Source organism: Ictalurus furcatus, chromosome 27, assembly GCF_023375685.1.
Source record: "Ictalurus furcatus strain D&B chromosome 27, Billie_1.0, whole genome shotgun sequence".
Taxonomy (NCBI): domain Eukaryota; kingdom Metazoa; phylum Chordata; class Actinopteri; order Siluriformes; family Ictaluridae; genus Ictalurus; species Ictalurus furcatus.
This window is the reverse complement of record NC_071281.1, coordinates 12,202,573-12,274,661: the sequence shown is the minus strand read 5'-3', so window position 1 is coordinate 12,274,661 and position 72,089 is coordinate 12,202,573. Positions and strand designations below refer to the sequence as shown.

General features: G+C 40.3%; 1 protein-coding gene across 3 annotated transcripts; it reads right to left on the bottom strand.

Moving 5' to 3' along the window:
* Positions 1-12,990: 12,990 nt before the first annotated feature.
* Positions 12,991-71,274, bottom strand: uacab (uveal autoantigen with coiled-coil domains and ankyrin repeats b). Of its 3 annotated transcripts, none has more exons than XM_053616692.1 (19): positions 71,021-71,274; positions 38,268-38,398; positions 34,496-34,584; positions 34,213-34,277; positions 31,522-31,579; positions 31,163-31,233; positions 29,908-30,014; positions 28,118-28,296; positions 26,814-26,851; positions 25,971-26,024; positions 25,723-25,830; positions 23,203-23,235; positions 22,978-23,064; positions 22,829-22,859; positions 22,628-22,680; positions 19,360-22,047; positions 19,030-19,182; positions 17,615-17,680; positions 12,991-16,977 (listed from the first exon to the last, which is right to left on the bottom strand). In XM_053616692.1, exons 1-19 carry the CDS (start codon positions 71,066-71,068, stop codon positions 16,906-16,908), a joined length of 4,131 nt encoding a protein of 1,376 aa, XP_053472667.1. In that variant the 5' UTR covers positions 71,069-71,274; the 3' UTR covers positions 12,991-16,905. The 3 variants fall into 3 exon arrangements, with proteins under 3 accessions (XP_053472667.1, XP_053472668.1, XP_053472669.1); XM_053616693.1 differs by having other exon boundaries at positions 22,628-22,677; XM_053616694.1 differs by lacking the exon at positions 71,021-71,274 and adding an exon at positions 39,007-40,085.
* Between the last annotated feature and the right edge of the window lie 815 nt (positions 71,275-72,089).

Genomic DNA, 72,089 nt, shown 5'->3' with positions numbered 1-72,089 from the left:
ATTTTTCTCTGATACTGTCCAATATTCACATTTATTACAGTGACAAATCTGTTTCATTAAATGTGGTCTGAGGCAGATAGGATCTCAGTGCAACCTCAAGTCTTGGCCTAAGACCAAGGAAATTGTTTCTTGATAATTCCTCTGTGTTGACATCAAAAGCATCGCCACTGGTCCTGTTTTTATTGCTCCCTCGTCACTCATCCTCACGGAGACATGCACATCAAAGCAGTCCTTCCCATATTGTAATATTGCGATGGGATTCACCCTACGGCTACATGTTTGTATGGTTCGTACAGTCTAACGCAAAAGTCCTGTTTCATCTCAATTCAAAGCCATGGGAAAAAAGAAGCAATCTGTTGAAGGAATGGGAAATGAAGGACCTAAGCCTTCCTGTTGTTCTTCCCCCGCCCCCGCCCCCAAACTGAGGATCTTATGATGGGAGGGTTGAAGCTTGTGGACTCGGGGGGTAGGGGCCATGTTTAAAGAATATCTCCCACATAAACCAAAAACCTTTGTGGCTTGCTCACAACTTTCTCTCTCTAGCTCGCACACACACACACACACACACACACACACACACACACACACTCTCTCTCTCTCTCTTCAAACACACATTTACTGTCAGTGTTAGCAGCCCTCAGATATGGGGGTCAGTCAATTGCCCACACAAGCCACTGCATTAAATCAGGCAGCTTGGGCCACAGAGGCCATCTTTAATTGTTTCTGCCATAAACACACACACACACACACACACACACACACACACCATGGCTACTTACAAACCACACCATAAACAAGGCTTAGTTACCCAACGCTGCTTACCTCAAAATCACACAGGTCCAATGATAGTTGATTACTTTCTAGTGCATCGATTCCAGGAAACATTAACAGTACAAAAGGGTGTCCGCAAAATAGGACTCGTGGTTTAGCACCTAGCATCGGCTTAGCAGCTATGATAAGTGTCACAGATAGCAAGGGTGAGTGTGGTTTTGTAAAGGGGAAATAAAGCTGCTGCAATTAGGGTGGTTACTGTGGCCTTCACTCGCAGGGCTACAGAAAAAAATAAGGAAGTTAGTTCCTAGAGACTGAAAGAAATGAGAAACAGCTCCTCTCATTCTCCACTATAAAAGATCGTGAGATCATGAAACTGTAACAGGCAGAAAGAAAAAGAAGCAGCACTGTGGTCACAGTTATGCCTCAGGGAAGGTCTGGTTGTGAAATTCTCTGTGATAAGGTAGTTTAATATGATGTGTTCTGCAACTGGAACTGACTCACTAGTCAAAACCTCAGAGAGTTAAAAAGAAAAAAAATACTGACAGCACTGGAAGTAAGGGACATTACACCATGAATGTCCCTCTATTCAAAGAGCCAGGCTTGGGTTTTTTTTTTTTTTTAATCTTCAACTCAAAAGCAGAAAGATGATTTACAGCCAAATTTTATAGAAAAACAAATGGCATGATGGTGTAAAAATCCCCTCCACTCCATCAAAAAAAAAAAACCCCTAACCACACTCTCCTGGCAAAATGCCCTCTTCACGCTCTTTATATCTCTGAAAAATCTCCAAAGATCGTCTTCCCTAAATTCTCAACTCAACGTCTTAACTCCTACATAACCACCTTGCCTTTCTCACAGCCTCATCATCCCTCAGTCACCCAGAAAAAGGGGCCCTGAAGCCACTCACTCAGGTCCCTTAAGCGACGGCAGACCACTTTTGTGGCTATAAATCTTTAACTACAAAAAAAAAGTTTTAGTATTTATGCATGGCAGCTAATCCCGAGAGTGTTGTTCAGCATCTGTAGTGCTTTTGAGAGACTCAAGCTAGCACTGTTCTTCCTCTGGCCGTCCTCCAGGCGTGATCTTGACAGCCCACTTTGGGCCGAGAGACCCACTCCCATACTGGTTGCCTGGTGGAAGAACCCCAAGAAAAAGGCACAGAGAGGATGAAAACAGGATCCATGAGATCTGTGCTTACCGAATCGGGAGCATATAACCTGTCGACAACATGAGGAAATGCTCTAGACTACAATCTTTACAGAGAATCGTCCGGGGTAGCTAAAAGAAAACATTTAGAGTGTTTGTTGTTGAATGACAAAAATTCTTAAAGCAAAAAAAGGAAAAGGTTCAGAGAACATACCAAGCAGTGGAATTATGATCTGCTGAGTCTGATGAGCTCAGTATGCTAGTAATGAATTTAGCATGCCTCAAATTAGTTTGACAGCACTCGGCCTGTCTTCATCAACATGGTTTATGTTTGTCTTATGCAACAATCTGAAACGCCAATTGATCAAAATTCCTAACAAATGTAAGGTTTTGCTTTGCCGCTGTTTACTACTATCCACATAGAAAAAGAAAAACTGAAAGTACTACAAGATAGACCTGTACTTAGACAAAAAAAAAAACAAAACGATCCTTTGGTTTGTCCTTCTGGGGGGAAACCTGAACAACAGAGGACTTCAGAAAAGTACAAGTACAAATATTTATTTGGCAGACATTTTTATCCTAATCAACTTCTAATAGAGATGAGCATTAAAGGCGTGGCTCAACAGTGTGGTACCGGGAACATGAGCTGCTGAACTACCACTGCGTCTTCAGAAAACTATACCAGGTAACCATCCAAAGAACCCCTGAGGAAACCCTTTTTTCTAAGAGCATATATGGAAAACAAGTCCAAGATTAACAACATTACTAAAGAACCTTAAAGAGAATCTCTTAATGTATGCTATAAACAAACTATGGAGAATAGGAATGCAGCCAAAAGACCTCCAGGCCACCCAGCATATCGTCACCCAGCTATTGTCAACATCAAAACCACCACGATACACGATGCCTTGTACACCCAATTCCGGGACTGTTACTATAAAATCTGGACAGTAGAAGTCTTTCAGTACTCTCCAGAATGCTAATTACTCATATTCAACCTTTTTAAAAATGCGTAATTCCCCACCACACAACCGCTTACTGAGTCATGTGCAAAGTCCCTTAGGGAAGGAAAGAGACTCCCGAAAGAAGGAATGGAGAACCGTCAGCAGTGTGTGAGAGAAAAGACTTGCAATCATTCTCTCGGGGGCTGTAGCGGATCGTGTATACCCAGGCTGTGAGAAAACTCTGGCTTTGTGGTTTCTAAGAACAAATCATCCATTGGATCGCTGTAATAAACCCTGATCCGAGGGTCAGAATAGCAACTTCATATAATATCACCCGGAAAACAATGACGTGCCCTGAAACCACCACTCAAGACATTCATCGTTATAATATGAAGAAATTCAGCATAACAAACAGCTCTTCACATGAAACAATGCTAAATAATGAAAAAGGGCAAGGATTGAGAACAGTGCGGTGTAATAGTCCAGCAGGACAGCTCATACGGTCACTGTTGGGCAACTGACGGTGCTATTTGTCAGTTATTCGAGTCATGAAAGGAAACCACATGCTGACTGAGCGGTCCTCTATCTTTTACTCATCACCACAAAGGCTGTGTATAGAGAACTGCTATATCTCACTTCCAACGTCTTCAAAAAATGACTATATAAAGTAGCATACTCTTAATCATCACTGTAAGCACGTGGTATTAGATGAGAATCATTCATGATTTCCAGCAAAACTTGCTGCTTAAAAATTTCAGCATTTTACAAGTGTAAATAACTAAACCCATTGGCTAAAGAAGACAATTAGTCTATACTTGAAAAGCACCAGTACACACCACCATCAAAAGGGAAACAACGAGCTCTGAAACCCTAAACATTTGACACTCGAGCATGGAAAAGTCAGGTGGGTTCGGATCTAACAACTACATGGGATCCATTTCAGGCTCCATTATGGTTGGGGTTTCTACTCGTTTCCCAGCCCTTTGAGTAGCGTGAAGTGTGAGAGAGAGTGCTGAGATCACATAACTGCCAAGGTTGTTAACCTGCAGGCATTTGTAAAGCTGAGCCGAAGTTGCTTTATTAGCAGAGTGAAATAATCTCTACCAAAGTGGCTGAGATGACGACAGGCGCTGATTTACAATCGCTGTAAATCTGCCAGAATCTGAACTGCTCCAGCATGCATCATGAAAACTAATAAGTTGTGGGACACACTGCCAATGGCCCTCGATTCATGCAGATTTCAATCGCAGAACATCTGCCAGAGCCCAATAATTTATGTCTCGCACTCCACAAAGGGGCCTAGATGCTGTTTGATACTCGCTCTCGTTCTGCTCGGGGAAGAAAGGCAAGGCCTCCAGTGTACTTTCGTCATGGGAGCTCTACCTGTCAGAGTGGAGTCCAAAGGCACAGGAACGGGGATTCAGATGGAGCCTGAACAGAGCCAAATGGGGGCCTCTGGCTCGGTCTTCATCTCTTTAAATGACTGCTTTCTCCTGACCCAGATCTAACTACACTCTTGAGCTCAGTAAGACCTCAGTCGGGACATGTGGTGGATGACTAAAGCATGAGGACTAGAAATACATCGACGTTATGGAGTAGATTAAATTAGTATTGCAAATCTTTTATTTTCACTGTAAAGAGTTTAGTTTCACCTATATACTCTGTTTTCCTTGGTGCATTCAGTACAGCTGAACAGTAAGAACTTTGGAGCTGAAATGCATTCTCCCTCACAGAATCAGTACTCTGTGTTAACACTACTCCCTAATAGGCAGCTTCTGAATCCTTAATTGAAAAAAACCCACCTTGAAAGACTTGCATATCAGTATGTGTAATCAATATCGGCTCTTTCGTGGTGCAAAAGAATTATTTTATTATTAATATTCGTTGAGTTTAAACCTGGTTGGTATATTTTCAGGGTTTTTTTTTTTAATCCCTCACTAATGTATTCCTACACCACGCCTCTGTTGATAGAGTGATGCAGCAGAGCTTTAGTCCTTTAGTTAGTCCAGTTCTCTCATCATCTCATCTGTACACTCTGCTCAAACAGATAAGGTTACAAAGCTTCAATTTTCCTGCTAACACCTCCATCCTTGATTTAAATCATCTTGATTGTCATCTCATAGGTTTCTAACTAGCCAAACAGAGTCTCTGCCATGACTCAGAGCAACTGTATTGTATAGCTGCATTTCATTCTGGATTCTGCTTCAAATGCTACTTGTATGTTGGATGGGTGGAAATTAATTAAAAATGGTGAGTGACAAAAATGGCTCTGTTTTAGGTAATTAACAACCAATTCTAAACATTAGCATTTATATTTGAGATCAGTGAAATGCTTTCTCCTAGCTAAGAACCCCAACTACCTCCCAACCCCCACCCGGCTCGCCGAAATAATGAACATACACATGATCAAACATCACAAATATTTCAGTAGAAACATATTTAATGTGTTTCAGGGTGGGATTTATTTCTTTTAATACTCTACTCATTTCCTTTTAGACACATTTACAACATTCCCTGTTGCAATTACTGAAAAGGTTTATATGCTGTCTTTTCTCAACCTCTGAAAAAGCTCTGCATTCCTCAGTGCCATTGCTCTCATTGGAGCAGTTTGCTCAGGTAGAGTAATTGAACAATGATTAGTTCTGACATCTAAGGGCAAATCTACCCAGCAGCCAGAGTCATACCCAACCATGTTTACCCTTATAATCAGGACTGGCGGTCTGCCTGCGATGGAAACGTCAGCCCAGGATCTGCTACAGCCATTCCAGCAGACGTCACATCTGTGGTGGCTGGGTAAATATCTCTAAAGTGTGATTTCGACTTGTGCTGCCTGTGAAGCACTGCTCCAATCACCTGGTAGTGGCGAAGCCAACAAAAACAGAGCGCTAAATCACACAAATATTTGATGACAGTCCATTTCACCTGAGTAAATAGACACACAGGCCAAAATATTCAGTTGTCATATTGAGAGAGAGAGAGGGAGAGAGAGAGAGAGGAGCTGAAGTCAAAGTCTTCTGGTGAGATCACAGAGATTTCTCCCAGAATGCTTTCAAGGTTTCCTTCAGATAAGAGCCAAGTCCATATTCACTCATCATCAGATGGATGAGTAAGATTTCATCAACTGTGTATAATCAGATGCACATGCTAGTGAAGTCACTTGGGTCTCAACAAGGAAGTAGGAAGAATAGCTCACATGTCATTCAATACAAACTAATCTCTTGCACCCAGTGTGGTTATGGAAATTTCACAATGCAAGCACGCCCTCTGCAGGGTGAGAGTGAAATATCAAAACTTCATTCCAAAGCACACTATTGTGCCCTTAAATAGCTTATATAAAAGCCAGGGTCATGCTTCTCCAATCAGATCTATTCTGAAGTGCAGACATGCCCCAGGCAGTGCTTCAGCTTGGCTAGCTATGCAGATTACAGCCCATTTCACTGGCATCTCTTTTGCTATTAGCGTGCAGAAGCTAATGAGGCAGTAGATGGTGAATATCTAATGGAGTGTGTTAGCATGGTAATTAGAGGGGGCTAGTGGCTGAGCACAGGGAGGGGTGTAAAATTAGAATCTTGCAACGCTATCCATTTACCTGACATCCGAGGTGGAACATTTCCGGAGACATCAAACTTTTTTTAATATCAATATCACTCTAGAGTGCAAAACTTTGAACACCCCTTTCCTCTCTAGTTCCTGGGTACAAATATTGGGGGGGGGGGGGGGGGGATGTATGTACATTTAATTTATGCACAAAAAAAACCCATTAAGATAAAATCAGGGTGTATCCTAAACTAATGTCCAACATACAAACTGACAGGACTGAAATCTGATATAAAAGAAAGGACTGAGAATAATTATATTATTACTGTTATGACTGTTATTGTTGTTGGTAGATTGGATATTATAAGCTAGTATCAATTTTTAAATAAGATTAATTACTTTCAGAGTGGAAGATTCAAACTTTTTTTTCTATAAGTTTATAACATATGATAAATATTATGTAATTTTTTTCATTATTAATATCTTAAAATTCACTATTTGTGCTATTTAACCATTATTACGTGTGATCATGAAGGAAACCAATTATACTAAAGGCCTAGTTGGTAGTCCTAATGGGTGTGCAAACTTTTACACACAACTTTATATGGCATTAAGAATAAAAAAAAAATTATTCAAATATTGATGAGTACACTTGTATCAATAACCGAAACATAGATCTTGATGTATGATCGCATGTTTCGACCCTGCTTATAAATTTTGGCACTGTATTTTATGCATAGCAAGTAACCCTTGCAGCCTGGATGGATTTATACAGCACATCTATCAATCATCAGTGGATATTACAGTAGTGATATCTGTGTCTCTGGAAGCTTTGGCTCATGCTTAGTACTCACCTGGATATTTGTTGTGCAGATCACTCATAAATATTTCCCTTTGCCATCTATTGAAGCCTGATTTGAAAGGTTGTGACTGAGTCTCTCTGAAGTCGAGACATGAAAGTGTGGACTCACCGGTGCATCCTGCAGCCCTTCAGCTCAGCTGTAAAAGCAAATCAGATCTGTCGAGCTGAGTCTGCCAGGCACCATTCCCCACGTGAACCCAGCACCTCACACAGGGAACCATCCAGAAACATCTAATCAAGGCATTTACATTATGATTCAAAGACAAATTTAAGGCTTAAATGAACAATCAAAGGCAGACAGCAATCACACAGCAATCCCAGCCATGCTAACTGGGGGAGCTCCGGATAAAAGAGGTGAGATTAGAGAGATTCAAAGCAACATTAGAAGGTGAAAACCCAATGCCTTGCTTAATGATTGAGAGGGAAAAGGAGAAGGAAATTTAATTAAAATTCAGCACAGAATGCCTAGACATTTCCACTGGCAGTACAATATCAAAAATGGACCTCTACTAAAAGGAGCCATTTATTTTAAATATTTCTCCTTTTGTTTCTCAGAAAGCCAGTACAAATTCATACAAATGTAATTAATTATATATATATATATATATATATATATATATATATATATATATATATATATATATATATATATATATATATATATATATATATCTCCCAGCATTCTGGGAGACTACCAACTAGGCCTTTATATACATATATACATACATACATACATAATGTGTATATATGTATGTATATATATATATATATATATATATATATATATATATATATATATATATATATATATATATATATGTGTGTGTGTGTGTGTGTGTGTGTGTGTATATATATATATATATATATATATATATATATATATATATATACACACACACACACACACACACACACACACACACACTTCTGATTGTGAATACTTGATGCAAGCAGTTAACTTTCATATTATTTAAATATTAATATAAACCAATTTTAACAGACCAGTCTTAAATTTGGTGTGATATCCAAGGCACATGGTTTGTATCTAGCTCGGTTTTCATCCTCCAAACTGTTCTTGATTATTTTAAGGACTCCAAGGATAAGGATTACCAAATGTGCTGGGATTTTAGGAATAAATATGCAGATGTAGGTTCCCCTACTTTACAACCTGTTTACATTTTGTGAATTCCTTCCAAAGGGAAAAAAAAAGGCTTTCATGTCAATAATTGGACTGTGGGACGGCAGCCCCATGTACAAAGTCCAAATGCACTTTGTCCATGCTAATGATCAGCAGTCACACCACTCCAAGTTCACCTAAAGCACTCCGGTTAAGAATCAGGGGAATAACGAGTAAACCAATACCTTCTGCTCAGTTCTGCTGAGATGGAAACGTTCAGGAACATTAAATATCTTCAACACCGTCACCAGCATACCTCGGACCAGCAGCCGACTTCCTGCTGGAAGCGTTATTAGGAAGTAAACACATGAGGTGGTATGTGGGGGACCACTTAATCAAAAGAACAGCTTAGCTGTAAAGTGGCTGTGAATGAGTAGGAGTGAAGTGTGTGTGAGTAAATAAAGTGAGTAAAAATTAATTAAAAAAAAAAAAAAGAAAAGAAAGAAGAAGTCAAAACAGCTTGAATGGAGGAGAACTAGCTACTAGGGTTTTTATGTTGTAGGAATTTATGACAGAAAAACCATGGTGTAGTTTTAAAAACAAGAGTTAATAGTGATTTGAGCTCTATTTACTTTAATTGCTGTGAACCACATATTGACTTTGGAATAAAAGGTCTCTCTTATGTCTCTCTCAGTGAAAACAGGCAATATTTTTTTTTAAATAACTACTTGGAACCATTATGGTCATCCAAAGAGTTTAACTTGGAGGTGCATTAACTTGTTTATGTCAGTGTCAGGAATTAAATACAGAGTATTGGAAAGAGTTTGCTTCTGAGCTCAGGATACTGTCTGTCCAGAGTTTCATATGTTTCTCCATTGTCCATATGGATTTCCTCCAGATCCTACAATTTCCTTTCACCTCCAAGGACATGTTGGTAGGTGGATTGGTGACTCTAAATTGCCCCTAGTTCTCAGGATAAGCTCCGGATCCACCTCGACTCTGATAAAAGTGCGTACTGAATATGAATTATGGATTGTGTCACTTCATTCATATTTCTGCACCTAAATAAAGCTTGATTTTATTTGTATTGCATAGTCAGAGAAAAATGTATTACAGCAAAATGAAATACATTTCACGTGATCATACGTTTTTCCATGTGAGCAATGTGATCACATGTGAAGGTGTATTTCACGGTCATGCCCTGTACACACGGCATGATGTAAACAACGTGATCTCTCACACACAGACACGCACAAAACAATTATACATATGAGAAAAGCACTGAAAAGAAATGAATCGAAAATTGTGTGAAAATAAAAACACATGCACTAGATGTGAAATAGGGCTGTAACACAATAACACCATCTGTTGTCGAAAAAACACGTGTAAATCTGACTGTGAGGGTATAAAATAAAATCTAATTACAGTAGAGAAGGGTTTCATAAGAAATGAAGAAAAAGTGATGAAAAACTAACATCACTCATGTACACAGATGCATATGGATCAAAAGTACTTCACTTATCAGAATCAAAATATTGCCACGAGAAAGAGAGAGAAAGTACGGAGCACAGATCTCCTGCACTTCCAACCTTTGTGCCTGCGGTTCTCCTCTTAACAAGCCTGTAAAGAACCACAGACCTTCTCCACAGAGCTGAAAACCAGGCCACCACAAGCAAAGCCCGCCTCTTTAAGTCAATGAAAAGCCAACAATGGTTTCTACATCGATTCCAAACACCCGGTCAGTGATTCGGCAAGCTTATTCTGCTAAACCGCGGACATGGCCCCATGCTCTCAGCCCAGAGCAGACATGGGAAACGCGGCCCATTTTCCGTTCTGGCTTTGGGATTATTAAGAAGTTGTGCTTGGAGGGAAAAGAGCTGCATATGGTTTTGCTAAGTCCTTGAGTGAGAAGAAGAACAAGGGGGGGAGGTGGGGGGGGTGAGCAGATACACTGGGCATTAGTGGTTAACCAAGAGCTAATGAGGGAAGAAGAAAAACAGTGGGCTCAGATGAAACCATTTAGCGTGCAGCGTATAATGTCCTTATTGCGTTTCAGGAAAAAGATGGTGTGTCATGTTAACCTCCTGTAGTGTAATTACCGTGCGGTTAAAAAGGTCTGTTTCGAATCAGCGTTGACAGCTTCGGATTCTTAAACCTGTGTGTTCTAATCAGAACGCCGAACCAAGCGGCGGTTACGTTTATATAAGCACGTGTTCCAGTTGCTTATTGGCGCAATTTAAAGTGCAAGATATAAGGGTAGATCTGGGACGGTTTAAAACAACAAACGGTTTCGCAGGATGCAGTGCTGGTGAAGCGAACACAGCTCTGCGGCCTTTGCTGGCACATAAAAGCAGATCTCTTGATACCAGCAGTGCTGAGGGTTTGGCTGCAGTAATGGACCTCTCCCATGGCCAACCAATAAATCCTAACAAATGAAAGGGCCTTTCTGTCTGTCTCTTCCCAGCTCTTTTGCTCCACATCCCTCCTCCTCCTCTATTCCTCCCTCCTCCCAGGTGTTGGAGGGGCAGGGTCAGGCCAGGATCAGGGAGGATCAGAGTGGGAGACATGTTGAATCCATCCAGCCCAAATCAGGTCCATGTGCCATTATGCTATAAATGAACTTTATAGGGGCAACAAAGTGTTGGGAAGTCTGCAAAAACATTAAAGGGGAGAGTGAGTGCAGGGATCAGCTCGGAGGGGACTAATGAGAGACAGAGAGGACAGCATGCTCTGGACTCTACAGTGCTCACTGGCTGACTAATAGTCCATTAAGAACCCAGACACAGGCAGCACAAGCCCAAAGAGGAAGCAGAGATGATGGCAAACCTTTTAACCGACCTTAGAGCGTTAATGGAGGGAGCATGAGAGGGAGACATCAAAACACAAGCACTTACATATATCATCATAACATGGTGTAAAAATATACTATAATTAAAACTATAGCCCCTCTACCACCAACCACCCCCTCCACGTCATTGTAAAAGTAAAACGTAAACCCACCTAAGAGAGAATGGTTCTAGAACATTCAGTACATATTTAACAGGTTTTAGGAAATTTAGATTTTGCAGAAATAACATTCCTGCAACAATCTTGAAACATCTGCTGTAAAAATGGTTCGCTATGTTATTAAAATGACTCAATGACTCAGTGTCATACTTTAATGTATAAAATATCAATACTTTTTAAAAATAACATTAATGTTCCTCTAACTAAAACGTTTGCAATTGTAACATTGTAGAAACGAGATGCTCAGAACAGAGAAAACACCACAGATTCACTGTTCTTGCTCTTTAAAAAAAAGAAATTATTAACTGTGCATTAAGCATTATATCTTGATGTGCACACACAAAAAAAAAAAAACAGAATCTGAAATATAAACAGAATTACAGGGGAGAGATAAAGAGCGAGAGAGAACAGGACACGAGCAGAACGTCAAAACATTACAGAACAAAAAGCAGCTACGATTTGTATGACGTGGATGGATCTGCAGACAAAGTGAGGCTAATAAGCTGCAGCCCTGCTATGAATCACAGCACAGACACACTACAGAGTAACTGAAGCAACTAAGCGCATCAAAGGCGCATGAACAGGACGATGCCTCCCTCCCTCACCACGACCGCCAGGGGAGCCGTTAACCAGCAGGCCTAGACTGTGATCCTTACAGCAATGATTAATGAGCACAGAGAACGAAAGTGTGTGAGAGAGAAGGGAAAGTGTGAGAGAGAGAGAGGATGTGTAAGAGAAAGAAACAGAGAGAAAGGACGTAAGAGAGAGAGAGACACAGAGGATGCATGTGTATGTGTGTATGAGAGAGAGAGAGAGGGGGGTGTGTGTAAGAGAAAGCAACAGTGAGAAAGGACGTGAGAGGGCGAGACACAGAGGATATGTGTAAGAGAGAGAGAGAGACTGTAAGAGAAAGCAACAGAGAGAAAGGACGTGAGAGAGCGAGACACAGAGGATGCATGTATATGTGTATATGAGGGGGGGGGGGGGTGTGTAAGAGAAAGCAACAGAGAGAAAGGACGTAAGAGAGTGAGACACAGAGGATGCATGTGTATATGAGAGAGAGAGGAGAGAGAGGGGGGGGTGTGTGTGTAAGAGAAAGCAACAGAGAGAAAGGACGTAAGAGAGTGAGACACAGAGGATGCATGTGTATATGAGAGAGAGAGGAGAGAGAGGGGGGTGTGTGTGTAAGAGAAAGCAACAGAGAGAAAGGACGTAAGAGAGTGAGACACAGAGGATGCATGTGTATATGAGAGAGAGAGAGGAGAGAGAGGGGGGTGTGTGTGTAAGAGAAAGCAACAGAGAGAAAGGACGTAAGAGAGTGAGACACAGAGGATGCATGTGTATGCGTGTATGAGAGAGAGAGAGAGAGAGAGAGAGAGAGAAGAGAGAGAGGGGGGGTGTGTGTAAGAGAAAGCAACAGAGAGAAAAGACGTGACGAGCGAGACACAGAGGATGTGTGTAAGAGAGACGGAGAGGATGTGTAAGAGAAAGCAACAGAGAGAAAGGACGTGAAGAGCGAGACACAGAGGATGTGTGTATATGAGAGAGAGGGGGAGAGAGAGGGAGTGTGTGTGTGTGTGTGTGTGTGTGTGTGTGTGTGTGTGTGTGTGTGTGTGTGTGTGTGTGTGAGAGAGAGTGAATGAGTGTCTCTGGTTCTACTTATGGTCTGGAAATGAGATTAAAGGGAAATCTCCAAACAGATTGAATTGTATTTGCAATAATTGCCGTGAACAGCTTATACTGCTCAGGCCACAAATAACACAGCCATAAAAAAAAGCCACGGTGAAGAGAAAAAACAGAGGGAGGAGAAATAGGCTGCGATCTGAAACCGCTCTCTCACTTCCTTAAGCAACCAAATACAAGAGAAATGTTGGATTCATTAGAAAGTACAAAGCATGAGGTTAAAGCTCAAATACACTCAAAGGCTTTTAGTTCAAAGCGCTGGAATGTTCTCCTAACCAAACAGAGCCACATGTTACAGCTGATAACGTTCAAAACATATGGACTGTTTCAGGACGCGTCCGCTAAATAAGCTGAAGATGACGACAAAAACTCGAATTAAATAAATAATACTTCCATATCGGAGCTGATGACGAGCCAGAGAACAACAAAGGCAAACAGAACAGATAAGACGGACATTATATCACCCAACAGATATCCACATCTCCCGTGACTTCAAAAAATAGTCGAAATCCTTTTAAAGGAAGCTCAATATTGTCTCTCCGGTAAGACTCCACATCAGGCTTTATAGGTATTTGTGGGATAGCAAACCTTCCAGCGAAACACAAAAGTATAAATCAATGCAAGCCACAAGATAAAAGAGAAGCCTTCATGCCAAAGAGCCCCCTGTCATTCCTGCAGTGATTGTTTTTAAAGTAAAACCACATGCACTGACAAACATGAAGTAAAATGAAATGAGAGAGCGGCGTATGGACAAAGCAAGATTTGATTAGTGGGTTTCAAACTGGAGGCTGAAGACATCCAGCGGGGGATCTGAACCCTGGATTACTACTCTTATTGCTCTTCTTATTAAAATAATTGTGTTGGCTTTCTCTTAATTGAGTTTCTACCGAAACATCTGACAAATATTATACCTAGTTTCATAGAGTCTGTTTATTCCTGGTCAGGGTTGTCGTAGATCCGGAGCCTATCCCGGGAACGCTGAACGTCCATCACGAGGTACCACACACATTCACACACCTATGGGTCATTCAGAGTAGCCAGTCAACCTATGGTATGTTTTGGGAGGTTGGAGGAACCTTGAGGACCTGCAGGAAACAGACAGAGAGAACCTGCACAGATACACTATAGTCAGGAGCTCAGGATCGAACCAGAAACTCTGGAACTGTGAGGAGGCAACCGTGTCACCCTTATACTCATCATAATTGTATCTTTAATCTTAACTGAACAGTGTGTATGTTTCCTGTGTGTGTGGGGTAGACTATTAAACATTAGGCAGATCATAGAAGAAGAAGAAAAAAACAGCAACCCAAAGCAAAGAATTGAATCTAAATTAAATCTAGGATGAAAAACTAACATAGAACTACTATAACAAGTCGCCAGTTTATTAGGTACAATCCCACAAAGTGTACATTCCAAAATGTGGAATAAATCAAGCAGGCACGCATGTCTAATAACGGTTTTGGTTCAGTGGAGCCCTGAAAGGCAAAGGCTTAGTAGATTTGATCACGGATTAAAGTCGGCACTTGGTCAACATTTGTCAGTTCTAGCATCTTCCAAAACACAAACATTGTTTGCGGCTCAGCGCGTCAAAGAAAGATGCAGGTCAAAATGGCGTATAAAGCAGACCTCATACCAATGCTGGTAATTTCCTTTGGGCATGATCAAAACTGGACAACTGAGGAGTGGGGGGAGGAAGAAAAAAAAAAATCAGGCAGAATGATCCAGGTTTCTACATATCTTTGCCTTTGCACAGCTTTGGTAGCATGCACAGATAAGTTTCCTCAACATTACCAAGGACAGCATGTGTATAACGATCAATAATGAAATGAATTGCCACTACGCACATTAAACAATATACACTACACTGAAATATACTCGGCTCTGCCCATGGGACAAATAAAGGTGATGTGCGTTAACATGGGAGAATATTTGGGGGCTTGCACAGCATTCACATCATTCATTCATTCATCCTCAGTAACTATTCCTCACCATTACGGTGGTTTCAATGATTTATTTATGTGCATTTTGGGAAATGGAGCCAACTAAGTTTATACACAGGTGTGCTTGGGTCAAGTGGGTCTCAGCAAGGATGGGATTTTAAAAAAAGAAAGGAAAAAAAAAAAACAAAGTCCTACCTCTAATTTTCTAGGCTTCTCCTGATGTGCAACCCACTGAATTAACAGACAGACATTTTAGTCAAAAGCAGGCACTTTTATTGATGTTAGAATTCACTATTGTTTAAAACAAAACAAAAAAAAAAGCAAGAAAGAATATAGTTTTGAGGAGAAAAAAAAAACGCAAACTACCTCAAGATCAAATAGCAGAATTTAAATGATTAGGCTTATCCTGTATGATCTGGCATAGTTCATATAAGTTAGTAAAAATCAGTAGCCCTATTTAATGCAATAAATTATCATCAGAAGCATAGCCAATTAGCATAGGAGCACAGTCACTGTGTGCTAATAAACTTGCTGTCATAATGTATTGTGTATGTCAGTGCTAAAACTAAAGGTCAGCTAGTGGCTTCTAAATACACTGTACTATTTCAGAAGGGGAAACAAAAGACATTAATAAAATGAAAAAGTACCTTGAATAGGTATAGTGTCATTCTAGTCCAGTCCTGCTGAATAGTATTTCCATAAACATTTTGACCATTAATCAAAAGTAGTACAAAGCCCTGATAAAAATATCAGATTTTGGAAGCACCAAGAGAAAAAAAAAATTGTAATCGCAAATGCATCACATCTGCAGCTATACAGTGAAACGAACCACAAAAAAGCTATTTATGTCATCAAAACTTGGCCAGCCAAGTCACACCACAAGAGGGCAGAATCATCCAGGCAATAGAAGCAGATATCCAGGCTGTGTCCTGTTTCACCGAGCGCCACTGACATTCACTGACTCAAATCCATTAAAGCACAGCTGGCTACCACATCATCAGTGAGCTAAACATGATCAAGGCAAATCTAAATTAAGGCTGCTCTTGAGTATTAAATCATTTGGATCTTACATTTTGTGCATGACAAAAAAAAAAAAAAAAGGGTAGGAGACCTGCTCCCTGACCAGTTCTATATGAAGATATCTAAAAATGTAGCTCCCTCTACGTGTATATAGAAGACACGGTTAGTGCTATAAATCTGAACACATAGAATAGGAAATCCCACAATGCACTGCAGCTTGAGGGACACGTGTTGCAGGAAGTAGGGCGTTCCAGGCCTTTCCATTGCGTTTCCAAAGCAAAACTACAACTCCAAATATCAAACCACTCAATTATTCCTGCTAGACATCTCGTAAATGTTACATTTATAACCATCAAAAATGGTAGTAAACTCTTCAACTCCAAGTCGTTTTTTTCTTCTACATCTTTTGTACCAGTGTATTTATCTTTTACGTGGTAACGTGAACGTACGATACGTTTAAAAATGACTTAAAATATAAAGATGCACTTTAAGGACCACAGTTGTACCTTTAATTACCTTTTAGAGATAGAATTTTAAGGGTACACTTAATGCAGCCTTCCAGTTAAAAGATTTATAAAAAAACAAACAAACAAACAAAAAAAAAACGCACCACCCCAGTGACGAGCAAACTTACAGATTAATACCTTTTTTTTTCCTATTCACCGCTTCAACGTTATAGTATGCAGGAGTAAAGTATTGTAGTTCTTACAAACAGTACTGCAAATGCAAATACTAAGATAAGGCCTATGATACCTATCCTGGTCTGTGATTAGTGACATTTCTACTATCTTTGATGCTTTTTGACTGATCCTGTTTTCTAACTGCACACCTTCAGTGGATTGTGGATTTGAGTCAGAGAGTGTCTCTAGGCCGGGTTTAACACACAAACTGCTGCCTCATTCGGATAATCTGCAGCAACGCTGCCTGGACGTCTTCATCCATGTGACCCTGTAAAACACAAGCAAGCCGATACTGTTACAGTCTGAGCAAATCTGGTTTCAGCCACTTTTTAAGCCGGAGGTGTGGTTTAGCCTTTGTATGGGACTTCAAATGTGTAGCGGCTTGGGAAAACCACTCTCAAATTTTGAAATACTATGAAAACATGTTTTTTTTTCGCAACCAGAAGTAACATTATAACAATTTAGCATATTTTAGCATTTAGTCTGGTTATCATCAAGAGTGACATGTTAACCCATTTCCAATTCCACTGAAAGACACCAACACATGGTCTAGAAGCGACTTCTATCTATACTATTTTTTATGTACATTTTTGTTTGATCATCAAAGGCATCTGATGGTTTTTTACCATTACATTTGCTATACCGGCTCTTTAAGAGCCACGATCTTTGCAGGAAGCCTAAACTTTCTTCAAATAGAGATGTAAAAGTATATTAAAATGATATAAACAGATATCATTATTGGCCGTTCTCGTGTTTTCCAGCCACAGAATCATCTGATGGGTTTCTCCAGACCACCTCACAAATAAATGTGGACAGATCTGAAGTTTTAATAAATAGCCCTGAAATGAACAACAGAAACAGCAAACGATCAGACGTGTAGGTACACACGTGCACTCGAGACGTACCTGTGCAGCACTGAGAAGATGAGTTCGATAAATTGAAACCACCTCTCGGTGTTGCCTCTCAGCATCCTGCGACAGTGAAGAAAGAACAGATCAGCAGGGAGGTTGTGAGTAACGAGGAACACGTCTCTTGTGAGTTTGTAGCTCAACTGTAAGTAGTGGTTGCAATTTTCCCAGCAAGTGTGCGAAGGCGAGAGTGAGTCAGACGGTCAGAGTTTGTGTTAGTGTAGCTCTATTGTCTTCACGTCTTTATGAGATCAGAGTGGCAGAAGGCCTCACTTACGTGCTCTCTCTCACTCAGACTCACTAGCCACAATGATTCGAAACCACAGTTAAATCCATCCACAGAACATCCACTTTTATGACAAAGAATGTTGTGCGGATCACACGGATCAAACTCAATAAAATACAAAACCAAACGTAATAAAGTTTGGGAACGGCTTCAGTGAGGCTTTTTCATTGTAATCCAATTTCTCCCCAAACTCAGGCAGTCCCTTTCTTTGGCCCAGTTTCACCCCAGTGACTCATTCAGACACACAATAAAAGATGGATTGGTCATAAATATGAGAATTTCATTAACATTTTAGTTTTGCCGGAGCACCAAGTGGGCTGGCTGAAAAAAAAAAAAAAAGAGGCATATTCGCTCCCTGACTGTGTGACTTTATGGTTAATATTTTATTTCACTTATTCATCAAGTGATCACTGTTTATAGGCATAAAAAATTCTGGAATTGACGGACAAACAGGCTACATGCACTATTGATATTTTCCTTCCTTGTTCTTGGGAAGAAAAAAAAGAAAACAAAAACCCAGAATGGTCTTTAGTGACTGTGACAGCTTAATACAGAACAGAAAATGAGCTATTCATGCTCATTCACGATAATGACATGGCACCCTGTTTCAAAGTCTTTAAAGCCGCTCACCACCACCTCACTGTGTCATGTTTGACTTCATTTATCAGAAGTTAACACAGTTTGAGTCACATTTTGCAGCTTGCCTGCTAGTCAGATTACATAATATACTAAACGCTAATGTAAGGATTAGTATAGTACCATATAAAACGCTGCAGTGTACAGAACATATAACATTATTTCATACACGACACAGAGGTCATTACTCACAAGGAGTTTGCCAGTTGGACAACAGAGAAGCCAGGTAGTGGAAAATGTAAACCCATTACAGGCAAAAAGCAGAGGATTATTTAGATAACGGTGAAGGAAAACAGCAGCACATGAGCTGCAATTGTTGCTTGGTTGGGCCAGTTTAGTTTAATCAGTATCCACTGGCATATTTATTTCCATTATAACCAAACACTATAGTTTTATGCCAAACTAAATCATGTTTAATTACTGAATCCTACTGTAATTTGCCCCATGTTTGTAGATGCACTGGAAGTGTTTAACTGAAAGTGCTACTTACAGCCAGCTGCTGCTGGAGGCTCTTGACCTGCGCCTGGAGTGTGTCAATGTGTTGAGCATGTCTCTTGTTGGGAGTATTGCCAGTGTAAGCCAGCTGGGACAGGCCATTGAGAGCCTGTTTCAACCTCTCCACATCTGCCAACAGCTCTGTGATCTGAAACACGCAGATTCACTTATTTCAAAACATATAAGTAGCTGACAAACAAAGGTTTCAAGAACATGTTCTTTAGAAAGACATTCGGTTACAGACACCACATAAGGATCTGCAAGAATCCAGACATGTATTTGCCCAAATATTTACATGACAATTCAAAAAGAACATAATCCTCACCCTTTTGTCTTTGGCCTCAGTCTGTTCTGAGGAAGTCTGAATCCTTTTCTGGAGGTCTCCGATGGTGCTAAGCGAGTCATCGTATCTTTCTTTTAGATCTTGGATCTCTTTCTCAATTGAGGCGCTCTTGGTCTGAAGGGCCTCAGTCTCCATCATTGCTCTATTCTCACCTTCTTTGGCCTGGGCTGCTTCCTGGTATAGCTCCTCGCACTGTTCTTCTAGACCCAAGAGCCGATCACCAAGCTCCCCTACCTCCTCCTCCAGCCTCTGCTTCTCAGCTTTGAGCTTGGCCAACTGACCTTCGTGGCTGCGAAGATCATCCAAGGCATGCGTTGCTCTGAGAAGTTCTGTCTGCAGAGTGGCTATGTCCTCAGCCCTCTGGGCACTGGTCTCCTCTTCTTCCCTCAGGGCCAAACGGAGCTTGGCCACTTGTTGCTCCAGGGCCTCTCTGGCATGGCTGTGTTGAGCCAGTAGATCAACATCAGTTCTTTGGCTCTGCAGCTCTTTCTCCATGTCGTGGATGCGCTGAACCTCCAAATTGTAGGCCTCACTGAGGCGCTTGCACTCGGCCTGTGCATCCTGCAAACTGCAGGTCAGAGAGTTCCTCATGGCTTCAAACTGCTCCAGATGAACGTACTCGTTTTCTAGACGCTGTTGGAGGTTCTTCATTTCAGTATTGCAGAGCGAGTTCTGCTCCTCCAGTTCAGCTCTCTGAACAGTTACCTCCATGTACTGCTGCTCCAGTTCCACTAACTTTAGACTCAAGTTCTCCATCTGGCCTTTATACCCATCTTCAATTTCTCTGTATTTTTCACTGGAGACCAAGTTAGCCTCCAATTTCTTTCGTACAGATTCCATCTCTAATTTCACAGTTTCTTTGTCTTGCCTCTCATGTTCCACATCAGTCTTTGCACTTTTGTATTTCTCCTCCATTTTTGCTAGCGCCTCTCTTAGATCCTTCACAGTGGTACTGAAAGCCTTTTCTTTTTCCTCCAGGGCACTCACTGGCACAAATTTTGATTGAATGGCTTCATGAATAGTGTCCAGCTCTTTCTTCTGAGCTTCGATTTCTTTGTGAAGTTTTAAAGTACCTTCTTGAAGAGACTCATATTTGGAGAAGGCCTCTTTAGCACTTCTTTCTGCTTCAGTTAAAGCACTGTTTAGCTGACTTTTTATTGCCTCATGGTCAACAATACTGATATAGTCCTTTTCTAATTTCTCCTGCAGATTTTCTTTTAACATAGCGCTTCCATCTTTTACCTTCTTCAACTCGTCCTCTTTGACTTTTCCATCTACCTCCAATTTGTGAATTTCATCCTTGGCTTTTTCCAAAGCTTCATGCAACTCTTTCTGCACTCTCTCATACACTTCTCTTTTAACAAACTCTCCCTGCATGCTCTGTTTCAGAGCAATGTTCTCAGCTGCCACAACCTCAAACTCCTTCTCTTTATCTTTGTACTTCCTCTGGAGATTCTCTAGATCCTTTTCCGTCGCTGCTTTATGGGCCGAAAGTGCAGCCACCTCACTTTCATACCTTTCATTGGGCATGTGAGTGCTCTTCAGGCTGCTCATGTTTTCAGCCAGAGAGGCCTTCTCCTCCTGGAGCCTCCTCAGCTGCTCCTCAGCATGATTTCTCCTCACAGTTGTCTCATCAAGCTGCTCCTTAAGCTCCTCCATAGCACAATTCAGAGCCTTCTTCAACTCCTCGTGAGTCTCAACAGGAACAAACTCTGTCTGGAGGTTCTTGCTGAGCTCGTGAAGCTCTTCTCGGAGTAGTTCCCTCTCATCTTCGCCATCCTCGACCTCACAGATCAGCGACTGACATTTAGAAGTGACATCTGCAAGTTTTTTCTTCAGGATATCACTCTGTTCCTCCAGAGCCATCCTGAGTCTCTCATGCTCCTGAAGTGGAACAGTGTCCCGGTGGTCCACTTCCCTGTGGAGCTCAGCCACCTCCTCCAGAACACGGTCGTAATCCTCCCGCAGTTCCACCAGCTGCCTCTCCTTTTCATCCACCGCATTAGTCAGAAGGTTCTTCATGTTGTCGAACTTCTCTCCAGGCACCATGGTGACCAGACGTTTCTCTGTTTCTTTAACACGAGCCTCCATTTCTTGGAGGGTCTCAGCGATCTCATCACGCTCTTCTCTCGCTGCATTCAGATCAGCTGTCAGCTTCTCGACCTCTTCAGCCAAGAGACCTTCACTCTTTTTATACTCCTCCAGAGCTTTCTCACTCTGCTTCAAATGATTCCTGACCCGACCGACCTCAGCTGACGCACCTTCATATTTAACCTTGACCTCGTTGAGCTGAGCTTTCAGATCATCTAACATTTGGTTGCCAAGATGCTCCTTTACTGTGATCACATGTGCCTGCAGCTGCTTAACCTTAGCTTCAGAGTCCAGCATCCTCCTTTGGACGTCTCCCAATGCCCCCTCAAGCTCCTGAATCTGCCGATCTGCTTCTCGCTTGGTGGAGTCATGACTCTGAACCAGTTCTTCACACTCCTTGGTCTTTCGTGCGAGTGCTGCCTGGAGGCGTCCTACTTCTTCCTGTGCAGCCTCCTGCTGCTTACGAGTGGACCTTAGCTCCTGACGTAACGTCTCAACCTCGTTAGGGTTTGCGATTACTGGGTGAGAGAGCTCTAAGGGCCGAGATACAGAACGTGATGGAACAGAAGGCTGCAAAATCTGCAATCAGAAAGTACAGATATCAAAATTAGGCCATGAGCTCAGCAGGACGTGTGCTCTTTAATAAACAATCTAAATACATTTCCATGCTTTTTTCCCCCATGTTTAATACGGTGGCCTCATGGAGACAACATGGTAAAAATAAACATTTCTTTTAAGTTTTGACATTTTTATTACTACATTGTAAGAGAAGACATTTTATAGATGCAATTCATCCAAAAATCTGGCCAGAATGTTCATTTCTACATGCATTATCTTGCCTTAAAGGCAATAAATCACATTTCCACCATAACCAAAACATGTGACAAAACAAAATGAGAAAAACGAAATCAATTTCCACTAAACTGAACACCTTGGACAATCTGTCTGCATATAGTACACACTGGGTCAAGCACAGACATTGTGCGGAGTTACTGACTTTCAATCAGAAAATCCTACTGCTGTATTACACCAACAGAAACGTTTTCTCTTCATATTAATAAGCATCTGCTTACATAATAAAAGCTGCACTGAAAAATAATGGGAATTAGAAAATATGTAGTAAACAACACAGCAAATCAACTGTAAGAGAACGTTTTACCTGAGCTGAATCCAGACTTTGAGCTTGTCTGACAAGAACAGTTTCTTTCCCTGCTTTAAATAAATAAATAAATAAATAAATAAATAAATAATTCCACACCAATTCTCATTTAAAGAATCAGATTAGTTCATATGAATGCACGCTGGATATTTTTCAAACTCAGCAGGAGGCCTATGTCTTTAAGTCACATTACTAACTCACCTTTAATCACAGACTGGCCCGAGTAATCTCCCTGCAAAATAAAATCATGCAAATGTATTAATTAGAGTCATCTTGTTAATATGGTTAGAACACGGGTCCCATGACGCTGCATGGTGTTTCATTATTGTTTGCCCTGGCTAGACACTCACCAGATGGCTCCGGAGCTGAACCTTCACGGTCTCTGCAGCTGTAGTGTCTTTCTCTCTGGCAGACAGCATGCGCTTCAGTTGCTCCCTCTGATTACAGAGAAAGAAAAAAAAAGGGTTGGAACGTGAGAGGGAGTCAATCACCTTTCATGCTTAAGCAATAAAAAGGTTGTGTGGAGAAGTGCTGTTAAAAGAGCTGTGGAAAACCACTGATGAAATGCAAAGTACCTCTTGGTGAATGTCCTCCACCGTCGACTTCTCCTGTAATGGGGTCAAATAAAGTGAACCACGGACTGTAATTACAGCAGCGCACATTCGATTACAGAGCAATTTCCGATAGATGCATAGTGAAAAGTTCACGTAAGGAATAACACAAGACAGACAATGCAGTTATAGGAAAATAATTCACACTGAGGTCGCCCAGTGTGAAGCTTTTACCACAGCATCTCACTTTTTATCTGTTTATAATATTTAATCTTTTGGAATGCCTATGAGAAACATTCGTTGCTCACGTCATAGCACTCCATGAACAGCTTTTCTTTTTGCCGTTCTCCCAACTCAAGAAACTTACTGGCTGTTAGAAAGCACGGACAGCCGAGACTTCTTCCGTAAATGTAGAATACACTAACAAACTACTAACAGTACGCTTCATCACATCAATATGTTTTCTTTGTTAAAGCATGCTTAAAAAAAAAAATCTGTTTATAATTAGGCTTAGATTATGTGGAACGTCTGCCATAGTAGCCCTGTGTGCAAGCTGTTACTATAGAAACTACTAATATAAACCTATGTTACAGCCAGAACTACTGACAGAAATATGCAGTTACATAAAATTAATCCACACCGTCTGAACAATCAGATTCAAGAATTCAACTGCACTGTGGTATAAGTAAAGATAAGGCACATAAGGACATGATAAAGCATCATAAAATCTGTTAAAACATACATAGGTTCAGGAATGCTAACACGAAAATCCTAGAAGGCAGAGAATCGTAATGGCAAAACCCTCATCGGTGGACAAGGCGGCTCAAATGCTACCAGCATACATGATAAAAAGCATGTTCTATTAGTGATGTGCTATCTTTGACTCTTTGACTCACTGACTCTTTTCAGTGAACGTTAAGAGCGGACTAAAATATGTACTGCATTTTGTTTTTTTGCTTTCTTTTTTCTTGTGTAATTTTGTAATAGTGTAATTTAATCAAAAACCTCTTTTCAACATCAGAGCTTTCCATTAGTATGAATTCATTCATCTTCATTAATTGCTTTATCCCAGTCAGGGTCAATGACATTTCAAGTTACTTTCCTTAATTAAATCAAATAACAACCCCGCCCCTCCAAATGTCTGTCCAAAAAGTGCTTGAGTTTTTGAAAACACTGGTTCTTATTGCCGAACTGAGTCATACAGTGCTGTGAAAAAAAAGTATGATTTCTTCTGTTGTTGTGTATTTCTCATACTAAATTGTTTCAGAAATTAAAACAAAATCTAAGATAAAACAAAAACAACACAAAATACAGTTTTTAAATGATAATGTTATTTTTTGAAGCAAAAAAGTTTTCCAATACTAACTGAACCTGTGTGAAAATGTATTTGCCCCTGTAGTTACTAATTCCCCAAATCTATGAAACTGCATTAATAACGTGGTTCAGCTGGACTAGACGCAACGAGGCCTGATTACTGCAAACCCTGTTCAGTCATATCAACACTTAAATAGAACTTTTTCAACAGCATGGAGTTGGTTAAAAGGTCTTACACAGTAACACACTATGCCGAAATTGAAAGAAATTCCATAAACGTTGAGGAAGAAGCTGATTGAAATACATCAGTCTGGGAAGGGTTACAAAACTATTTCAAAGGCTCTGGGACTCCAAAGAGCCACAGTGAGAGCTATTATCTCCAAATGGGAAAACTCGGCACAGTAGTGAACCTTCCCAGAAGCGGCCGACCTTCCAAAATTCCTCCAAGAGCACAGCAACGACTCATCCAGGAAATCACAAAAGAGCCAAGGACAACATCAAAGGACCTACAGGCCTCTCTTGCATCACTAAAGGTCACTGTTCATGACCCCACTATCAGAAAGACACTGGGTAAAAATGGCATCCATGGAAGAGTGGTGAGGTGAAAACCACTGCTAACCCAGAACAACATTAAGGCTTGTCTGAATTTTGCCAAAACATACCTTGATGACCCACCTTGAGTTTTACATTAATAAAAAACTGTATAGTGTGTTTACTCAGGTTGCCTTTGTTTTATGTTGTATTTCGTTTGAAGATCTAAAACTATTTAGTATAAAATATACACAAAAACCAGAAGAAAATACTTTTTCACAGCACAGTACTCATTGAAAAGAGCCAGAATTCCCATCAATACATTCTATCCTGCACTTTTACTGAGCAAAGAGACCACAACCTTCTCTTTTTGTTCTATACTAGTTCATAAAAACAAGGCTCATGGATTCACAGGTCAAAGTTAACCTAGATAAAGTTCATGCTAAGTGAATGTAACTGCCACTAGAAGCAAATGTGTGTATTTTACAGAGCATTTCTTAATGTTCCTCCTGTTCCACCAGGCAAATTTAATTCGCATTTGTCCTGATCACTGATTTAGATGAAAAAGCAGAAAAGTCTTTTCAGGTGTCGCTTGTATCGAGGTTGCATGGGGTCAAAAATTTCAAATGCTAAGACTAAACACCTCTGCAGGTTTGTGTGTGTGTGTGTGTGTGCGTGTGTGCGTGTGTGCGTGTGTACCTGACTGAGCTGCTGCTGCAGTGTACTGACTCTGTCCAGTAGAGCCCTCTGTTCCTGATGATACTTCCTCAGAGTCTCCTGTTGGCTCTCATTCTGCTTCTCAAGCTCCTAAAAAATAAACACAAATGCACAGAAAATGCATCCCACTGGATAAATATTTCTGATGGAATACTGCAAGCCAAAAGCTTCAACTCCATAGTCGAAGCCAAACAGATAAATCAGTTCCTGATGCAATTAGTTCCACTTACGTGAATAATCTGATCCCTGTTAGATGATGCCTCAGGGGCCACATCCACAGACAGCTGGAGACAAAAGACAGGAAGAGAGACTCAGCTAAGCTGGCTGGAAATCATGACCAACACTGATCATAACCGTACATCTGCTCAGGCTTTAAAATAAACACTGCTTATCCTAGCTGCTTAATAATGTCAAAACTGATAGTGAGTTATTATAGTCCTAATACATTGCATTCCTTTCTCCAACAGCAGGTGGCAGTAACGTCAAGCTGTAAAACAGACCAAGTCAACACCGCAGTGCTCATTCCAAGTTTGGCTCCAGGCTTTACAGCTAATCCAAGCTTTATTATATAAACTAAGCATAAAAACAAAGCTCCTAGCTCAGGATGTGTGACTAATGAAAGCAAATAAAAACTTTAACTGTGTGAGAAAATGTATAAACCTGGCTCGAAAGTGTGTGAAAAACTGACAAATGTACACAACCATGTGAATGGGTAAACACGGACTACAATAATTAGACCTGCTTTCCTCACTTCCCTCTCCTTAAAGGTACACTCACTAGTTTTGGTAGAAGTTTGCTAATGCTAGCTGTTTAAAATAAATGTAGGTTAGAAGCTTGATTGGTTGCTTTTTCAATCAGCAGTCAAAATGTTAGACTGTGTGCTGATTGGTGGAATGTTGGTGGCACACATTATTATGATTATTTTTTTTCTTCCTGTTGACAGATGCCGAATCCAAAACAACTAAATAATCAATAAAAATGTGAATAATAATGTGATTTCATCTCCAACTTCAGTGAGGTGGTGTTTTGTGAATAATGAAACATTAGTGCATCGTGTGACTATATTGCAGTACCTGTCTCTTCTTCAGTTCCACTCTGCTAGCTTCTTTTGCTGGAAATACAGATGAAGGGAGAGTTAAAATATTGATGTCACAGCTCAGTCTGTAAAATACGACACAGTGCATTCAAGAGAGTTCGCAAAGAAAATCTGATCTGTGATCTTCTGCACTGTTATGATGAGGACCTATTTCTAATGAGATTTAAAAATTTTAATAAAACAGAACAACAAAAAAAAACAAGCAATTTCTCTCTCTCTCTCTCTCTCTCACACACACACACACACACACACACACACACACACACACACACACACACACACACACAAGCTGCTCCATGCTGTGAACACCTGGCTGGCTCTGCTGTACAGCTCATTTTCCTAGAAAAGTCCCTGCTGCTTCACTAACACTACACCACCACACCACATCCTCAATTAATTTCCTTAAGGAATCATTTTCCTTACTCCAGCCTTCATTTAAACTCTTAACACCATCATTTCTATTACTCCTATCAGGGCATTTCTTTAAAAAAAAAATAAAAAATTAAACCATTAAACTTGTATTTTCACCTCAACTGACTAATCATCCCCATTTTTACACCTCAACATCTTTGTTCTTGCTGCAGTGAAAAGAAACGAAGGAGAGGAATGTTCTATCATGTAAATCAGATTAATGTAAAACCAGAGGTGCCAACACTGACAAGAAAATCAGGCAACTCAAGTTCGAACAAGAGTATAAAAAAGACCAAAGATACCACAGCCACGCCTTTGCATTTTCGGCAGCAAGACAGCAGCTTGTGAATTCACAGTTCACCTTGATGAAATCGGTCCAAAATGAAAGTAAACGTGTCTTTCGCAAACCTTGTCCTCTCACCGTGTGGCTTTTCATTCGTTTTTTAACTACCATTATCATATTCTTTACTATTATTATTATTATTATTATTATTATTATTTGTTTCCCTCATTTTTTTTTTGTTCTATGTGTTTGGTCTGACAGCTGCTTTATCTGAAAAAAGCTTAAGGATAGTTTACGGTGTCTCCTGTACCACTGTAGCTAGAGTTCAAATGCTACAGCTAAAGCATAAATGTTGGCACCTCAGTGAGACAGGTATATCATCAGCACACTGTAGAAGAAACTGCAATTTGAAGACACCAGTCCTTGATTTTCAAATCACTTGTGTACTAATGAAAGAATACATGCAGATGTGGATCCTAAAGTACAAACACCATCAAATAACAGTTCTGAGCTATTGGGTTTCCGAAATGACCAAAACTTTTGCTCGCTATTCAAAAATGATTCCGTGCTCAAAGATGTGATTTCACCTTTCGCATTATCCAGATAGCTCTTAACAAGGCTGATGAGCTCCTGGTTTTTGCTGAGTCGGGCATAGTGATAGCTGTCATGGCCGAAGCTGTCCACGGCGGTGACATCAGCTCCACGCTTCAACAAAACCTCTACAGCGTCCTTACAGGCAAATGTACATCCCAGGATCAGGGCGGTTCTAGAAGAGCACATTGCATTTGTATTAACACATCATCAGTATTCTGAACTCAGCATTAACGATGCACTTAAACACTGCTCAGCACTACAGAAAAATGACATCTCGTCAAAGTGGAAATAGCTTGATTATAGCTAAATTTATATGGTATATCCTATTATAAGATTATAATAAAACCAAATATGATTATTAAACCAATTTCTAGATTTATTTTACTCATTTTACGCTTGATATAGTCTTGTTCTATTTGCAGATATTGCAAATAGTGATTAATTAGAGATTTTCCTCGTTTTTAGCAGCTAGAAAGAAGCTACATTATCTTCCGGTAGAAGATATAGAACAGATAAAGCTTGAAATTAGTTTTTTAATTAAAAATAAATAAATAAATAAAGTCTAGAAATAGGTCTAATAATCTAATATTTGGTTATAACGGATAATGCTAGATAAATTCTGATATATTGAAGATATTTCCACTTGCTGTCGTTTTTTGCAGTGAGAAAGTTGTGTATGTGGGCAGGCCGATCATGATTGTGAAATTTATCAACACTACAAATGCAAATAAATTCAATTTCTTTTTGGCCTTCGGGGTCAAAAAATTCAAAAGGGAAGACATAGGGCAAATAATAAATCTAAAAACATATTACTGAAATCTACAGTTTACTAGACAATAATTTTACAATATATAATAACTATAGCAAAAGTCTATGTAAATAAAAATGTAAATAAACAGTCATCAACAACGTGCTTTATTGCTTTTAGAAATAGTGGCTAAGTTACAACTTTGCGAAATAGCAACAAACAGTTGCAAACAGTTCACTGATTAAACTTTATACTGAGAATAATGATTAATGATTATGAAGTTCGGCCAAAACCAGTGGAGAGTCTCAGTCATCTGCTATTAACATTTGAACAAAGGTGCTACTTTTTTACAGTATAGAGAGATGCATTAGGTCCATTGTTTATGTCTCACAATTTGTTTTGACCCCCAATAAAATAAATAAAAAATTTTTTTTAAAAAATCACCCTGAACTTGTGTTGGCCAACATAGACACCCAAAAACTACAGAACAGACTGTATAGGGCAATATCTGAGGGAAAATTTAAATATGACAAGAATAATCATATGACCTAATTGGTAGATAAATAAAATTAAAGGTGATTAAGACTAAGACTACTTAAGGCAATCGACTTCAACATTGTCATTATACTAGGCTATTATGTTAATCTATTTTTCTTAAATGTCTTCTTAAATGTCTTAATTCACACATATTTCATCCATATATTTTGATCTGCATTTTCACTCTAGATTTAGATTATAATTATTTTTTTTAAATCAGTTTTAAAAACAAGTGCTTGTGTTAAAACGATTGAAAAACTCATTTCTGAGAGCACTACTCAAGAAAAACCCGGCATCCTGGGAAATCCGAACTGCACAGAGGTAATTTTACGATCCAGAAGTTATGCATTTAAGATAAGCACTCCATTAAATTAAGCAATCGATTAGGACACGCAATAGAGTATATGAAGAGGAATAGTGCATGTATATAAATAACTTTTCTTGCATCTCTATTGAACCCTGAATACATGTGAAGACATGCGAGTAAGATTTCTTTACTTGTTCTGCTTGTCGCGCACTCGGATGTCGGCCCCTCGGTCCAGCAGGAGCTGACAGATATGGGGATGACACATCTGAGTGGCCAGCACCAATGGAGTTCTCCCATCCTCCAAAAAAAAAAAAAAAAAAAAAAAAGGAACAAATGGCACAGAAAGTCATTCCCTGATGGCACATTTCACATACAAGAGTAACTAAAATCTGAATTACAAACTGAGCCTCTGGACAAATCATCACGCTGAAGGAATATAATCTCTGCAAATTTTCAGCTTTTCACTTTATTCAAGAAGACTTGAACGAACAGTCAGTGCAGGTAGGAATGCACACTACATTAGAGTTAATGAAATGAATGAACAGTTACTAAGCACATTCTACATAAAGCCACAGCTGTAACACTATACATAGTGCAGAAAAGCCTTTAAACAGAAACAACAATACAATAAAACCACATCACAGGCACTCAAATACCATCATGTACATTTCCCATGCTCAGTCCTAGCACTAGTCTTAGTGTGGCCAAGGTGCCATGAGGATTCATTGGCCGACTTAGATTTGAAAAAAAAAAAATAAATAAAAAAAAAAATTTAAAAAGAAAAAAAAAAAAAAAAAAAAAAACCAGTTCATCTCAGAGCATCATGCATTCACAACTAGCCATCTTTGACAACTGGTATCATCTTCTTTTTTTTTCTTAGCACAGTTTGGAATAATTCAGCATTTTCTGTCCTACTTCCCAAAGATGACTGGACTGTATTTGAAATGCTGCAAATTATGCCCATGATAATAGTTCCACTTTGAATTTAAACTAAAAATACAAACTACACAAGCTATTTCACACAATTCTTTATATAAAAAAATCGATTACTTCTTCACTACGCACTAAATGAGCACTATTTTGAGGGGAGAAGAAAAAATAAGAAAAAAAAAACCCTCAACCTGTACTGTTCGTGTTGCTGCACTCCTCTTACAGGGTTTTAGCTTGAGTATTTAGTTCAAAAGTATTTAGCTCATACTTTTGCTTGCCTGATGTGTTTATGGAGGAGACTAAAAAGCTCTTCTAGAAGTCACTCTGGATAATGAAGTCTGCCAAATAATACAAATATAAACAATAATATGAAGAATAATGGTAAGACCTAGATGTATTTCTTATGCACTCATTAGCTACATTACCCGCTTAGCAAACATAACAGTCTTGTCTGATCAACTACATGTAGATCAAAAGGGGAAAAGTGTACAAATCTAGTTTTGATTCGATACTTACAAAGTCACTAGCGTTGACCGAAGCCCCACTGTCACACAACAGCTTAACACTGGAGGAGCAGCCGGCCATGACTGCAGAAAGGAAATGACACAGACATGATGGACGGCTCACAAAACAAATAAGAATGGAGCTGTAATCCTTATACCCTGATCGTACCCTATACGGTCTGCCTAACACTCGAATTCATTACCAGATGATAAAGTATGAACTGTAGTTTTAGCTTGTCCTGCTATCCAATGAGCTTTTCATTACTCTCAGTTTGCTCTGGCACTGATGTCACTATGTTCACCACAACACTGTGAGACAGAGGAAAAAGGTCAGCAAGACAAGAGGGGGGGAAAAAATGAACTGTTATTCACCTGCATCATGCAGGGCTGTTCGTCCCTGCAGGTCCACATTTCCAACAGGGCAGTTATGCTGCAACACATAACAAGCATTGATTTTACAATCTTTGTACAGCATTTCCATTGACATACGTTGTACTGTATACATACAATGCAACACAAACAAACTTCGAACCTTAAACAAAGTACCAAAAAGTCAGGCAGCAAAACGTTAAACACAAAAGCAAATGTGAAACAGAAAAATCAAAACCACATCAATATTAACACAAGATGGGAAAAGTAGGTCCTTACTGAACAGCACTTGTTTGTTGCTGAATAGACACAGTGTATGAATATCACAAGTTAAAAGAATCGCACTTCCGCAAGCTTTACCAATTTATCCAGATGATACAATTTTACTTGTTATTTGTGTCATTATAGTGAGGAGTAATTCTTTCTTTTGCATAACCTGGTTTCCCTAGGTGGGTTTTCCTTTAGTTTGCAAACTCAAATTAATTTTGTGCAAAGGTGCCCGCATACCTAAAATAACATCGTATGAATGCTGTTGAGAAGAAAATTGACACCGAAAAAGACGCATCAGCAGATTCATTTAGGCTTATATTTCCTCTTACTGTAAACATTCTCCAATTCTGTGGTCTCTCAGACTGACACACGCTGTAGCCAATCAGCAATGAGCGTGTGAGTTAATGTGTTTCTGACTTTGCTGTTTTCAACTTTGTTGTGGTGTTTTTCCTTTTGCTGTTGTATTTTTGCTTTTGCTGTTACATTCTTTATTTGTTGAAGTCTTTTGCCACCACATAAATAAGGTATGCTGCATACAGGGTTGCCAGGTATACATTATTTCCATGGAGGTTGGGCAGGTTTGTATACCTTAGTTTACTGCTTAGTTCTATCAAGGACTGGCAAGTGAAATAGTTTATTACATATGTATGTGGGCTGTGATTAAACTGCTGTAAATTACCAGGTGAATTGGTGTAGAAATAAGATATTGCTAGGCCATTTTATGATCCTGACTGAAAATTGTTTAAGAAAACTACGGTTTTGTTAGAAATGCATCACATGGAGCTTCACCTTATCCTCAGGAGATCACAAGTTAGAATCCTGGCGATGCCACAGCCGTCCACGGCCAGGAGATAAAGACAGGAAAATTGGCTGTCAGCTCAGTGTGGGAGGGTTGGCATACTCCCTTTCCCCTTGCGAATCATGGGCAATGGTGAGCTCATGCAAGCGGAAGGGATGGATAGCGCTTTCCTCCGAGGCCCCGTGACACAACATGAGCAGTAGTTTAAAATGATATGGTTGGCTGGCTTCATGTGTCTCAGGGGAAGCATGTCATAGCGTTCAGGCTCCCAGATTGGTAGCTGTCGTAAGATAGGGAAGACCTAACTAAATTAGACTAAATTAGGGAGAAAAAGATGTGAACAAATAATGGCCTTACTCTGGAAATATGACATATTTGATGAGCAGAGTCATGATTTTGGAGATCATAGGTTGACATGCCTAGTTTTGACCTGCATTTTTTTATCTCCACTGCAGGCCTATAACTGTTTGACCTAATGATTCATAGTTTGGCCACTTTTAATGGTCACCTGCAGGTCAAGTACAAGAAAGTCTTGCTATGGCACTAGCACTGCTCAGTTGAACATTCAGTCCCAGAGCTCAAATCCCAAATCAAGCACATTCTCACGCTGTTCCTTTCTTTCTCCTGCCAATTTTAAGCTTGTTTGGACATCCTGACTCACTATAATACTATCCTAATTATTTCCTTCTCTCTCCAGCAACAGCTTCCCAAATGGGCAGTGTGGTCACATGATTGAGCTGTTAACTGCATTCTGGGTAGTGAGAGCTGTTCGAGGTGGGCAGAAAGCAGCGGGTCAGGTTACACTGGCCTCTACAATGACGGCACAGAAATACAGAGGGGAGGATGCCCTGTCAACACTCGGAACACCCTTTCTTGAGTTCTTGAAGGCTTTTAAGCATACACATTAGGTAGAGGAGTACAACAAGTCACACTGACTTCGCGGCGAGCTTGGGGTGGTCAAATCAAGGCTAAATCATAAATACATCACGGAGTAATGATAGTAATTACTGTTGTGTCCTGACATTTAGCCATAAAAACCTTACTTTTGTAAAAGTAAACAAATGTTTTAAGGTTTCCTAACAAAATGTAAATATAACGTATAAAAAACAACAACAACAGTGATTTGGCCGTGACAAAAAGTGACAGTTACTCAATCTTGAATTTTCTACTCAAGAAAAAGAGCCATTAAATGGTGACGATATGAAATGAAAAAGTCTATTTTCGACTCTTCGCCTTTCTGAACCATCAATTGGACCATCAATTCTTCACAACCACTACAGTGTAATTATCAGATGTCAGGATGTTAAACTGATGTGAGATTTTGACATGACAGGCCGGAGAATAGATCTTTCAGAAAATCCATCATTAGGGAAACAACAATTTCATTCTCTTTGCACACAAAGGACATCCATTATGCACTTTATATTGTCCTTTATGGTTCTGTTACTTTATAATATATAATAAATTTTACACAATGCACCCACGCATTCTTTTAGAAGCTGATAGAATGGCCCTGATTGACAAGTGCATATTTCCCACCATTTCTCTGTTTGGTACTGGACAGCTTCTTTCACTACACAACAACTTGGCATACAGATAAAGAGGTGACACTAGGGACAGATTACCTGTAGGAGCTTCTGCACGCACAATGACTGTTTATTCCGGGCTGCTAGGTGTAAGGCGTTTTTTCCTGCAAAGATAAAAACACTGATTGCCATTCAGGCTCAAAATGCAACAAAAAGAATCGCTAAGTTTCTTACATGTCTAGTTTATTAACATAATTTCCTTGCATATAATTTGACTGGTAATGTTGAATAGTTTTATGAATAATTCCTATTCGCTACCTGGTGATGTGCTTACTTATAAGTGCACATTAATAATAGTGCCCCAAAAGAAAGAACATAATACCTGTGGCATCATTGGCTGTGACATCAACACCATGACCGAGGATGACGCTAAGGCAGTCCAAATGTCCTCTGGTTGCAGCAAGATGAAAACTAGAGAGAGCGAGAGAGAGAGAGAGAGAGAGAGAGAACGAGAGAGAGAACCCATGGGTAAATCAGGGTAAAGGCACAGAATTTTAATACGGTTATATCCGGCTTCAGGAAATGGGAGCGAGAGTGAAAGAGAGAGTGACAGGAGAAGCTGGGATGAAAGAGTAATAAAGTAGGCAATGTAGTGTGAAAACCGATGCCTGCTGTAACTGCCCATATCAGCATTCACAGAGGATGATGGGGAAACTCAATCCTCAACCCTCACACTCTTAACACAGCCCACATACAGTATGCATTAACTCTGTGTGGGGAAAAAAAAAAAATTATGTACTTTTTTCAGCTTCCTCCCCAAATCCATAGAATCCATGCCATCCCTTCATTAAATTAGAATATCTGAATGCTTGCACAAGAGATGGACATTATGGAATTAATGGGACATGTTTAACAGGCAAGTGGAGCGTTCTTGTCCTAACTGGCTGGCTGGTGGTGGTCATATATGGGAACAAAACCATTAGTTGTTTTTAATTCCCATTTATAGGGAGTGTTTTTTCCCCCTAAGAGTTATTTCATTGCTGGAATGTGAGGAGAGCCTCGGCAATGATTACACCACATTCGTATTTGATATCGCTCACCCCAGCTTTAAAGATACGCTGGATTTAGTCTCAGAATTCTGATTCCACTGGCATAAATGCACGGCACATTATGTACAGCACTGTGAAGGTTGAGGAGCTATTAAAGCATCCCAATTATGTCCACAGCAGCTCATTGTTGTAGCATACTATTCATACCTAAGCCTTCAGAGCAGTCAACACTGGCCTCAGAGTGCTGAGCAGGCTCGAGCTGGACACATGGCATGTCTGTTCTAGTGCTCAGAGGTGTGGGAAGTCACACAAGCTGCCACCTGACTTCGGGAAGTGTTATTAAAAGCTGTGTTGAGAAGAACTCTGGGCATGCCACAGCCTTGACCTGCAGGTCTGGACGCAAAAGCCGCAGATAAGTGTAGGGATTCCACCCCAACAGAACATGAAACCCAAGTGACATGCTGTCTGCAACCCTGGCTTACGGTTACATCATGTTGTTCAGGGGCTATTGTTGTCACCTAATAGAGAAGAATGATTTTCTGGGTATGGTTACAAGTCAGGAGGCCGTCATGTGGTCAGCTGATGTGATGAGGTCGGTGATCATAATGTGTAACGCTTTGGAAAGTCATCATGCTTTGGATATTCTATTGCAGAAAAGTATGACTGTGGAAACCACATGAAGAAAAGCACTGATTTACTAGAGAAACTACAGAAAGACAGCTGCTCAGTGTCCTGACAAAATGAACAGAGCAAGTCTTTCTTTAAACATCCAGCTCAACACTCACGTTTGGTTTCTACGAACGCAATCCATCAAACGCAATCCATCTCCTAGACCTCCCAGCTTTCTGGTAAAATCTCAAAAAGACAAGCATAAGCAACCCTTCATTGTGGCAAGCCATGGCTAGGGAGGCCAGAAAAGCACTACGATCTGCTGCATGCAGGACTCGTACATTAATTCACTGTTAGAGCTGCCATGTTGTTGACAGGCAAAGAGACGAGAAGGCTGTTCAGAACCCAGACATGTCATTCTAGCTTGGCTCCAGCTCCTTCCATGCCTCCGCTGGATGCATGACATTTTTAGAGACACTCAAATGATGTGTGCGTGTGTGTGTGTACACATAGTGGAGCTTAAAAGACCCCCCAAAAGCAAGAACATGACCCTGTGAACATGCACATTACAGCCTCAGATACATCAGTCTGAACATTCTGTATCGTCAACTTTCACACGAAGATCAAATCCCAAAGAAACAGAAAAGAATTCTGCACACATGGCTAATTCTTCATTACAAAAAGGGTCATGTTCACAGTGCTTAGTTTACATACGAACAGTGTTACTTTCAGCAAATAAGTGAACATTTTCCGATGATTTCCTGTTTGATGATGTTTCAATATAGCAGAAGCCAGGAAGTTCAGTTAGCGGTCAATATGTGCAACTAAAGTATCATTTTAGCTACACAGAGTCTTTTATTTCTAATTCATCAACATATGAGAGTAATTTGATAGTACAGAATACTCCAAAAATAAATAAATAAATAAGCGTATGGGTATAACGGCACCCCGCCTTGTGCCCGATACTCCCTGGGATAGGCTCCAGGTTCCCCGTGACCCTGAAAAGGAGTAAGCGGTAGAAGATGGATGGATGGATAGTATAATGGCAGGGGAATATGGGACATAAAAAGTGTATGTGTGTTCCAAAAGGCCACAGTGAAAAGTCGTGGTTTCCGTTTCCAGTTGGTTAATCCTGGATTAGCAATAGTAATCACATTCTCTACAGATGTGCACCTCACACCCCCCACCCTCAGACTCTCCTAAGGCTATCCCTGTGGGCCAGGCAAAACACATTTTTATTAAAGATAAACACTGCACATATAATCCGATCTAAAATTGGGACCCACAATTGCAGCTGGACTACAGCGCACCCTCCCTGTGGTCACCGCAGCCGCTATGTCCATCGTACGCTTACACCAAGCTGAAACAACACAAACATGAAATCGGTGTGTGGCCAAGCTATATATGTGCAGTGGAATCCTTTAAATCTTAAAAACCCGCAAAACATGCGACCCTGCACGCTCTCGCAGCATTTGACCTCCCATGTAACGGGAAGGTCTCCGTGCTCCTCCATGGGGCAGGTTGCTGCTGACGCGCGTGCTTCATATATCAGTCAGTGTTTGTTACCTCCAGCTCTGTTACGCTGCCTCGCCACCCTGGCGACTCGGCAGTGCTGAATGCACTTGATTTAGGCCTGAGAAATTCCAGAGCCTTATTACAACTCCAGGCCCTTTCTCTATGCCAGCTCACAGGAAGAGTCTTACACACAGATAGAAATACCCCATTGGTGGAAACATCTTATGGTTACGATCGCAAAAAGCAAAACAAAGCTGGCATTAAAATAGGCTAGACGTTGGAACCCTCTATCCTAGTTTTACTGTCATAGGGATTAAAAAAGAAAAAAGTATTAAAGAACACTTAACCATAATAAAAAAGCAACCCTAACCCTGACTCCTTACTAAAGGTGTATAAAATCGAGTGTTTTCCTTTTGCATCAAGGATCCGATTACAATCCGTGCGTCTCTGCTGGCTTTTGCGTCGCTTCTTTTCTGTATGCATGTTTCTGGTTGAGTGGCCCTGTTCCACAGTGACAATTCTAGACAGATTTGTGTCCTCTAGTTGGGCACAGAAAGCCTCAGCCCAGATTAGACACAAACACAGGCCAGCGAGGATTCTGTAAATACCAGTCATTTTGAAAAGATTATAATTACTCCCGTATGCTGCTGCATAAACACACAGCACTCAGTTTGAGTTCGGCCCTCTAAACAGAACTTTTCAGGAGGATGAGAGTTTATTGGCTTTGCTCTTTTAATAGAAAGAGCAATCTAAGGCTTAGCATTTATGATTAATATGAGAACCAGGAACAATATTGTTTATTAGGATAATGCAATAAGACAGACACGGGGCCGGAGATTCAAATCCTCCCGAAAACCATTATTAACCTTTGACACCTAAACGGAACTAATTAAAATGGTCTGTTTGACTATGTGGAAATGGCATATCCTGTGTGTGTGTGTGTGTGTGTGTGTGTGTGTGTGTGTGTGTGTGCACACTTACGCAGAGCGGCCCTCCACGTCTAGTTTGGTGGGGATGATGCCTTTCTTACTGAGGACAGCTGACACCTTGTCCACCTCTCCTCTTTCTACCGCCTTCATCAGCCTGTCATCATACTTATTCCAGTCGGTGTTCTGCAAAAAACAGGAACACGAGGGCAGCACATTTAATTCAGTGTAATATTCTGAAATAAAACACCTGAAGAAGTCTTAGTCTTCAGTGCATTAGAGACTGTCAGCAAGGCTAAAATTGCTAGGTGAGTGAAAGCGATTGCTTCTCTTTGCGAATAGCTGTCAAGAGGAAATCTTCGCTCTGAGGAATGGAGCTATACCAGTTCTTTAATGGCGCTTTTCGCCACGGAAAACGTTTGCATTTCAAAAGAGTTATGAAATGAAAAAAAAACAACAAAAAAAAAAACAATTGCAAAGTTAAATTGAGTGCAAGAATGCGATTTGACAACAAGTTCAAACAAGTCATGAAAATTCCAAGGCTCAAAACATCACTTCGAATCAACACTGCATTCTCCAGGAACATTCCGAGATTCATAGCTGCTGTGGAGAAAGTCATAAGTCACTCTCCCTTGGTAGGTCAGTCCAAAAACCACACACACGCACGCACGCACGCACGCACATTTCCCAGTAAAGTTTCAAACTTTTATAAGCAAGATTTAAATAACTGGTCTACATCTTAAACAAATTTAGCTCCCAACGTACAGCCTTCCTTGTGTTCGTCTGATACCTACAAAGTACACGGAGGTGCATTTAAGCCATCGACTCATGGTGCTGGTGATGCTGGTCCTTTACGCAGCTGCTCAGGAGACAGAGATATAAAAACAAATGACCAAAGTTGCCTCCTCACTTTGCCTTGTTGGAGGGAAAAGACACTCTACCAGCGAGTGTGTGGGATTTGTCCAGTTTAATCGAGTCCTGTGCTCCAGCAGGCTGCCTGCGCCTCACCGAGACCTAAGAGTCCTCGGCCGATTCCGCTCGCTCCTCCCCAAGCCTCAGCCTCTCCCCGTGCTCTCATCACGTCCTCGCATGCACAGAAACACACTCGCACACGCCTGTGCACGGAGCTGCTGCAGAGCAGGGGCCAGCCCTGGGACAGCAGCTCCTCCTCTGAGCACGAGCCTCTCTGTCCTTCTGTACCGTTCTGTTGCTTTTTCAGGCTAGATTCAGGTCGTCCTGCTTCGCCCTGTAGATAGGGACTCTTCCTCCTGAGTGCTCGGTCTTTCTCTCTGCACTAAATGGCAAGGTCGCGCAGCTCTTGGTGGTAAATATGTGATCTCTTCAGGGTCGAAAATATCCCGGTAAACATTGTGCAGATGGGCCTTCTGACTGGTTACCTTTTTTTCGACCCCCCCCAAACCTTTCTCCAATGACTGATTGGGGAACAGGCGCTAAGAATAACCTATCCTGACATACTCGGCCCATGAGTAACTGCAACGGTGGCGGAGAGTCAAGACGGAGGCCAGACAAGCAGGAGGAAACCCACACGCCCACACACACACACACACACACACACACACATACACGCGCACAGAGCTAGAAATAATAACCTATGACAGATTACAAGTCTGGATCTAAACCACTCTATTGGATGACACTGTAAAGTGAGTGGTCTACACCTCTCGCGAACGTTCTCATCTCATGCTCCGAGTGATGGCAGAGCTGCTGATCCAGACGCACAGTAGCAGGATTAGGTGTCGGCCTTTTTACAATCAGCTGTCTGGGAATCTCCAAAGCCCTCTCATCTCCACCTCTCTCTGCACCTTCATGGTAAACACAGCATAAAAATTCTATTTCAAAGAGAAGACGTCATCCTTCAAATTGGGAGACTGTGAAAAACATACGGGGGAGACTGTGTGTGTGTGGGAGAGGGGGGTGTTTAATTTACACGCTGCATCAGTGGAAGGGGGGGGTCGTGTTACACACACCCCCTTCCGAGCCCGAGCGGAGCCGACTGAGTGGCAGTAGTCTTCAGAAAACATGTGAGAATCTCTTCACACGCTGAGCGAGCCATATGAGGGGGTCAGTGGAAAGGGGAGGAAGGGGAGAGGGGTTACTTTCTAACCTGCTCTGCAACATGGAGACAAAGGAACAGAAATGGACACATGCATATATCTGCTCACATAAATACACACATGCATGTATCGGGGTATGTATTTTTGTTGTGTCGTGCTGAAAGGACAATGAATGATGGCTTAAAGATGTTTACAGCCCATCCACTCGCTTTAAAATGTCTCGCTTTAAACATGTGACAGACAACCATATTAAACCACCAGACATGACGAACGATATCCCAGTTCGGAATAGGTAAGAACATGCATAGTGCACCTTGGGTGATCCGTAACTAGAAATAAAAACATGTTCTTTCATTAACACAACCTGCACTAAAGAATAAGAACTCTATGCGAGGTTACAAGGATATTTAAATAAGGAACAATGCAAGCTTAAAAAGGACAACAGTCAACCAGCCATAGAAAAGATTTCAAATGGGGAAAAGGGCAGGGGTGGGGGTGTGGTCGGGAATACCACACACACACACACCCCAGCTATTCATTGTCAATGTGCAGTCTGGTGAAACTCCTTAATAGAACCAGTCAACCTTAAAACCAGCATTATTCCACAGTCATGCCTTCGCTGCATTTGACTTGACCCATATACTCCATGTTCAAAACATTACCTGATACGAGCAGCACTATTTCGTATGCGTTTTGTTTTTAGCTCCAGTTACCTCACAGAGATGCCATAATTCACCTGCTATTGTTATCTGTACTCCAAGAGGTTTAAAAATAAAAGTTCTTTCAGTATTGACTGTGCTCCTGTGTTCAACATCACAAAAAGCTCATGCGGAGAAGAACGAGATTTTATTGAGTAACGAAAACAGCTGACACCTCTTAGAAGTTTAAGCTTGATCTCACATGTGCAGAACCCTGTATTTTTGCTGAGCGTGAACATTCTAACAATAAGATCTAATAAAGAACCACCCAGGAAAAAGTTTGCTCTTGTAAACAATTTCGTCTCACTGGTAGCCAGTAGCCTCTTGGAGTCGTTTGTCTTGATTCCATGCACAGAACAGGATCAGATACATAATTGGATATTACTTGACTAATTAAAAATAAATAAATACAGGGTTTAAATCACTGCTACTTTGCGACCTGGTTGATAACAGCTATGATTTAAATTCTCTTATGCTACTTGATTGTTGCTAACGTGGGGGGCGGTGAAGTATGTGGACACCCCACCTAGTGATTGTCCAAAAGTATGTGGACACCCCACCCAGTGATTGTCCAAAAGTATGTGGATACCCCACCTAGTGATTGAATTTAAGCGTTTCAGCCACACCCATTGCTAAAATGTGCATAAAAATCACGCACAGAGAGATGCATACCCTAGAATGAATTATACTGAAGAGCTCAGGGACTTTAAACATGGTGTTGTCAAAGGATGCTAATATTGCCACAAGTCACTTTGTGGAATTTTTCCCTGGTCGACCTGCCCCGGTCAACTGTGATTGCTATTATTGAGAAATGGAAGAGTCTAGAAGCAACAGCAGCTCAGCCACGAAGCGGCAGACCACGCAAACTCACAACAGGGCAGCAGAGTACTGAAGCACAGGGCGTGTAAAAAATTCCAGTCTGCCTCTGGAAGCACAAGATCTGTGTGTCAGGAGCTTCATGAAATGGGTTTCCATGGCCAAGCAGCTGCACACAAGCTGAAGATCACTGTGCAATGCCAAGCATCGGCTGAACAGGCGTAAAGCACCGCCACTGTAGCAGAGCAGTGTGAAATTCTCAAATCTGACTGATCAGAAGGCATTGATTCATTTCCTATAACGGAAGCACCCATTAATCCCAGCTGTATTCAAAACCACATGCTTATATTAAATGTGGTCATTCTACTGTTTTCATTTCTATAAAAACAACTCATTCACAGGATCTGTATTGCAGACATCCCATAATATAACAACACTAATAGTAAACACATTTTTAAAATTGTTATTTCCAATGGAAAAAAAGTGTATAATTGTTGATATAGTGTTGCTTTCTGAAAAATGTATTTAACATTTATGGAAGGAGTCGCCAGTGTCAGCGCTTCGTAAGTTTTCCTAGAGTCTTTGAGGGATCGTCTGCTTTTATCTGTTGCATGACATCGTGTTTCTTCATTAAATGAAAAAAATTGTTACCGTTGGCAAATTGCTGTGGTATGAGAGGAGTAAAACCCTTCAGGAAGCGCTGCGATCGGAAAACAAATCAACTTCAAGGTGATAACACATCACACCATCATGCTGCTGATTATTATTAAGCACCTCGTTGTGTTTAATTCATTACTGATCCTATAACGGCAAATATTCCTATCGCGATTACACACGGTAAACATAACGTGGAAGTTATTTTATTTGGTCCAATGATTATGTTCCTAGAGTATAGAACAAGGATTAATAGCTGTGCCAGTATACTGAGGATCCAGCGGCACAGGACATGGGATTCTGAAAACTAACCGAAAACGTGAGCTTTTGGACACATGTAGCGTTGTGATCAACAAATTAAAAACAGGCCTAGTGGAGCCATTTCGTTATAAAACCTCCAACCATAGAATAAACAAGGCTAGCACAAGTGTCCTTGGGTAATGCCGTTCCTTTTCTTCCTCTTCTTAGTCCATTTCAAAAGGTGACTCAGCTCTTCACAAAAGAGCTCTTAGAGAAATGGATAAGTACTGCAGGTGTACTTTTAGACAACATGGATGACAGGTAAGGACAGGCTGAGTGTAAGAGTTTTAGTGAGCATGCACACACATCTGGGTTACTGCCAGATGAACATGCACTAACACAGGAGTGAAGGTATCATCTGAGCCAACATCTATGTTCATGAAAAGCAGGTAAAACTGAGCTGGTGAGTGACTGCTGCAGTTGCTTCTTTTTTGAGGCAAAACCCATCAGCCTTCATTATAATTTTTTCTTTGTCTGAAAAGTGGTCTCTTACATAATATGCTGCTTTCTTTACAGACATAAAATTTTTGTGCTGGAAAACTAATTGTCCTGACTCCATAATGTAGAAGTCAAAATAAAAATCTATTACAAAGTTTGTACTAAAAAAAAGGGAGCCTAACACTTTTGCACACAGTGTTAACACTTAGAACTTAAAGGTGATCCAAATAAACAGCCAATAAACTAATTTTCCTCCATTTTTCAATGCAATACTGGCAGGGACGCAAAGTGATGCAGTTAGGAGTGATAGCCAGGGCAGCAGTCAGGCTTGGCCATGAGAACGCATCGCACGTGGGCCTGAAATGATAACTCACAGCCTACAAATACAGTTGGCACAAAAGCGGAAAATAAGAACATGACGTGTTTATAAGACAGTATTTAAATCACCGTCAAGCATGGAACAAAATGTTACATAGCAAGCGTATAAATGTGATTATGTTTCTGTTTATATACAGACCTACTCGCAAAGCTATAAATGATGAGAGTAGTAACCAGCTGGGTTAGTTCAGATGCAGGTCTGATGAACTGACATACATATGGAGTTACTATTTTGCTGCAGTCTATGCACAAGCAGCAGAGGTTACACCCTGCTAGTGACACGAGCGATCTTTCCACCTGCTGTATGGACGTGTCTTGTGGAGTTGGAATTGTGACCTTTTATAACAGAACAGAACAAGACAGAAGCAGCACACACAGAGAGAGAGAGAGAGAGAGAGAGAGAGAGAGAGAGAGAGAGAGAGAGAGATAGAGAGAGACCGAGAGAACGAGAGAGATACAGAGAGAGAGATAGAGAGAGACCGAGAGAACGAGATAGAGAGAGACAGAGAGAGATTGAGAGAGAGAGACAGAGATAGAGATAGAGAGAGAGAGACTGAGAGAGAGAAAGAGAGAGAGAGATAGAGAGAGAGAGACTGAGAGAGAGAAAGAGAGAGCGAGAGAGATAGAGAGAGAGCAAGATAGAGAGAGAGATTGAGAGAGAGAAAGAGAGATAGAGATAGAGAGAGAGATAGAGACAGAGAGAGAGAGAGACAGAGAGAGAGATAGAAACAGAGACAGAGAGAGAGAGAGACAGAGAGAGATAGAGAGAGACAGAGAGAGAGATAGAAATTGAGATAATGGCAGAGAGATAGAGAGAGGTGAAGAGAGACCGAGAGAGATAGATAGAAACAGAGATAGAGAGAGACAGACAGAGAGAGAGAGCGAGACAGAGAGGGAGATAGAGAGAGAGAGAGAGAGAGAGAGAGAGAGACAGAGAGAGAGAGCGAGAGAGAGAGGGAGATAGAGAGAGCGAGAGAGGGAGATAGAGAGAGATAGAGAGAGAGAGCGAGAGAGACAGAGAGAGAGAGACACAGAGAGAGAGATAGAGAGACAGAGAGAGAGAGAGAGAGAGAGCGAGCGAGAGAGAGAGCGAGAGAGAGAGAGAGCGAGAGAGACACAGAGAGAGAGAGATAGAGAGAGAGAGAGCGCGAGAGAGAGAGCGAGAGAGACAGCGAGAGAGAGAGCGAGAGAGAGAGCGAGAGAGAGAGATAGAGAGAGATTAGCTGCTTCCTGTGTGAATGGTTGAAACTGAAATGTTTGTGAGGTCAGTGGACATTTACCTCAACGCTGACTTTCAAAATACATTTCCATCCATTACCATTTACCTGCGTTTATTTTTTTACTGATTGAGTTCATTGTTGCAGTGTTTCTCATCCCTTTTGTGTCCAGCTGCAACTCTAACATTTTCCAACCCCATCCCTCTGGATCTCTCTCATACTACAGCAGTCTCGGTGAAGGGGACACGCACTGCACTGAAAGCCCTTTCCTGTGTAATCCTCTACATATTGCTACCTCTGCTGTCTCTCCTAGCATGTCCATTAAGATTCGGTAATACATTTTTTCCTTAATTGTCAACACGGGCTTGTGGGTTTTTTTAAATGGCTGATTAATACAGTCGTATTTTTCAGACCAAGTTATCATGCGTGAAAAGTTCAAGCCATAACATCCCTAGCAATCAGTAGAAGCAGGTTTGCTCACTAGTGACAGATATTGAGCTAATCATATCCAGTTTCTAAATGTGTCCAAGTCAGCCCTTGGCTGCTATGCAGTCTGGGTCCTTCCACATGCTATGCTTGATTTGAATGCCTTCCAAACCAGAACTACTATTCACATGTCAGTGTCAGGTGAACAACATTTTAAGAGACTATACTGTGTACCTGACAACACTTAAGACAAGTGCAGATACTCAAAACCATCAGGGGTGGGGTCAAAGATCAACTGTTTCTTTTGGCACAAAGTCCACAACCCACCACTTGCCTTGAAGGTATACCGTGACAACCATGAATGACACGTCATGATCACGAGATATGGTCCGAGATCATCTCTCTGCAAGATATCACAGCTCTCTGAGCCTCACTGATGCACATAAACATCACCAGCAGGTATAAAACAGGTTCAGACAGGAGCTCATTAGCTTGCGTTTATATACATTTGTGTTTGTTTCTCCAGATTACTCATCTCACGCTTTCTCTTCCGATAGGAGTTGGTTCACAGCTTACAAAAACACCAGCGGGGAGTCTGTCTAGCGCAGGAGCAGCCGAAGATGGAAACACAATCCAACTGCACAATCCAAAACTCCCACCACTTCTCACACAGCAAGAGTCTGACGGCAAACAGAAACTTCCAGAAATAAACACATTACATTCTGCAGTGACAAAAAGGAGCTACAGAGAAATAATGAACTAAACCCAAGTGAACAATACACACCCTTTAAAATCTCAGAAATGCTGTATTGCTCACGCTACACAACTGGTGTCATATGCAAACTGTTTGCAGACATAATGGTGTTCACATTACATGAGCAATCATGGACCAGGCTCACACACTACACAGTCTTTCACCTAAGTGCACCTGATCCCCAAATAAACCTGCTTTCACACCTAAACAAACAGGATGAATAAACTTAGCATCTAAATAAGCGGTCAATCATGTGACTTTATCAAGAGCAACTGTGTGTGGTGGTTGTTTCTGCACTATGTATATACACATATATACACACACATATATACATACATATATATATATATATATAATATAATGTATGTATGTATGTATGTATGTATGTATGTATGTATGTGTGTGTGTATATATATATATATATATATATATATATATATATATATATATATATATATATATATATATATACACATATACATATACACACATATATGTATGTATGTATGTATGTATGTATATATATATATATATATATATATATATATATATATATATATATATATATATATATATATATATATATATATATATATATATAAGCACACAGGCTTGAGCAACCCTGAAAGGGACTCCTAGATCAATAAGGATATACCCTACCAATGACTCCACACACATCATGAATTGTCCCTGAGGTATCACTAGAATGAGGACGGCCATTATATTACCCCATTCTCAACAAGCAGAAAATAAAAACACATTTTTAATTTAACGGAATAAAAGAACTGCTTTTTGCGCCAATATTGCAAAGTAGCTAGATAAGAACAGCTTTGATAAGATTATCTCTCATGTCCATATCATCCTGTCTCAAATCTATTACGGGGTTTTCCCTTCAAGCTATTTCATGCAAATTTCGAATATATATGGAGAAACCTGGTTAAAAAAAAAAAAAGAAAAAAAAGAAAAAAAAATTTTCATAGAAATATTTCCCAGAGGAGTAAAAAAAAGTTGGTCTAGAGAGAGAGAGATTTTTGTTTATTTTTAACGGACAGACAAAGAGGTGGAGTTGCTGTACTGCAATATAATATCGGCCACCATCTTGTTTGTTTTAAATGGGTCATATGAATAAAATCATTTTGAATATCTCCGTTTTCTCAGTTCACATTACAACCCGAAAACTGCATTTTCAAATTTATCCACCTGTGAGAGCGTTTCCGAAAAGCTCCATTTTCACTGGACAAAAACGCCGTCTCGGTGTTTTGTCTTGGAAGACCAAAACATCAAGGGAAAGATGCGTTTTCAAATTAATCTGGATTAATGTGGACGGAGCCTTACATGCACATAAGTCTACACAAAAACATGGCCACAGAGGACACTCATGCAATATTGGGACAGATGAAGAAATTAAGGAAAAAGAAATTCTAAATGAATGAAAGCAACATCAACTGTCCTCATGACGTGGACCGGAATGAAGGAGTCAAAAATCTCTCCACCCTCCACCATCATGGTCAATATATCACCTCATTATACGTATAGAAATATACACATTGCACCCTGAGACATACCAGCTCGGTCACTAATCAATAACGTAGTGCTGGTTCTAATAAAATATGTTACACAGCATTAAAAGAAGATGCCGTGAAAATGGAGCCAACTTCTACACCGAGACACTGCAGCCCATTGTATTTTGGTGCCATCTGAAGCCCATCAATCAAGGTTTACAAAAGTCAGTCTGCAAGCACTCTCAAGAGCACAAGGACAATATGGCTGTTCTTCTTCTTCCAAAAAAAAAAAAAACAACCTATACGATTCTCATGAATACCAAATTTCCCATGCAAATGCTCTCATGAATGATGTATGAATAAATCGGTGCGTATCCAGCTTGCTGAAAGAAACCCGATCGTGTCATACTAGCAATTCATTTAAACACATCCGTAACATTCAAAAACCAAATGTTTTCGAGTACTTTATTCTATTAATGTGTCAATAAACCCACATGTACCACAGAATACAAACGTACAAAATTTCTAACCTGCTCTAGCGGATTGCTACTAACCCCTCTGTAGTGTCAACAGTTGCAGCATGACAATTGTGGGTTATTCATTAATACACAGCAGTGATGAGGCCTAACCTGTGATTAGTGACTCTAGCGTAGAATTGAGAGCTAATACCAGGTTACACTGGGACTATAGGCAGATAACTATACAGCTTGTCGTTATGCTGCTGGCTAAACGGATGCTTTAATTAGACCACCTCTCTCTCGCTCTCACTCTAACAGGCTCACCCCCACCCAGGTTATGTTTGCTGATGATCTTAGGCAAGTGTGCACCCAGACGCCTGCTCGTTGGTATGCTAAAGACAGGCTGAGAGTAGCTGCAGGAGGCCCGTGTCGGTATGTAAACGAGCTGTAAAGAGACAGCTACGGGCAATACACCCTCTCCAGTGACTGATCTACATGATCGACGCAACAAAACAAGGCGCACTGCTGCCGTGGCAACATGAATACACTTACCATGCATAAGAGGCCTCCAAGTTGCTACCGTTATGTAATCATGAGAGCTCGGACCCGATCAGAGTTCAGCACACTAGTGATGTTTGCTGCTCTCTCTCTCTCTCTCTCTCTCTCACACACACACACAACCCTAAAGTTGATCATTATCTAACATGAAGAATGATGTCCAGTACTCTAGAATTACCGTCACCAGTCATTAAACCCCAAATGTCGAGAACGATCAAGAACTATTATTTAATCAAGAATGATTAAATAGTAATTTTCAAAAGCTTTGTTAGCTGTTGCCTCCTCAAAATAAAAAGAAACCCAGGGCAACAAGTGTCCATTTACAGACTCCCTGGATAGTTCCTGTCTGGTTCACTAAAACTCGGCCTTCCCAAAAGAGACTCAAATATCCATTAGTGAAGAACTGCCCATTACTCCTGCTCTTACCCAGCCTCCATGGGGAGAAACCAAGTTGACCCATCACCTCCTGCTTTTTGGAAAGCATGTACACTCAGAGCTTTCAAAGTCTAGACAGCTGTTCTATAGCATCAGAACGGTATGACCTTCGGCCCAGAGTGTTCCCCTGCTATTTTCCCCCCATTTCCGCCAGTCGAGTTATAATAAGAAGAATCAGCTTTCCCAGTCACCCCTACAGTCTCAGAAGCTGGATTTTTCTCTGACCACACCCAGACCACCACCAACTGACTAGAGTTAGATGTTAGAAGATCAGGAACACACTACAAATGCAGGGTGTTCTGTGAAGAACCACTAGTTCATTAATTTATTCATCTTCAGCAAGCATATTATCCTAGTCAGGCTGTAGGCGATCCAAATCATCTTCAAGGAACTCCGGGTGTGAGGTGAGAAAATATCGTGGATGGGATGGGGAACCCAAACCCTAACCCTAGGGCAACATGCGTGCGTGCGCGCACACACACACACACACACACACACACACACACACACACACACACACACACTCATTCACACCTAGGGGCAATTCATGTTTGGGAGGTGGGAGGGAAACCAGTGAACCCAGAGGAAACCTACACCGACACAGGGAGAAGATGCTCTGTAACTGAGCTCTGGATTGAACCAGGAACTCTGGAGCTGTGAGCAGCAATGCTACCTGCTGTGACAGTGTCAACAGCACCTGACGTCTAGTAGCACTTTCACAGTATATTTACTAAATCTTAATCCAAAACTACTCTCAAGACCTCCTCAGTGGTTCTTCGGATTGATCAGGGTTGTTGGCTTCCTAAAATGAACCCTCTGATACAGGGTTTTCCATAAAATCATTCATGGTTCCCCGAGACAGGCAAACCAATCAATTCTAACTTCACAGCGTTCTTTGGTTTAAACCAGAACCGCATGGAGATTTAATGCTGCTTTTGCCGAAAGCTCCTTACCCAAGACTAGGCTAGCTTGTTAACAAAACGACAGACAAAAATAGACACGTCCATGATTTCATCCCCCGACTTTGTAGCTCAAGTGCCTGGAGGAAAATGAAAATGACTTGTCACTTCTGAGGTAAGCTGAATGCAGCATAAATCATGAATAAGAAACCCTGAGATGAGATTCTCTCTCATTCCAAGAAATGCCAGTTCAAAAAAATTGCATGAGAAACAATAAAGAGTATCACATTGTGTTATATTAACGTCTTCAGAGACTGAGATGCAGATGAAAGTCCCGCCATAGATCTTATTTTAATCAGCAGAGGAGAGACGACGGAAATCAGTGGGAAACAACAATAATCAGTACAATCTGTACTGATGGAGTCCACTAGCGAGTGCGGATAGGACTGAGCACATGTCACTACTGAGAGCTAAAATGTAATGAGACTCGGGCTTTGTTCTTTAAATTCTAAACCTCTCCACATGAAAGATGTTACAAAGAATAATCCACCCTGTGGACTTATCACAAAGATACTCTGCCATGTGTGTGATCAAAAACCGGTTAGATTAGCCAAAGAAAAGAGAAATCGGTTTTCAAGCTGGCCGTGACGGAGAATTTTTTGGATGCCGGAGATGATGCTGGGCGACCTCACATGCTCTCGAGCCTGTTTATTCTGGCATGAAGCTGAAAAACTAGAGAAAAGGGGAACTCTCACACACACACACACACACACACACACACACACACACACACACATACTGTCTCCTTTCTGCAGTAAGAGAAGTGAGGGGCTGAGCAATGCCATCGCAAGACACAGACAAAGGAGAAATTGAGATTGAGAGAAAATTACAGGGAATGACACAGAAGAGCAGAAAGAGAAAATATCGACGAGTTAAGCAACCGAATGGGCAAGTATTAAGTAGTAAGAAAAATACTGGGGGCAGGGAGGAAAGAGAAAGAGAGAGAGACCCGGGAGAGTATGAAAGAAAATTCAAACTGAAAAAAATAGAAAATGGAAAGAAAAACAAGACAACAACAAAAAATAAGAAGAAAGACCAAAAATGACAACAACTAAAAAAAGAAAAAAACTATAAAGGAAAAAAAATGTAAAAAGGTAATAAATGAAAGGAATAATTGAAAAGAAAGGGGGATAAGACAGATAAGAGAAAATCAGGGGGGAAAAAATAAAGAAAAAAGAGAAAAAAAGACAAAGCAGAAAGAGAGAAAGAAAAACTACAAGAAAGACAAAAAGGAAAATGAAAAAAATTTCGAAGAAAAATGACCAATTTTTTATTTATTTTTTTAAATCAAGAAAGAAAAACCAAAAAGGAAAATAAAGAAAGGCAATACAGGAAAAAGGACAAAAAGTCAGATTTACGTGGCAAAAAGAAGTGGTAAAGAGTAACAAACAAGAGACCATAAGCACATGATCCTTTTATATATTAAAAAAAAAAAAAAAGCCTTAGGCAAAGAAATGCATCATTGTTTGGGCAATAATAATCATAAACCATCGAATTTCATTAAAATGAGTAAAGTGAGTTTAAAACCCAAGCTGAAAATGATGAATGTTTTAAATCGTGTTATTTATTACATACACTTGATTGTGAATCTGCCCACAGAACTGCCGGAATGTGCTGCTGATAAAACAACATTTACATGACCAAGGTCACGGCTTCCCACGAGTCAGTAAATTCACCACGGAGACTAAATCTTATTAACGACATGCACTAATGTGTATTTAATGCCAGAGTAAAGTGCTAAAGAAACAACACACATTAAGACAAACTGAGAGGTAAACTTTAATCTTAATAACAAGCTGGAATCACGTTCTCCCTCAGCACAGCTCCGAGATTTCATTCTGCCCCACCGCTATTAGTTTTATAAAAATTTATGTAAAGTAAAAGACATTTTAAACATACGTAACAACTCCATCACAACAACCTGTGTGTATATCTCAGATAATTAACTACAGCACTTAAATACTTTGTGAATAAATCATTAACACAAACCATATTTACTGTGATAATGTAGTGTCAATGTAACATGTAACATTATATTCTGATATTTTACCACACAGTTCATGTGAAACTAGTATTACGTTCGAAGCTAGTGTATGATGATGTAGACAATGCATGTTAAAACACACCAGACATAACACCAGGTGTACGATATGGTCCTAGAAGTGATGACAGAACCAGACATGATAAAACAAAACAAGCCCTGCTCATACGATGATGGTGTGATGATGTGATTCTTCTACGATTTGTCATGATCATAAAGACAAACAAAGAACATGTTCAGACTTGTAAGAAGATTCTGCATCTGCCCACCATTCCTTGTTTACTTCTTCTGGTGTTATTTACTCCTCTTTATACATCCGGTCTGTCTCGTGTTAAAATCTCTTCTGGGTTTAAAATCTAATTCTTGCTTTTAGAACTAATATAGTACCAGAACTCTCCTCTAGAGGGCAGCATTAATGCCAACCATGTAACACCATCACTAGCAGTTTCAGTTTTATTTGAGTATTAGAGTTTACTAAGAAGTAATTTTACCCATGGCGCATTGACACAGCCCTCGGAACTGTAAAGGATTAAAAAAGTAGAAGGTAAAATAAGGGGGGGAGATAGAAAATTAAATGTGCAATTGCGCATCTGATATCAGGTTTTAGTAATATAAATCTAAGAATTTAAAAATCTTACAATTTTCTTCTCTACTTTTTTCAATTTATTTTTTTATTTATTTCTACATGTTATGTGATAGGTTCAGTAATAAACAAGCTGTATTTTTAGGCATATCCACAAATAGTGCAACCGTTCAAACAACAAATGATGCAAAGAAAACTATTTACTACGTCAGCTCTAACACACTTTGGAGATCCTCAGGATCAGCAGAATACTGTTATTGTCTCTCTCTTTGTGGAGGAAAGCTCAGTGTGTGTGTGTGTGTGTGTGTGTGTAATGTGTGAGAGAGAGAGTAGCATCAGCACAGAGATAAGCTGGAGCCCCACCAGATGCCCAGACACTGCCGCAGGATGCCCCACAGGCACTAATCCCTGTCCAGTGAATTGACACACATACAGGCCTCACTACACACTTCTCCATTGCAATACACACGCAAACTTTCACACAAAATGCTTACAAGAAAGAACATGCACGTACACACTTCCATACATCTTCTCTCTCCCACACATGCCAGAGGTGACAGACTTGCTGATCTGTTCAAATTTACACACACACACACACACACACACACACACACACACACAATGTCTTCTGTCTCATGTGTGTTCATACATGAACAAAGATTAACAGAAAACATGTGTTTATAAGAATAAACAAAGATGTGGCTCAATTTTGACGCATTCCTCTTGTCAAATTGTCTAAGGTTAAGGAGGTCTCGCTTATGGACTCGCAATTTCAAAATCCTTCCCAAATAAAGTTACGCAATTGGCTAGTCCATGCAAGCACCTTCACTTTCTCTCTCAGGAACCAGCCTGGAGTTATTTTGTTTATTTATTTTGGGGTCATTTGCAGTCGTGGTCTTCTCCCCACATTCAGTTTCGGTTAAGTTGAGATTAAATTCTCCTCTACTATGTCCAGTTACATCGTTCAATACATGTTTCCTCTGATGATGTATAATACCCAGTCCTGTTTGCAGTCCATTATCATGATGCTCCCACCTCTGTACGTCATTGAGGGCATGGTGTTTTGGGGATCATATGCTCAAAGCTTCTTTCTGCAAACATGACGAGCTACATTTTACATTTACAAAGTGGCAAGTAAATGAAGCGCGTTATTACCCATCTCTGAAAAGTACACAGTCTTGCTAATCTGTTTATGTTTAGCACGCAGCACACAAGTCCCTGTGCAAGTTGTTACTATAGAAACGATAGCATATTGATTTGCTTTGAAGCAGGAACTGCTCTCAGAGCTGCTGTTAAAGGAAATTAATTGGCCCCCTTCAACCATCTGGATCGGATTTGAGAATTCAACGGCGCTAAGGTATAAAACGAAACAGTAGATCATATACTTCTGTCACCCTTTGGGTATACACGATCAAATACTGAGCATTTCAACTGACATAATACAGAACTTATACAAATATTAAAAGGAATGAAAAATGTAATTAAATATAATAAAAAATATATGTAATTCTTATTAATTAAAAATGACAGATAATAAAAGCAATGCCCGAGATGTTTTCCACTAAAAAATGGGATCAGTACATTCCTAGGTCCACAGGATCAATATGTGGACACAGACCCATTAACCTGCTGGTTATTTATCTAGCAGGTCAGAGTAATGTTCTATTAACTACAGAACAATCTACACTATCAACGTTTATCACTTACGGCATAATAATTACTATAATGCTGCCACAGATTTGTAATGCTATGAAAGCTAAAAGCATTCCTGGCAATGGCAGCAGTTAAAGATACAAATGATTTTACACACCGGGACACACTACTTGAATTGCAATCAAACTGCACCAAAGAAAATGTACTGCATTGGAACCACTTGTAAATCTTTCAATCAACTCACTTCATAGCTCTGCTTCAATAATACTGCAATGGTCTCATTATTAAAACTATTTCACCTTCAGGAACCATGCAGAGCCTGACAAAAGATCCATCAGCTCTCTTAAATCACACCTGTAAAAGCTCTTCAGAGAATAAGTCAGAGCTATTTTTAAAAAGGAAAAGAAATGAACAGCGTGCAAGAGTACATAAGGTTAAGAGAGGTAGCAAGAACCCTATGATCGGGCTGATCTAACCATCAGTACGTTCACATGGTCAACAATAATCAGATATTAACCCGATTAAGACCATACCCGGATTAAGAAACTAGCATGTAAACAGCGATTATTGATGACCTTAATCCGATTAAAGTCATACTCGAAGTAAACAAAAATGGAATTAAGACGTGTGGAGTATTCCTGTTTTAGTCGCATTATGGAAGTGCATTACAGACATGTACACACCTTAATCACATTATTAACGTCGTGTGGGAGTTCTCACCGCATTTTGTGACAGGACACGTACACACACGGCAGCGCTCAACCGTTTAACGGCAAACGAGAGAGCACTGCTGCGTCCGAAACTGCATGCTTATAGTAGGAGAAATACATGTATCTCGGCTACTATATAGACGGTAAGTACACGGTTTAGGACGCAGCCCACGGCTTCAAGCAGTCGTCTATTTGCACGTACAGCATGACAAAGAATTAACTGCACTTGAAGCTTCCGTAAAATTAAAAATAAAAACACCCAAAACTGTATACGGTACCATAACAAAGAGGAACTGTACGACGATATGTGAAATTCTGGAGGGAACGTCGGACGGCGTGGCACGGGGACGTAATGCCGTGTGCCGTTAATCGATCTATGTTGTATATCATGTAAGACAGGAACATGAAAAGAATATTCTAAAATCAACTCATGTAAACACCTTAATCACAATATTGTCTTATTCAGAATAAGGTCCATAATTAGATTATTGCTGTCCATGTAAACGTAGTCAGAGTTGTCAAATAAGCGGCCATAGCATAGCACATGGACTGGACATGTGCTACATGTTACTATGACTGGCAATAGTCATGAGAGCTGCTATAGTGACACCACCAGCAATTTCCTGTCGCTCCATGTTGGTTGCTAGTGCGTATTCCCATCTCGATTACGGCTTGCTGCTATAGTTTCGCTTAGCTAGTGCGGTATTTCCACACAAACTATATAGATAGCCAATGAACATATGCAAAACTATCAACGTAAATGTAAATCTAATCAATTAGTGCTAAGGGAATGCTTTCATTAGTTGTACAATTAGTTGTACTGTAGTAAACAGTATTCACGGTTTACTAACATCAGGCAGCAGTCACCCCAGATTTTCATCTTGACATTTCTTTTTATCTAACGAAAAGCTCTCACATCTTCAACCTCACCAAAAGAAACAACAGCTGATCTTATAACCCAAAATGTCCAAAGTTGAGCCCATGATCTAGTGCTGTTCTCATTTAGTGCACTAGCCTTCTATCAAACTGCAGCACTCTGTAGTGGCTCCATCCTTTCTTTCCCCCCCCCATCCACTTCCTGTGAGAATTTCCCAGATATTAAGTGCTAGCAGTGGCTCATGACCACAGATTTTGCTGGAGCAGGATGACTAAATTAACACTGCCAGCGAGGCTCCTTTGCATGGCAAACCAGGTCACTGCAGTGTACACGCATTATTAATGTATGGACATTATCCCCTTCATTATCACTCTTTCCTTTCCCAATCTCTGAAACATTTTTCAATAGAAGTGCTTCTGTACATCACAGACACAATTTCTGCACTTTTTGTCTGTGGAAATGTATGACATTTGAGTGCAATTATTTGCTATGGCCTCTGTTAGTGCTTGTTACAGTTCCCATGTTTAACCACAGCCTTGTTTCATTTGGCCCGCATGAACTTGTAAAAAAAACAAAACAAAAAAAAAAACCACACAACAATAAATGGCCTGTAATGCACTACTGCTCAACATCTTCCACACTATTCCACACGAAACTGGACAGTTGTAGATTGGAAAAAGACCAAGTGTCCTTCTTTCCTAATCTTCATCTGTCCAGTTTGGGTGAGCCTGTGCCCATGATAACCTCAGATTCTTGTTCCAGGCTGACAGGAGCGGAACCCAACGTGGTCTTCACCTGTTGTAGCTCATCAACCGCCAATTTTTTGTGCACGCTGAGATGTTTTCTGCTCACCATGATTGTAAATAGCGATTATACGAGATACAATATCCTTCCTGCCAGCTTGATCCAATCTGGACATTTTCCTCTGACCTCTCCGAACAACCAGGCGTTTCCACCTACAGAGCTGTCGCTCACGCGATGTTCTTTGTTTACTGCACCATTCTATGTAAAACTCTACAGACTGGTGTGTGTGTGAAAATCCCACCAGATCAGACATTTCTGAAATATTCAAACCAACCCTTCCGGTAGCAACATCCATGCCATGGATGGCTGTGGCTCAGGTGGTAGAGCGGGTTGTCCACTAATCGTAGGGTTGGCGGTTCAATTCCACATGAAATGACTCCACATACCGAAGTACCCCAAGTTGCTCCCAATGGCAAGTTAGCGCCTTGCATGGCAGCTCTGAGTGAGTGTGTGTGTGTGTGTGTGTGTGTGTGTGAATGAGACACGGTGTAAAGCGCTTCGGATAAAAGCGCTATATAAGTACAGACTTTTTACCATTTACCATGATCAAAGTCAGAGAGATCACACTTTCTTCATACATATGTTTGATATGAACATTGCCTGAAGCTCTTGAACTTTTTAAAAGATATTTGTTATGCAGTCAGAGTGCATGTTGTACTTATATACGTCAAGACAACCGGTGTGACTAAATGTCATGTCATATCACATTTAGAGCACCTATAGCGAAAATTAGCATGTGACAAATGTTGCCATAAAAACAACCTTTTGATGGCTATCATGACAATGACTGATAAAAGTAATATCATAGCATAGAATGATGCATAAACTCATGTCATGGCAGATGCCATACAGTGTAATGAAACATGCAGAAAACATGCAGACCACTGGAAGAGACTGAGCCGCTGAAGTGATTGAACTATGAGTCATGGTCATATGAAGGTGTGTGTGTGAGTGTGTGTGTGTGTGTGTGTGTATGTATCAGTCAGGACGTGTGTGGGCAAGCAGGGGACGGCGACTTTACAGACTGAAAAACAGAAGTTCCATTGTTGCAAGGACGTGCATTCAAATTGTGCTCATGAAAATGGTTTAGAAAGCAAAAATAAATAAAAAAAATCACAGATTTTACATCAGACAGTCTTTAGTCATTTTAACGCAGTCATCAAATACAGTGCTGAACGTGACCTTTCTCTCAGCCTGAGAGACATTTTCTCTGCATGCATTAGCTGTGTAAAATGAGCTGATATGCACGGCGCAGACGGAGCTGATGCTTTGTCCTCAGGCTGGCCCTGAGGGAGGGGAAACATGGGAAGGCGGAACAGAGTGAGAAAGGGATCGAGGAATGCAGGGATCGGGTTCTCAGGACAGAGGAGGAGTGAGGGAGTGAAACTGAGGTATGCAGGGCAACCGATAAAGCTACAGGCATATCAGAGCAATGGAACATCTGGTAAGCGTATCTGAGCATTCCTCTGTCCTGGTGTATATCTGCGGTGATCCAGAAAAACGTTTACCTATTCAGAAGCTGTTCAATCTTTTTAAAAGCTTTATTTCTGATTATTTAAATAAATAATAAAAAATAAATAAGGTAAATAAATAAGGTTAAAGCTTAATTACAGTAATACACAAGCACACACACAGGCCAGACTATAAAGTAAACATTATGATGCCACCTCGAATTGAAAAATGGGGTTATGTTTTCAAATTCAATATGAAAAGGCTTTTAAAGAAGGCGGCAGCCATGTTTCATTTTGAGGCATTTTAGTCTAGTGCGTTTATCAGAACACAGCCTGAAGAAGATGGCAGGCCAAAGTGCTTTGGTGCATTAGCATTCATTTAGACACAAATTGCATTTTAAAAAGGCTTTTGGACGCCAGGTGCAGCCACCAAGAAAGCCTTTCTCTCTTTAAAAAAAAAAAAAAAATGACACTTCGACACTTTACTTCGAATGATTATAATCGTCATAACTATTTAAAATGGCACCTTACAAGGACAAAATGCTATATGTTAAAATATTATCTTCAGCAAATATATGTATTTTACTACCATACAATATGCTTTGCGATTGCAAATTGCAGGTTTGGGAGCTGCTTAGGAACATATTCTTCAGACTTGGTAGTCAGGGCTGTCTCTAAATCGCACATCACACACCACTCCTACACACAGTGCTCAGACTACATCATTATCTCTGTCGTGCATGTAGACAGAAAGCAGAAAACTGTCCCTGAGAACAATACCATTTACTTAACCCTTGAAGACTCTAGGGCTTTTAATCCTTGTCAACCCTGACCCAAGATACTTTCTAAGGTTATGAAAAAAATGTGAAAAAGCAGCAATGAGTAAAAGTAAAAAGCGGCATAGTAAAAGTTTGGACATACAACAAGCATGTCACCATGATTATTGTTCCTCTAACACGTAGTGTTAACAAGCAGAAAATGCTGGTAAGGTTGCAAATTGTTCATTCTTCTTATGGGCTGTGTCTACAGATGATAAACCAAATCACAAGTTATTCGTTTGCCTCGAGTGACTAATCACGCTCTCTTCGGAAGTTCGCGACTGACCAATCAGGGTGTCGTTTTCACCGCTTTGAAATACGGTGTCACAGAAGTTTGTGGGTTCACGCGCACAGCACAGCAGCGGCAGCTAACCATATTAAAGCGTACAGTCCTTCAGCTTGACTGAAGGAACAAAATGGCAGAGCAACAAGAGGAAGATGAGGCACATACATGAGTACCTAAAAAAAAGGAAGAAAAAAAAAAAAAAAAAAAAAGTCGTTTGGAAGTACTTCAGGTTTAAAGAAAGTGATCAAGTTGACCAGGTGCAAGTCCTATGCGACGTGTGCTTCCGAGCCGTATCAGCGCCGCAAGGTAACACGACACACCTTACGACCACCGGAAAAGCCCACATAAAGTGTGAGATCGAGAATGTCACAGGTTCAAGACACAAAAAGCTTTAACCATACAAATACCCGGCCTTCCCCACACAGACAACGATACCGGGGACGTTGCTCAATGCGACACCGTATTCATCTGGCTCGCACAGACATGTAGAAATAATGGAGGCGATCACGTTTCATTTAGCCAAGGATGTGTGCCCAGTAAGCACAGTAAGCAATGAGGGGGTTTTAAAAAAAAAAAAAAAAAAAAAAAAAAAAAAAAAAAAAAAAATGATCGGCACACTTAAGATACAAGATACCCTCAAACAAATATTCTTCTAAAAGTTGCTCTGCCTGAGTTGTATGCGAAATATACACTGGAAATAGAGAGAGAAATTTGCACCATTGAATATTTTGCTGCGACAACCTACTTGCGGTCAGTACAGTAGGTAAAACCACCGAAACGGTACCTGAACTGACGATTCCTTATATCGACAGCAAGCTTGAAATGAAGAGCAAATGTGACTTACTGCATTTCTGTTCTGTTTATAACATTTTATTAATGCGGCTGTAAAAAAGTGCAATAAATATGCTAAAGTGAAATATTATATATAAAGTTCTTAACTGACTGAATAATCGTGATTATTAATCGTGATTAAAATTTTGAGCAAAAATAACGGTGATCATCATTTTAACCGTTCTCGTGCAGCCCTTAAATATAGTCTAATTGTACGTCAACAAAAAGCGTCACTAAGCTAATAAATCTGCACCAACGGTAATGAAAAATACCAAGAATATCTGTCACACCCTGTATTGCACAAAAATATAACAATCACAAAAATAATGCAATCAAAAGTAGGCATCAAGAGCTAGTAAACATTTTCAGTTCCTAGCAAAACCAGTTTCAGGTTATCTGGAGCTGGAACAGACAGACTGCTCAGGCTTACGCAACACCAATTCTAAATGATCAAATAAGTTAAACTAACACACTCGGACTACTTTAACTATTTATATTATTTCAGGCAAATTTCATTAGCAAAATTCAAAAATCTAAAAAAAAAATAATACATTTTTTAAACCCTTACAAAGCTATAAAGTGCATAGCATGAATGCACTGTGGCTTGAAACAGATTCAAGTTTGTATGTTGGTTGTTTTGAATCAGTTTAAGGTCTGTGAGGAAAATATACTCCGTAATGTTCCGTTGATTGAGTCATGAGTTCCAGCTCTGTAGCCATGGGAAGGATTTCACCTTGATCACACTCCCACTGCTTATAATCTCCTGGCAAGCTACGATAACCTTCTGTCCACTTTAACAGTTTTCCAGCACTCTGGGGCCTCAGTACTCATCGCCAAGCTTTATAGAGAGACAGTCTCACACACACACACACACACACACACACACACACACACACTCGGGCAGGCAGAAAAGATTTTTCACTCCAACATAACTCTAGAGAAATCAGTGATAGATAGGGTGACCAGACATCATGCTTTGTGTTGTAATGCACAGCATTTTAGCCCTTTGTCCCGCATCTTGAGATGATGTCCTGCATTTTAATTGGAAATAAAGAGTTGACTCAAATTTGAACGTGACGTGCTCGAGCGGCGGTTTGTGAATGGAGGGCGGAGCCGGAGAAGGTGTGTGGTAAGGATTGCACATCTGCGGGGAATTATACTAACAAATATTGTGTGTTGTAGTGAGCTGAGGCGAGAATAAAAACAGGAGAGATGGCCACCTCGAAAGACAGAGAGAGCCACCCGCATGTGCGTGTGTGTCTATAAAATAAAACCGCTGAAAAGCGAAAGTGAAAGAATATAGCACCTTTTGAGTTCTTCCAAACCTGCCTCCAACTTTCCATACCCGAATCTGGGAAAGTGGTACACTATGGTTTTATTTATTTTCTTCATGTTTCTACGATAATATTTCAGTAAGTTGTGAACTGAAATAGATGGAAAACATCAGTTGCATCGCTGATGAAGCAATCGTCCCCAGGGGGCGTTGGCCAGATCTGACATTCATCCAATGGCTGTGAAGAAAGTATAGAAGCTTGTCATAAAAGGAGTATGGTAGCTCTGCAGAACAAAAAAAAAAGGCGTTTTCCAATTATTGGGCGTTTTCAAACTGGGATTGCTGTTTTTCAACCACTTTACCTGATTTGTTAAAATAACCCAAATGAACAATGCCTATCTGGTCTGGAGACACCCACTGATTGGGAAACGCCCATTTATGTTCCGCATAGACCCATACTTGCATCAAAGGGCTGTCAGCTTTCACTCAAACTGGACACACGTGAGATTTTTTTATGCAGTAATGGTTCTCTTAGTTGTTTGAAACAGGAGACATAAATATAAATAAATATAAACAGGCAGAGTGCACATGATTCTTATTCCTTTAAATAGGCATCAAAATGTTAGGGCTTTAGGTGTTGGAAACATGTCCCACACAAACTTACTACTTGTCCCACATTTGGTCTGTTTGCATCTGGTCACCTTAGTAACAGACCATTCATACAGTTTTCTAGGCTACACCGCTACTCAATTTTCCGTCACTGCGACAGATAATGTTTTGTGAGGGGAAGAAAATAAACAAACTTGTTACCTCACTATCCCATTATATAAGTTATACACATATTTAGATAACTTCACAATTGCCCACCATCCAATCAGCTACTAGTTATTTTACATTGTCACTGGTTGTTACTGATGAGCACAAGCACTTAAATAATCCAGTACTCATTATGTAACCAGCAAATTAAAATGAGTTAAAATACTTTTCAGTATACTACTTGCAAAGTATTTTTTTTCTTTTGCCTGATAAAAAGAAAAACCTAGATGAATGCCAAGATCAATTGTTTCTTGTCCAGTGGTAATGGTGCAGTAGCAATAAGTGTCCAAGCGTGCCAATACTTTAATCCTTGTAATAATGGAGATAACGGGTGCAAACTGTCAGTCAATGTCACTTAAGGACATATTCATACCTGCCACATCGTTATCAAGTGTGTCTTCTCAGACAAAAAGCAAAACAAAATAAGCAGTTGGGAAAAAGGGCTGTCAAGCTGATTAATGCTGTTTGAAGGAATATTTAATGCTTGAATTATAATAACAGTGACACATCTGTAGGCAAAAACACAAAAGAGGTGCCAAATTATGATGGTATCACTTGATGAAGGAAAAGATATTTAAATAAATGCATAAATGCAGAATCATTTATTAAAACACTCGCATTCCCCAAGCCTTTTAATGCATGAATGATGAATGAGCATTTGAGCTCTCCGCTACAAAATTATTCTAAATGCCTATTACTAATTTTTAACAGACCTAAATCTCTTTCCCAGTCAGTGTTCTACTATGACGGAACAATGAAGGTCATACTTTAAGCTAACTGTTCATGTCTTTATAAAGAAACTCACAAGTTAAGGGCAATTCATACGATCTCTGGAGTTCATTAACACATTGTAAACCTCTGCCAGATTCAGAACACCCACCACTAGCTATAAACTCCCAGTGTGGAAATATTAAATATTTGGCCCACTTAGCCTTATTCCATGCTTGCAGACAAATACAAAACAGCTGAAAACAATGCTGGAGAACACTGACTGTCCCACAAGTCTCCATACATAAGGGACTACGTTTGACAGCACCACGTGGGTTGTGTCTTCGTCACTGGATGTTCGTGGACTTCTCGGTTGCGCTGCAACACTTCCAAGTTCTTTTTGAACTTGTTAATAAGTTTGTCGACAGTGTCGTGTGTGATGTGCTCGCCGTGTCTCCTGTTAAAGTCCATCGCAATCTTGCGACAGCTTCCCGATACAGCCATGAGAATGATTTCAATATGTTCTTCTTTTGTCAAAGGCGTTCTTAAAGGCTGTCTGGAAAAATAAATATAATACAAACCAAGTATGAAAAATTTTGGAAGGCATTCATTTCCCCTACGCATGGAGACTCTGAGACACCCTGCAGTTTATTTTTAAAGCATTTATAAGCTCAAACAGCAGGGCACAGGCTGCCTTCATGCCTTGTTGATCTAGAATAAATGCCTCCAATTAGGACTTGCAGCAAGGAAAAGGTCATGAGTTCAAATCCCAGCACCGCCAAGCTGCCTCTGATGGGCCCTTGGGCAAGGCCCTTAACCCTCAACTGCTCAGCTGTATAATTGAGATAAATGTAAGTCTCTCTGGTTAAGGGAGTCTGCCAAATGGCATAAATGTACATCTAAGGCACTTACCTTTAATCTACAAACAACAGTTATTGCTTATATTGTGAACACGACATTATGCAGACCATTTATTAAAAAGAACATTCTAGTGTTTTTCAATTTAATCTCCATCTCCTGCTTCTGAAGGATGTGTATATAGCACAGAAAAGTACTTCATCATCTCCCCGGTACTAAGAAAAGAACTGAAACCCTGTTTACTCAAAGTCCAATTATAACTGAAGTCAACAAAGGTTTATGTGAAGCGTATTTGTATAACTCTTTCATGCGTTCCCTAATGCAAGGTAAATTGCATGTTTCATGTGAGACTTTTAATTCGCTTGATTCTTGTGATTTGGAAACTGCCTTTCCATTTAAGTGAGTTTCCACTAAACATGTTTTTTGTCTCTCTCAGTACAGGGAAATGTGTTTAAAACTCTTGCTTGTGGTAATCACATACGTGTTACATATGTAGTGGCTAGAGGTTAGGTTCAAAAGTTGGTATTAAATAGCATTCCTTTAACGCATTCATTTTAAACAATGTGAGCATGCCACTGCAATTGTGTAATGCATATATGACCTTGTGAGCCTTTTCTTTCTCAACCCACAGTTTCTGCTTCAGTTCACGCAATCGACTGACCGAGTTGTGGTTTCGCAGCTGGATTAAAAACATAAATCTCAGTAAAAAAAAAAAAACTTAACGGCGATTTAGTTAGTGATTCAGGAGTACCCTTGTGTACAGATTTCTCAATGCAATTGGGAAGGTGGAAGAGTGACATACGTAATCGTGCTTTATAATCTGCTCAATGAAAAACACGTAAGTTTGCCGAGCTGTCACTGATCACGCTGAAGCAAGACTCTCAGATTTCATATCAAATATGCTCGGAGCTCAATTGCTCTCAGGGGAGATCTGCTCAGACTCAAAACTGCTCTTGAATCTCCCTGTCTGACACTGGAATGCTGAAATATTACATATCACACTGCCAGGCCGGTTTTAAACAGATGTATTATGCCTAGAGATGGTTCAGAGATTATCATATCATAATATGGTCTGTGCTTGTTGAAAGCTGAATCAGCGCTCACTGAGGCAGAGGGAAATTCTATAATTCAATTGCAGACTCAGACTGTCCCCATCGTCCATAGGTAAAGGAGGCTTCGTGTACAAACACACGATATTGGATGTGTGGACACGTGTCTAGTCTCCTTCAGGTACTACTATTCAAATGTGGATTATTGAAAACCTTCCTGCATGCTTGATGCAAGTTAAACATGTAAGAAATAAAACATTTTGGGGTGCGAGTTTCTAGAAAATATACAATACCTGGATGGTGTAATGCAGCCCACCATGAAGGGGAGTTACTCTTACTACCCGGAAGTGGTCTAACAACACTTTCCATTAATTTCCATGAGAAAAAAAAATAACGCAGCTCGTCATGTTACAGAGAAACTGAACGTGTAAAATCCACAGTCCTGGAGACTCTCCCGTTGCCGGAAACGTTCTGACTGTTACAAAGCGCCGACAGTGGAGACTCCTTCCATAAACTTTAAATAAACATCTCGTTACAGAAACATTTTCCATCTATCCATCCATTTACCATACCACTAATCCTACACAGAGTCATGGGGGAGTGGTGGGGTACCAACCCATTACAGGGCACAATCACACACCCATTCACACACTACGGACAATTTGTGCATGTCTTTGGACTCCGGGAGGAAACCGGAGTACCTGGAGTAAACCCCTGAAGCAGGAGGAGAGCATGCAAACACCACACACACAGGGTGCAGGCAGGATTACCAGGAGCTGTGAGGCAACAGTGCTAGCCACTAAGCCACCGTGTGTCCCCCAAACTTGCACCATGTCAACAGTAAAAATATCCTGTTTGTCAGTTTATTAAACGTAGCTTATGATGAGCATCCGACATGACTGATCGGTCTCTGTAGAACCTAAAGCCTATCAGAACAACAGTATTAATACAACTTGTGATTTGCCTTGAAGATGGCACTGCTCTCAGAGCTGCTGGTGTAGAACAACTTGAACAGCAAAATAAAATTGTGATTTGAATCAATAGACAGCCTTGGTCATTTACAACAGCTGTTGTTTACTCACAGTAGCCTCTCTTCCGGGATGTGAGTGCAACGCCGAGTATACACTAATCCATGAACCCCAGGGATTACTACTCACTACTACTAAATCCCTTTTCATAAAACAGCAACTACATGCAGAAACAAGATCATGTCCAAATCCATACACTGGACTGTGTGTCCTCAATCATTTTAAGTTCAACTTTAGTTGAGCAAAAAAATATTATTCTTATAAGCGTAGCTGGGGTTTAGTGGAAAGAGTCACATTGAGCACTCGAAAGCTCTCCATCGTATAGACCCCTTTGATGTCTGTAAACAAAAAGAGAGGAGTAGAAACCGGATACTACTTGGTCTTAATCTGACTCAAGAATCCATCAAGAGTTTTATTTAGGAATCTGACTGAAATTAGTTCAAATGTTATCCACTTAATATTATGGATTATATCTGGATAAATGAACACTTTCAGAATCCTAAGCAGTGGTCTAACCTGCAATGGCCAGACATATACTGTACACATTTCATAGACACTTACTAGAAAGAAATGAAAGGCATACAAGTCACCTGATGCTTACAACTTTGTTGTTTGTGTGCATGTTCAAGACCAGAGTTGGGTATAATGCATTACAACTTTGTCTGATAACGCAGAAATGTAACGAATCACATTTAAAATTTATGTAATTTGAACACAGTTGCTGATGCCAATAAAATAAGACTGATTTAAAGGCACTATTATAATGTCAGATACAGGTATAAAGCCACTACATTCATATGCCACAATACCACGTGCTGTTTAGTTTTCAAAAAAGGAAACAATAAGCAGTTAGTTCCTTAATGATCAAGTTCCTTAATCATCAAACATTGGACACTGCCATATAAATAAAAATGATCATAACAGGCTACCATGTGTGATGCAATCATCCAGGCTTGTAAACAACAACCTGGCATAAACTCATCCCTCCGATGTTAAATTAATCAGTTAGGAAACATGTTCAGGTTATTGCAGATGTCACCCAGGGAGCCTAATGGGGCCGTTTACACGACAACGTTTTCAAACGGAAAACTTCTTAAGCGTTCTGGCTGTTCGCTTACACGACAGCAGCGTTTTGGGGCCTGGAAACGCAAACTTTTGAAAACGCGTCTCAAAGTGCAAGTTTTTGAGAATGAGTATCTGTGAAAACAATTCTCAGTGTCTCACTATTTGCTGTATTTCGAATGTTTTCAGTATTTAAAAATGAACGACCTTTGTTAACAGAATTCTGACCTGGAGCACAAGAAAAGCTAAAAAAAAAAAAAAATGACGTTGAAGACAGAAAAATCCATTTGAAAAAAAAAAAAGGTGTTCACATTTCATGTACACTAAATTATATTACATTAGGGACGTCATATCATTTATTAACCAAGAAAAATAAGCCGAATCTATACTCGACGAGTGTCAAATTCCTTATGAATATGAATAATTTTCCAAGTCTAACTATCGAGATTCTAAGTAACTAGAGACAGAACTTTTTTTTATACTCCACGTACATCATAAACCGTTGAAATCGTTTGAGAAATGTAAACGTTATTGTGCTTTTTATTCAGAAAAAACACAGCTCCCCCGTTTACTTGTATTTGTTTATAGGGCAGTCTTTCCCAGATCAATATGGTGGACATGTTGATGTGAATGCTTATGTGCGCAAACGTGTAGCGTTTCTTTACAAAGTGACATCGCCAGCTACTGGCCTGGCATGCATAATACAGCAGTTTTAGTCGTTTTCGCAGAGCCATCTGAACGGGTATCGCTTAGTATAGTGTTAGCTTATTGAAATAAAGACCTGAAAGCATTGAAAGGTATAGTAATGAATTGGTTGTAGCGCTTAACGTGTCATGTAATACTAGTAAGGTGCAGAACTGAAAATATTTGCTAAACACATGCAGTGAGTCATAGCAGATGAATCAACACCACAATGCTTTTGGGAAATGATTGATGTATACAGATGTAATGTAGTGTAGCTGGATCTTATTTTTTTTTTATACACACACACACACACACACACACACACACACACACACACACACACACACCAACAAAGCAATCACACAAGTGCACACCTGCATCCAGAACTACTTTGTGTATAACCTGCTGCTTATCCAACTGTTCCTCTGCTTTGTCACCAGCATGGGCTCAAAATATAATTTTGCCAAACACATCAACTTGTCACAGGCATTTTACACTGGTGTCTGTATTCAGTACACATGATGGCTTATTTGTCATTTCCCATTGTGAAGGAAGCATAGGCAAAAGATTTCTCACTGTGGTGAGAAATCATCTGCCAAACCAACAAGATAGTGCTTTTCTAAGAAGAAGCGCTGCATGCTGAGTAAATCCCAGAAGGTTGAGAAAGACTGATAAAGCTGACATTACACACCACTGTGACTCTCCGTGGCTTGGAGAGCTTTTTCACCCCCATTCAAAGCACAACCCCGACAAAAGGCCTTCTGTCCCGAACACAAAGATGGGCTCCGGCTTTCTTTCACATGTAAATTGAAGAGGAGCACAAGCACCGAGCCTGCACTCTGAATAAGTCTCAAACACTGGTCTTGTTTTTCTGTGTCAGTCTCATAGGCATATCCCTCGAGTGGAAGAACTGGTTTTCCCACATACACATTAAGCAATTATAATTATCATTCTGGGTAAATAATTTCATGCCAGAATTCCTGGGAAAACTTGTACAGTTTTAAATAAATCGCTTCTTTTTCTTAACGAAGAGAGAGTAAACAAACTTCTTACAACCAGCTGCAGGTGAATGCAAATGTTTGCTCAGGCTTAGGACAATAAAGATGTGTTCTACAGCAAGATATTAGGGGGTTTTTTTCTTCTTTTTTAATTATCAGAAGCAATAAAAATGGCCCAATAAGTGGTCAAGAGGTTATTCATTCATTTTTAATAAACAGAAACATTTGTCTTGGTCAGGGTCATGGTATATCAGAAATCTAAGGGTACCATGCACACATACATCAACACCTCAGGTCCAATCCATCTTCCAGCATGTTTCTGGGAGGACGAGGACACTGGAGAACCCAGAGCAAACCCGCACAGACACACAGAGAACATACAAAACTCACAGACAGTAATCCAAGCTCAGGGAATAATTGGGAAACCTGGAACTGTGATGTAGCAATGCTAACCCCTGCTTCAACATATTAATCATTTTATAACTGATCTCAAAAATGATATCAGTTCAAGAGTTCTGTGATGTAGGACAGCCAGGAACCATGGGGTGCCTTTTGATGACAGCTTGACCTTCACAGACCACATTTCAACAACAACACGATCCTGTAGGTTCATCCTGTATAACATCAAGAAAATCAGACCCTATCTCACTGAACAGGTTACAACACTACTAGTCCGGGCTCTTGTCAACTCAAAACTGGACTACTGCAACACACTAATCTCAGAGCTCCGAGCCAGCTCCATCAAACCCCTTCAGATGATTCCGAATGCAGCAGCACGTCTCGTCTTCAACCAGCCCAAAAGAACCCATGTCACACCCCTCTTCATGTCCCTCCACTGGCTTCCTGTAGCCGCCCGTATCAAATTCAAGGCCTTGATGCTCACGTACAACACCTTGTCTGGAACAGCACCCCCCTACCTCAACACTCTCCTGAATGTTTACGTTCCCTCACGCAACCTGCGATCGGTTAACGACCGACGCTTAGTAGTGCCTACTCAGAGTGGCTCAATGTCTCTTTCCAGAACCTTCACACTAAGCGTCCCACAATGAACTTCCAACTCCAATCCGGAACGCAAAATCTGTCACTCTCTTCAAAAAACAGTTCAAGACCAACCTCTTCCATGAACACCTAACTAACCCCTAAAATAAAATAAAAAATAAATTAAATAAAAACTTACTCTAGCTCTTACACCTCTTCTCTGCACACTTTGTTTCTCCAAAATTCAATTATAACTCTTGCATGGTAGCACTACATGTATTGTTCTCCTCTTGATATATCGCTTTGCTTGTATTTCCTCATTTGTAAGTCGCTTTGGATAAAAGCGTCTCCTAAATGAATAAATGAAAAGGTAGATATTCTGTAATAACATACACCCACCCTCCTTTTCCCTCCGACATGTCTCTTATAACTCCGCCAGATGTCATGCACTGCCTTCTTGAAATCAGATCTGGATACTGAAATGGTTGTGACGATGAACTTCTTGAGCTGCTTATTATTTTTGCCATATGATTTAGATTGACGTCTTTGCTGTCAGATACAACGTTTCATTTCTAACGTAAACCGAGATATACGTTTTCATTCGAAAACTATGGGCACGCTAACTTTTGCACTGCGAGATTCACAGTGAATCATGAAAGCACAACAGAACACCAAGAGCCGATGACAAATGTTTGAAACTTGTCTGCGTGAACGATTAAAGCAGTTTCAGTCCCAAAAACAGTCCATCATTTAAGGCAAGACACTACAGGTAGAAACAACAACTTGTCACATCAATCATTTCCCATATTTTTGGATACGTCTCACTTTCTAGTTGAACTGGATGCCTGAAATTTTACTTGTTCTTTCCTGTTCCGAATTAGAAGCATATTATAGAAGAAATGACTAAAACGTTGATTATTGTTGGATTTACATTAAAGTTTACACTCAAAAATGGCTTACAAATATTTTTCATAACATTGCATCAGGTTTTTTTTTTAAAACGAACTGATATTCCAACTAACGTATTCTTTCTTTCAAGACGATTGGTGGGGAAAAAACAGAATCTTTGTAATGTTTATCATGGGAGTTGTACTGGTTTTAATGGAAAATGTATTGGTGGCTAGCGGATACCATTTAAGGACCAGTAATGGTAATGGCTTTATTTCTTAACAGCTCATGGTTTGTATTGGTATTTGTAGTGGAAACCATTAGAATTTCTGTGATGGTCTTCATTATTATTTTTTTCTTTCCTTTTCAGCAGGGAAAAGTAGGTGTAAGAACATCAGAAAACAACTGGCAAAGGTTTACTGTTGTAACTCGTGAAACATGAAGAAGCAACCAGGCATGGATGAGTGTAATAAATAAATAAGTAAGTAAATAAGTAAATGAGCAGAGTAATGGGGTCATCATATCCACAAGGCGGATGAGAAGAGAAGATTCCCAAACGCTGAAACTAAGTCCTCAACCCCAGCACACTGTCCCTGAACCTCAAACTCAAACCTCATTTATTAAAGCAAGAAACTCTTAGAGCTCAGTTCCCACACAGCGTTATAACGCGCCTCCATCACCGCACACATCTAATCACACAGCAGCCTGGACACGGAAACTCCCACAAATCCAACTTTTACTTACTGTGATAGTGACCTCATGCCTTTTCAGGCGGTACTTCAGGCTCTTCATGCTTGCTCCGTTTCTGTTGTTGAATAAAAGTTCACTTACAGGTGTAGAACTCGGTTTAGAGTCCTGTCCAGTTCAGAAATTACCTCAGCTGTTACTGCGCACAAACTCCCCCAGTTGCAAAAGCGCCTTCCTCATCAAACCAGAAACTACAGGGATTTGTTCACCTGACGCGTTCAGCGCGAGGACCAGCAACGTGACTGACACATCGCTGAGCCAATGGGAGAGAAGGACAATACAAACTGTAGCCAATCAGAAACAAGATAGGGCGGGACTTCCTCGTCTGGTTCGTTGTAGCGTGGAGTTTATAACCTACCTCTGATGACGTCACCCTTACAGGTAAGGTAGGACTTGTTGACTCAGATGGCGGTGTTTCAACACTAATACGTTATGTAGCAATGTATCAGTGTAACGTGTAATATAACAAAATGCTAAACTATTACGTTATCAATAACTGTTATTTATTAAAATAATTATAAAATAAAAAATTCGGTAAACTATCTCTACTATTCCTGAGAAACTGGGCTTCTGCAGGTGTGTGGGAAAATTTGAATACAACTTAGGACAAAATCAAGAAGACGAAGGAAATGCAATTTATGGACAAGACATTTAGTTATGTTTAGTAGAAGTGCCTACATTTTAAAATATTGTAAACAGTAGGTCAAATATCGTACAATACTTTAAGATGTTAATAATAAAGCAAATGATATCAGTTCGAAAGTCTTGTCTTCTGGTACACACATGCCCACAGGAGATCTGTTGCCCTCTTCTGGCTTTATTGAGAACAAATGAGGGGTTAAATTATTTCCCCCAGTCCAATGAGGCATAGCAGAGTGCTTAGCAAAGCTCCAGAGCAAAGCTAACTTTTAGTTTTTCTAGAACTAGACAAAACACAGTCTGTAGAATCTGTGTAATACATTTTAGAGGAATTGTGACATTTTGTTGAGTCTTTTCAGTTTGTACTTTACATGGCTTGGAAGACAGTCAACTTTACTGTAATGTAATGTACAACAATAACTGAAGA

Excerpts from the sequence above, each read along its gene's own strand:
- uacab (XM_053616692.1), bottom strand. The coding sequence starts at position 71,068 with ATGAAGAGCCTGAAGTACCGCCTGAAAAGGCATGAGGTCACTATCACA. Across the intron at positions 22,860-22,977 it reads TTCAGCTCCGGAGCCATCTG|GGAGATTACTCGGGCCAGTC; the intron begins GTGAGTGTCTAG and ends TTTATTTTGCAG. Across the intron at positions 22,681-22,828 it reads GGGCCAGTCTGTGATTAAAG|CAGGGAAAGAAACTGTTCTT; the intron begins GTGAGTTAGTAA and ends ATTTATTTAAAG.